The sequence below is a fragment of the Ylistrum balloti genome, unplaced genomic scaffold (assembly GCF_031769215.1).
Source record: "Ylistrum balloti isolate Yb309-2 unplaced genomic scaffold, AGI_CSIRO_Ybal_v1 Utg370386, whole genome shotgun sequence".
Classification (NCBI taxonomy): Eukaryota; Metazoa; Mollusca; class Bivalvia; order Pectinida; family Pectinidae; genus Ylistrum; species Ylistrum balloti.
In genome coordinates this window covers 1,973,799-2,045,887 of record NW_026782268.1, presented here as the reverse complement: position 1 = coordinate 2,045,887, position 72,089 = coordinate 1,973,799, and the positions used below count along the sequence as shown (strand labels likewise).

At 36.4% G+C, this 72,089-nt stretch overlaps 2 protein-coding genes and 1 pseudogene across 4 annotated transcripts; 2 read left to right on the top strand and 1 right to left on the bottom strand.

Moving 5' to 3' along the window:
- Positions 1 to 4,772: 4,772 nt before the first annotated feature.
- Positions 4,773 to 19,194, bottom strand: LOC132554190 (glucose-6-phosphate exchanger SLC37A4-like). Its single transcript, XM_060218491.1, has 11 exons — positions 19,088 to 19,194; positions 17,821 to 17,977; positions 16,845 to 16,982; positions 15,898 to 15,992; positions 15,148 to 15,283; positions 11,859 to 11,975; positions 10,066 to 10,215; positions 9,244 to 9,329; positions 8,646 to 8,759; positions 7,224 to 7,362; positions 4,773 to 5,035 (listed from the first exon to the last, which is right to left on the bottom strand). Exons 2-11 carry the CDS (start codon positions 17,960 to 17,962, stop codon positions 4,866 to 4,868), a joined length of 1,287 nt encoding a protein of 428 aa, XP_060074474.1. The 5' UTR covers positions 17,963 to 17,977; positions 19,088 to 19,194; the 3' UTR covers positions 4,773 to 4,865.
- Positions 19,195 to 20,791: 1,597 nt separating this feature from the next.
- Positions 20,792 to 21,932, top strand: LOC132554169 (uncharacterized; annotated as a pseudogene).
- A 12,114-nt stretch (positions 21,933 to 34,046) lies between these two features.
- Positions 34,047 to 57,120, top strand: LOC132554204 (nucleosome assembly protein 1-like 1). Of its 3 annotated transcripts, none has more exons than XR_009554384.1 (16): positions 34,047 to 34,086; positions 36,236 to 36,269; positions 36,517 to 36,581; positions 37,498 to 37,615; positions 37,767 to 37,908; positions 38,258 to 38,356; positions 39,299 to 39,359; positions 39,484 to 39,566; positions 40,814 to 40,885; positions 41,200 to 41,339; positions 42,812 to 42,957; positions 43,664 to 43,689; positions 44,665 to 44,784; positions 46,058 to 46,081; positions 47,095 to 47,216; positions 52,862 to 57,120. XR_009554384.1 is itself a non-coding variant. In XM_060218511.1 (16 exons), the coding sequence occupies exons 2-16, from the start codon at positions 36,253 to 36,255 to the stop codon at positions 52,898 to 52,900; spliced, it is 1,194 nt and encodes a 397-aa protein (XP_060074494.1). In that variant the 5' UTR covers positions 34,047 to 34,086; positions 36,236 to 36,252; the 3' UTR covers positions 52,901 to 57,120. The 3 variants fall into 3 exon arrangements, 2 of the variants coding, with proteins under 2 accessions (XP_060074494.1, XP_060074493.1); XM_060218511.1 differs by having other exon boundaries at positions 38,258 to 38,344; positions 47,095 to 47,148; XM_060218510.1 differs by having other exon boundaries at positions 47,095 to 47,148.
- The last annotated feature ends 14,969 nt before the right edge of the window (positions 57,121 to 72,089 follow it).

Genomic DNA, 72,089 nt, shown 5'->3' with positions numbered 1-72,089 from the left:
TACTTATGTATCCGTTGCGGTAAATTTGTAAACAATCTGTTTCAGTAGCAATTAATTCATTTCCAAAGTAGCTTTTGCAGTATATATTCAGATGATGTATGATTTTTTGTGCTTTTGTTTCGGCAGTTGCAATGCTGTTCACCGATTTTGATATATATTTATCTATGTTATATGTTATTACCAGTTCAGTCACCTTGATATTTCCTCAAGAAAACCATAGCAAGACGTATCGCAGCTTACCAATATGTTTATGTTGATTGTGACGATTTTCAAATCCCTATCGTGAATTTTCCGTTTCTAGATGTTAAATATGGTGAGGCCCAGTCCGTAAATTGGGATGCCAATTTTAAAATTCTTCTGGATTCTGTTGAATACTATGCCAGAGAATGGGCGGAACGTGAACATGCTCCGTTGAATTTACTTTATGAGTGGATTATGTCCATTTGGGCCATCATTCGTATTTTGCAGCTTGAAATTGGAAATGAATACAAAACACTTATCAGCTTTCCTCAATCATGATGTTAAATCCACACTTACAGATTTACACGACAGGTATGTTATTGTGCCAACAACAACCCATGTTCAGGCACGTTGGACACTGTCAGCACTAGACGAAGTGGTCAACTGGGCCCGTATGAAATTTAAACCAAAGAAATCCCGGTGTATGATCATCAAGAATGGCCGGTTGACAAAGCAGTTCATCCTTCGGATCCAGGGGGAGGAGATACCATCAATCATTGACAACCCAGTGAAATGTCTAGGGAGATGGTACGACGACACCCTGTCTGACAAGAAGAATGTGAGAAAGGTGGAGGAGCAAGTAACTGAATGGCTGAAGAGGATCGACAAGTCAGGACTACCAGGGAAATTCAAGGCTTGGTTATATCAACATGGTGTTCTTCCTAGACTGTCTAGGAACCTGATGCTGTATGAGCTACCACTGACAGCAGTGAAAACCTTGGAGAGATGTACCAGCAGGAAGTTACGATCATGGCTGGGAGTACCACCTAGTTTCACGGCGGTTGGCCTGTACAGCAAGACATCTCAGTTGCAGTTACCATTGTCCTCCAGGGTGGAAGAATTCAAGGTGGCCAAGTGTAGATTGGTTATGACCCTGAAGGACTCCAAAGACATCAAGATACAGAAAGCTGGAGTGATCACAAGGACAGGTCGGAAATGGTCAGCTGGTGCTACAGTCAGCAAAGCTGAGAATACGCTGGAGTTATAAGACATCGTGGGAAACATCTGTGTTGGTAGACGAGGATTGGGAGTCGATCACTTCCAGCAGTGGAGCAAAGCAGAAGGCAAGGAAAAGAGAGACAGAATTGTATCTGTGGTGAGATCAGAGGAGGAACAGCAGCGCAAAATTAGAGCAGTTGAGTTAGGACAGCAAGGATCATGGACGCGGTGGAATCTTCCGGAACGCAAGATTACATTGACAGACACTGCCATCTCCAAGCAACTTGTGTAGGTGGGGTCTTCTGGAAGATCCAGCTTGTTCCTTGTGCGGTGGAAGAGACACACTTGCACATATCCTATCAGGCTGTAGAGTAGCCCTCCAGCAGGGACGGTACAGATGGCGTCATGACCAGGTTCTAGCTGCCCTAGCAGATATTCTGGAAAAGGAGCGGCGTCAGAAGAGGTCACTGACAGAACCTCATAAACATCACATGCAGTTTGTGAGAGCTGGAGAGAAGGGACCACCAACTACTACTGCATATCATGTGAATGTATTCAGCCAAGCACCATCCTGGGAAATGAGAGTAGACCTCAACAAGCGTCTGGTCTTTCCTGATGTAGTGCAAATTACTCTGAGACCAGACATTGTGATATGGTCACAACAGCGCCAGAAGGTCATCTTGGTGGAGCTGACAGTTCCATGGGAAGAAGGGTGTGATGAGACACATGAGAAGAAAGCTGGCAAATACCAAGAGCTTGCAGAGCTGTGCAGACATAAGGGATGGAACACATGGCTGTTTCCAGTAGAGGTCGGTTCCAGAGGATTCCCTGCACAGTCAGTATTGAAGATGTTCCAGAAATTGGGACTGACAGGAGCAAAGAGGAAAGCACCTATTAAGACCTTGGCTGAAAGGGCTGAGAGAGCATCATGCTGGCTATGGTGTAGACGAGATGAGCCAAACTGGAGCCCAGACAACACCAAGCAGTGATTGATCACCACTGCTGACCTTCCAACCAGAGGACGTCGTGGAATAGGGGTCGAAAGGGCCGATGATGGCTGGAAGGCTCCAGAGCTCCATGTCATCAGTTCCTAACCGAAGCAGCGGGTGGGTTTTCATTAGCAGAGAAATCTGTAAGTTCACATTGCCCGCAGATAAGCCGTCCAATAACTTGGACTTTGTCTACAAACATTATTACATTTCCTGTATACAAAAAGAACCGGGCTTGCGTGATAGCGAAGGAAACATTAATCTTACAAAAGACAAAATACTAGCTAATAATGCTTCCGTATTACAATAATTTAGATTGCTTATTAATGACAAGGATACGGACCTCCTCCATTTATACTGTTCCCGAAACTTAACAAGAATCCATATAAACGTTTTATAGCTGGCTCGCCTAACTGTTCAACTAAGTCTATGTCTAAACTACTAAACACCATTCTAAGTACTATCAAATTTGGGGCACAGTCAAAATGTGATACTGTTTACTCCAGAAGTGGAATTAATAGTACGTGGATTTTGAAGAACTCCAAACAGCTTTTGACCAGTCTTCAACACCCTCTTCTAAAAACATTCTTCTATAAGAACATTTGATTTTTCCACATTGTACACCACCATACCCATTGTTATGAGGGCTTTCCTCTCAAAGGTGAACGGCGGTATAAATATATGGTTATAAACTATACCGAAGTGTGTTTCATAAAATTTACGTTCACATCAAAGAAGAAAAATAGAGGAAATCATAAAAATGATCGGGTTTTTGGTTGACAACATCCTCGTTGATTTTGGTGGTAAGTTCTTTCGACAGACTATTGACATACCTATGATAACCAACTGCACCCGTCTGTTGGCTGACTTGTTTTTTTTTTTTTTTTTATACGAGGCTGAATTTATAGAAGAGCTTATCAAAACAGGTCACAGATGACCTTGCAACGTTGTTTAATCTCACCTTCAGATATACTGATGGCGTCTTTGAATAACAAGAAATTTATTAACTATGTTCATCGTATATATCCAACTTAACTGGAAATTAAAGATATGACAGACTCTTCTATATAAGCTTCTTATCTCGATCTTTTTCTACAATGAAACCAACATGGACAGCTTTCCATTAAGTTGCACGATAAACGTAATGACTTCAATTTCCCTATTGTGAATTTTCCATTTCTGGATAGCAATATCCCTACATCGTGCAAGAAGACGTCAACTGGCTGACAAACTCGTAACACAAGAGTTCAAAAGATGTAGGTAGACGAAATTTATGGGGAAGTTCTCTGGTCACCATAGTGATCTCATTGAGAAATATTCTTTGTGCGACATGAAACTGGACGTACTTGCATTTGATGTTCGTTAGTTTACATGGCGGATATCGTCGATGAAGCAGAAGACGCTTACTCTTCCGGAACACCTGGTCTTTTTCAGAAATTTCCATGTTAATCTTTATCTGTTCATATTCCTTGTTGTTTGTCCTTGTTGACTCGACATTGAAGGAATTATTACTTTCATCACAATTTTGTGCATGATGTCGACAGCTGACCAATAAACATACATCCCAAAGTGTTTGGTAGATACTGAATTGATGAAGACAACATGGTGCGTGGGAAAGGTTTATGGTCGTCATCCTATCTCAGTTTACATAGTCTTTGATGAGCTTGAATTATTTCGTTATTTTGAACTGGGAATGTCGTGTTGTCTGGGAGGACTGCAATTGTCAGTTTATCCCATTAATTGGATGGAACTGTCAGTTTATTGTGTTACCCTGGTAAATACTATCTGCAATATATCGCTTTCACAAGCGTCCTGTTACTCCTTGGAACTCGAGGACGAGTTATTTCCTGGAGGGGATGTATGTAATGGTACAAGCCGTAATATACCGATCGGAAAGATAACTTCTCTTTAGCTCTATCGACTAGTAACACCCTGAGGTCCCGGGTTTGAACCTATCGAAAGCATTGAAATAAATGATGACTTCTGTTACAATCATATTAAGCGGATTTGACATTATATTGCTTTGAGCTTTACTGTCAGTAAACCATGTAGAACTGAAAGGTCAGGCTAGACATAAAATTGGGCGTGGCAGTTTGTTGCGGGGATGGAGCTGTTAATTTACAGATAAAAGTGAAAATGGAACTTGAATTGTCTGTTTATCACGTAGAACTGGGCTAGTAACATCGACAACATGAATGTGATAGGTTCTGTTCAATAGACTACAAACACTGAAAGCCTGACATCAACAAGCCGTTTAACTGGCTAGAAACGCTTACAGTCTGAAAGCAACATTCCGTTTAACTGGCTAGAAACATTGACAGTTTAAAAGCAACATTCCATTCAAATAGCAATTAAAATAAGGAGTATGAAAGCAACATGCTTCGTTCAAAAGGCTAGCAACAATGAGAGCCTGAAAACAATATGGCAGAAAATCTGGAACCAATGACAGTCTAAAAGTGACAAGTTCCGGTCAATACACCAGAAACACTGACGGCCAAATAGCGATATGTGATATATGTATATATAGTCTTGTAGCCCTGAAAGTGAAAGCAATCTCAAAACAAAACAAAAGTGATTTTTATAAAAACAGTTTAATATCCCAATAACAGTTTTATATTCCAGTAACAATACAACGCCCAGATAACAAATGTATGTAAATTCTTGAATAATAGTGACAACAGCATGAAATAGAATTGTTCAAAATATGTAAAACAAGTTTTGATTGGATGATTTAAATGCTGAACGTAGTTTGATAAGAAAATATAAAAATGTCATGGTCATCAGAGTGCTTAAAAGTAGAAACACCGTCTGCCAATCGTAAAGTTTAGCAATATAGCTGAGAGGTAGTCCCGCGAGGAAAAGACCACCTGAAAAAATGAAAATGTTTAAGAATTTGTTTTACTAGCATTTAAGTTTGTTTTATAAAAATGAAAGCAGAAAGATTATTTTTCTTTCTTTTTTATTTCCACTGAGCAGCTAAAACAGTTAACAAACTGGTTGTGACTACATCAGATTATCAACACAACATGAGTTACGGCATTATACTGAATGTTTTTATTTTTGTGTATATTTAAATGTATTTGAAATGTAAATTGCAGCTTTCTCTGTAAATACGTTGTGCTTTTTTTCAAGGATTGTATTCATAATTAATATACATTATTGATCTAAACCCCCTTTTAAGAAACCGATATTAACAGTGTTAATTTGCTTATTTCTGATTTGAATCAATAAGTGCAATTCTTGACCTTCTGACCCTTAACTAAAACAGAACCAAAATAATTCTGATATATACACTTAGCCAAAAGTTAGGGACCATTATTTGTGGCATAAAAGTTTAAAGTGTGTGAAGCCATTAAAAGTGCCGACAATAACTTTCTTACAGCAGTAACAGTGAACTTGATTTCACAACCCTGAAACTTGAACCCATGAAAGATATTAGAGTATGTCCATGTCCATGAGAAGAACTTTAGATTTGATCAAAATCCCTAAGGAAATACTACTGGTGACCCTACAACATTGAAAATCGAACTTGTCCAATACATTTAGGTCCTTATGAAGTGTGCAGTGTGGTCAAAAGTCATCATCAACTGATAGCAAAAGATTGCTTACAAGGATATCTCTAAATATAGTGAGACACAAGAGGAGCTCAGCCAGAAGATAGAACACAGTGCTGAGGTCACCACAGCGAGACAGCAAATCCAACATTTAGTGAATACAATATGTACAGATGAGTTAAAAGAAAATATAAGGAAACTGAAGTGGAAATAATAGATTAAGAAACAACGAAAGTTCATAAGTATCTGTTATGAAGGCTCCCACACTAAAGAGAATAATATTGCTGCAACTACCAGATGACATCTGAAAACAATAACATCCCTCTAAAATGTAGGCAGCATGAGGAACAGATTATATGAAGTAGCGAGAGTGGCATTCATAGGGAACCATTACAATATTTTGTCTTCAATACCTGGCGACTACGATATGGCAGTTTAAAACTACTACATGGAGGAGACATATCCGATGAAGAAATACACTTCTTGAAGAGTGCACAAGAAGCCAATGGGAGAGGAACGTAGTTCAGTTGAATACAAACATTCAACATGGAAAAATATTTTAACTAAAAAGAACCTATGGCATCTCACACAATTTCTAAACAAATATTTCAAAGCTTCTTGAATGTTTCCTGATGGAGGTGGAGCTGTCAAAAGATGCAAAATGCCACCTACAGAATGTACCACTCTGACAGACCAGGCAGTCTTGTTCACATAATGTTGACTGGTAGTGTCATCTCTTACAGACAATACATGTGCAGACACATTAAAATCCTTGCAGACACCTAACCGACAGAAAGAACAAAGAGAAAAGAGAAGAAAGAAAATAAATCTGTGGTCAACCCTTCTTGGATTGTGAGCAGGACTGGGAAACAGCTTTAGATAAGGAGGATGGGAAAGTGGTTTCCTAGACACAGTCCGCACAAACCTAGAAATGTGTACATTGATATTCTCATGTGGTACTTGTTACAAATTTCCATTGTGGATCTGACAGTGCCTTGTAAGTGTGTGAAACCTCTAGAGTTGTAGCAAGAATTATTTTAAAGCAGTAACAATGAACTTAACCTTACAACTCTAAATCTTTAACCCATCCAAGATGTTAAAGTATGTCATTTAAAAGAATGTTAAGTTTGATCAAACTCCCTGAAGCCACAAGCACTAACAAGGATTTTCCTGAACTCATTCCAGATATTTATTGTTCTTATTTGACATTTTTACAACTAAATACTTACTTCAACAAAAAACATTAAAACTACAACTTCCATTCCAAGTTAAACATTCTGATAACATAAACATTTTTTTACGAGCTGACACACAATCTCATGTTTCCAATAGTATACAACATGCAGCTGACCCTAAAATGTCTTAAGAATATTAGATTATATAGTGGCAGCAGAATGGCTCTAATTGGCTATTTTCTTTTTAAGAGTGATAAAAGTAACATCTCTTTATCCCCTCAAGTACAAAGAGAAAGTACCCTATACCCAACTGAGTAAATACTTACTGCTTGAAAAAAGTCCAAATATTGCATGTAAAGTCCCAGCCCTATTTTCTGGTCCACTCTCCATAGCTATGACACCAGATATAGCTACAGGACCATAGACACCAAATCCAGCACAGAAACCCATAACAGCAACCATTAGCTGAAATAACATAATACAGTAACTGAGGATTTTTTTCTCTTCATGGAACTGGTGCTCAGCTGGTGGCGAAACCAAAATATTACTATATGACTATGATTTCAGTTTTCATCAGATATAACCTGACACCAGCACTTGTTAGGCATATATTCCTGTCTTAATACTACTTTCTGTTCTGGAGAAGTCATTATCGGAAGATTTCCAAATAGTGGCCAGTTTGAATGAATAGGCTTAGATACAATTTATTAAGCACAATAGTATCTTGGATCAATGAAAATTCATAACCTGAAAGTCCTGTCTCATCACATCTTTCTGTTCTTTAAGAGTAGGGAAAACAAGATAATGATGAGGACAATGATGATAATATCATAACAGTTTAATATAAAATCTGTGAGTGTGCGAAGGTATGAATGTGATTTTATGTATGCCGTGTAAAATCTAAAGATTTTAAAGAAAGTGTCAATCCTGAAAGTGACAATGGTCAAAATTTCATTTGTTTTTGTTTTTCATTTATGACCATCTGTGGACCATACAAAACTAAACAATGAAAGTCGCATCTTATTACAACTTTCTATTCAGTAGCCATCCATGTTCAGTGAGTCCAAATTTTCAGCGGGTCTAAATTTCATTTAAGACAAACTAGGGACCATGCCATTTGATAAATATTTATATGTTGTACAGAAAGATTTCATTAATTGTCAATTGATCCCTTGTTGAACTGAAAAGCGGATGACAACAGTACTCGAAGAAAGAAAGCAGAGAAGAATATGGCAGATTTTAGGAGATATAATTGAGATTTTCCTGTTAAATAAGGAGGTCAGACTTCAGATATTCAAGTGGAGATATATATAGATATGGTGGATGTCAAGGGATTTGGTGGAAATTTAGCAGTGAGACTGTTGGTAAAGGAGTGAAGATTTACATGTGGTGTAGAAGATGACAAGTGATCTACTGGAGATTTGCCTCTAAGGCAGAGTATGTTGGATTTTTGATTTGGTGGAAATTTACCCGTGAGGTGGAAGATGTCCAACTGAAAGTGTTCTAGTGAAAATTTACGTGTGAGGTGGAAGATTTCTGACTGTAAAACTGTAGCGGATCTAGTGGAAATTTATGTGAGGCAGAAGATTTCCGACTAGGCAACCTAGTGGAAATTTAAATGTGAGACAGAAGATTTCTGACTGTTGGTGATCTAGTGGAAATTTACCTGTCAGGTGTACAATTGGAAGTGATCTAGTGGGAATTTACCTGCAAGGTGTCCAATTGGAAGTGATCTAGTGGGAATTTACCTGTGAGGTGGAAGATGTCAGATTGAAAGTAATCCAGTATAATACTCCAGTGAGGAACAGCATGAAATACATTACAACTGCCTGTCTCACCAAATGTCTAGCTATTCTGGGGTTCTAAAAAATAGCAAATGGTGACAAAATAACAAAATAAGTGTTCTGAGAAAATATTGATTTTAAAGCATGACAGAGTAACATTGCAGACTGGTAAAGTAAAATAAATAAAATAAAGCTGATTTAAAAATATTTACACTAGAAAAACCAGTAAGACATGAATGCCTTCAACCCTATCTATATAAGTGCAATATATCATTGTTCAATGAATTTGCAAAAGTTATAAATGTGACCTTTGAACGTTAATAAGATTAGGTGTGGAACTTGATGAGAGTTTTACAAGATACGTTATTGTTTCAAAATGGATGAAACAACGAGACGGGACAGATGGACATGGGTATCATTATAGGCCCCATCCCCAACCGTATCCATGAAATGCGAGGACATGAAAATACTGAAACCTGTGATTAACATCAAACTGAAAGAAAGAAAATTGATCTGATGTCCACTCCTAAAAGTGTAAAATATAGTTTTCTCAACAACATACCTTAGTAATAAGAAAATCTGACAGAAATCCCACAGCAAAAGACCCAACAATCCCTCCAAGTTCCTGGCTGCTCACAAAGGCACTGCCTTCAACCAAATAACATATATACTTTCAATACAGTCCAACATTAATGAGTGTACACACCTGTGATATACTATTGACACACAATGTCCTATTCACACACTGTAACATATCCTATTGACACACCATCTGCTATCCTATTCACACACTGTAACAAATCCTATTGACACACCATGTCCTATCCTATTCACACACTGTAACATATCCTATTCACACCCCATGTCCTATCCTATTCACACACTGTAACATATCCTATTCACACACCATGTCCTATCCTATTCACACACTGTAACATATCCTATTGACACACCATGTCCTATTGACACACCATGTCCTATCCTATTAACACACTGTAATATATCCTATTGACACACCATGTCCTATCCTATTCACACACTGTAACATATCCTATTCACACCCCATGTCCTATCCTATTCACACACTGTAACATATCCTATTCACACACCATGTCCTATCCTATTGACACACCATGTCCTATTGACACACCATGTCCTATCCTATTCACATACTGTAACATATCCTATTCACACACCATGTCCTATCCTATTCACACACTGTAACATATCCTATTCACACACCATGTCCTATCCTATTCACACACTGTAACATATCCTATTCACACACCATGTCCTATCCTATTCACACACTGTAACATATCCTATTCATACACCATGTCCTATCCTATTCACACACTGTAACATATCCTATTGACATACTAACCTAACATTGGAGTCATTCCTTTCTCCTGAACAATGTAAAGTTGTGTCCAGTTCAGTGTGCTGTACTGAACAACAGATGTAGCCATCATGCTTAGACAGAGTCCCAGGAAGCCAGGTAGGAAAAGTAGCTGCCATCTTGTCATGTCCTCACCTGTTGTATCATACCAGTAATATGTGCTTATACAGACAACTTACTATATACATCCTGTCAAAAAGACACACTTTAAACTGATAGGTTTCACGATTACTACATGACAAAGCTTTGTTGGTTTTTTTCTAAGGTACTATAAATATTAGTGAGCTTATTATCGAGAATTAACTTATTTCCAATTAACTGCAGTAATACATAATGGAGTTGTATTCACACATTGCTCAACATACACAGACTAAGTAGTAATGGAGCCAAACTGTTGAAATCTATTATATTTCCAGATTCAGGCAAAAACAAAACACCTGTTTGTTTCAGGCTGTAATATCTTGGAAAACTTGAGAATGGACTGGTGACAAACAATTGTATCATTTGTTTTTTTATAATAGGCTTATATAGGAGGGTGATCATGACTTTAACAGTGATTCCTTGAAAACTGCAATAAAAGTTTTAGGAAAAGTCAAACAATAATGATCAAAAACATGCATGGGGTTGGAAGGATAATTGGAAACAAGCAATATTTTGGTTGTGCCATATAGATTAGTGACATCTAACTTGACAATCTAAAGTTAATTTGTTATATACAATATAAATACAAATGAAACCTAACACATACTCAAATCTTTTCACATAAATGTTTTATATGATATGAATACAAACTTGATATATTTTACAACAACTGTGAAACAAGTTACTTCAGTCATACTAATCACTCTTTTTAGCCCAAATGTAAGCAAACCAAGGCTCTAACTGTGGACGAAGCAGGAGTATGCAGGGAAAACCCATGTAACCGGACAAGCGACCCCCTACCTTTTTCATGTCCGTTCCGAAAACCTAACCCAGGATGGCTAGGTGAAAGGCAAGTGTGTTACCACTGTGCCATCCAATCACCTGTAATGTACCTCACAGGATGTTCCTGTAGGGATGAGATAAGTCACAAAGGGTAGAACAGCTAACATGAACTATGATACTACTCATACCACAGAAGCATCATCTTTATATACAGGTCACAATCTCATCATCAAAATTGACACAGGATTGATGTGGGTTTGATGATGTAATGGCGTCCAAAATACAGGTTTTATTTTTAAGCATATCAGAAAAAAATAAAAATGGGTCAATTCTGCAGACACAGATATCTCAACCCTATTGTAAAAGCATGACTGGCAAGCACTCGCCAGCCTTGTGCTCACCAGCCAAACGCTTTCGGGAGGATTGAGATATTCCACAGGACAGGCCCATTTTAAACTCTTTTAATCCCAAACTCCTCATCAAATGTGACAATTAACCCTTTGATCTTTACAACAGGCTATCCAAACCTAACCTGGTGTACTTTTAAGAGATACTTTTAAAATCACATTTATGAATTTGAGGATTTTTTTTAACAAAAACATCTAATGGTCACCTAACATCATGAGAAGAAAATGTAATGTCTCTTTGCCTAATTAACTGCAAGACTAACCTCCCATCCATAATAAGATATCTCTGATCAGATATTACTTTCATCTTTCATGGCTTGTGTGGGTCGTGACTAACCTTGCCTTCTCATGGTGTAGGGATTCTGAAGTTGTTGGGTAACTTAACCTGTGCATTTTACGCTTGGATGCCATTGGTAATATGGGAATTTTTTAGCCTAATGAACTTACCTTCAACTGTTGAAGACTCGTCATGGTTATTACATGATTCTGGTTTTACAGGGTGGTTGTCTTGTTTAGTCCGTACCAAGAAAAATGCAACACAACCAAAAACAATAGATGTGACTCCTGCAGAGAAAAAAGAAAGAACAACATATTGTTTGTGTTGCTGTAGACAGACATGGAGTAGTAATGAAACAAAACTAAAACAAAAAACAAAAAGAAATAAAAAAAAATGAAAAAAAGGATAAAAGAATGTGCTATCAACACAGATTGATTTGCTATGTTTTTTGCCCTATGAACAGGTGAAGTTATTTTGAGATGAGTCTCCTTCTTGTAGCAGGTAGCTTTCTTAGAGCACAACATCATGGAAAATTTTAAGTTTCAGGATTGCTGGGTCAAGGTCACTCTTACTATTGTTGTCAGTGCTCTAGCTGTTGATTCTCGTCAATCTTCACACACACTTATTGATCATTAAATTATCTTGGACAAGTTTAGGTTTCAGGGTTGTTGTGTCAAGATAAAGGTCACATTGATCTTTTTTTGGAAATTTGTTATCAGCGTTATTTACAAATAAACACTAAAACAACACCACCTTTATCAATCATTACAGTTTGTCAGCTTGTAGGGGCCAGTTAAAACAACACCAGCTTTATCAATCATTACAGTTTGTCAGCTTGTAGGGGCCAGTTAAAACAACACCAGCTTTATCAATCATTACAGTTTGTTAGCTTGCAGGGGCCAGTAAGAGACATGTATTGTTAAAGCAATACTCCGTATTTTGAAAATCATTTCATATCATTTCAAGCACAAATAAAATCTCTATATACATCTAACAAGAATCAAATTTCAGGTTTCTGCTCTGACATAAACTTAGGACAGGGTAATGAGAAAATATGTGTATTAAGGCAGAATCTTTAGAGTTTTGAAGGAACCTCTTTATATGTACATAAAGTAATTTAATATGGAGTCTACTATAAAGAATTGCTTCAGCATCAACTATGCTTTCATTTATTTATTATCATACAAGACTTAGCTGACTAAAAACGTGCAGACACTAAAAGATCCAATATCAGGTGATGCATGTATCTTTTATTTAATGCAAGATAAAGACGGAGTTGTAGAAATGATGAAATAGATTCAGAATAAAGTATACACATATCTAAGACAACACGTATCTGTGACATGTTTTAATTCGTTCTTGTGATTAACTAACAAATAAAATTCAAACTCTTACAAAGGAAAAAGAATTCTGACTTAATTTCCTCTGGATTTAACCTGTGTGTATGTGTCTACATTACATCTACTTTTAATACTGGTGACTGGAATTTTATTTATCTTGTTATATGCTTCAGTTAAAATGAAAAGCTAGCAATGCAAAAACAGTATAGGCTACAGGTAACAAAAGGACACAATTAATTTGATAAACATAGATTCAGTAATTCTCTTTTCCACGTTAAAACACATTACAACTTTGACCCTTGTAGTGTTACACAAGAGTCCACCATTGTATTTTTATTTTTGGTTTGTCCTCTTATTTGGTCTTAATCAAATGTTGTACACATGTACCTTGTTCTCATTTGAGAAGGTCACATTACGTACTTGGATTGACCAAGATTTACACAGCTGATGTCGTCAACGAAGCAGAAGATGCTTACTCTTCCAAAACACCTGGTCTTATTATTGTATGTTTTCAGGAGACTTTGCGTAAATCTTTCTTTTGTTCATATTTTCCCCTAGTTTTATTGTTTTTGGATTATGAATATGTCAAAATGTTGATATGTACTTTGTTGTTTTAAATGGAGAATATTATATCTGGATCTACCAATGAAATGAATGAGTGATTTTCACTTCAAACAGGAAATGATACAGTCAAATGTTTTTGAAAGTATAAACAGATATCATGTATATAATATATATATTAAATGTTCCGCTAAAGAAAATAGTTACAGCCTGTGAAGATAATATTGTTGCAATGTTGTACATATATATTCATTTGATCATATACATGTATCATATTTTTAAATTATATGGACTTTGATCTGAATGTAAAGGCAGCTATACCTGCTTTCAGAATGAACTAATTATCAAAATCCATCAATTAACAACACTTCTGTTTATGTCAACTGTATGCATTTCATCACACTTCTCTACATTGCCACAGTAACAAGGGTACAAAATGTACAAGAATATTGTACAGGATTGTAAAGAGGTTTGAGGATGAGTACAATGATAGAAATGATGAAGATATCATATATGTTAGATTTGTAAGTAAGAAAAGTGTTACTTACTAAACTTGAAAATCTGAGAAATAAAAGGAAATCTATACATTTCTGTTGAATTTCTAGAATTTTCCTGACGAATTTCTGTTGAATTCTAGAATTTTCCTGACAAATTTCTGTTGAATTCTAGAATTTTCCTGACAAATTTCTGTTGAATTCTAGAATTTTCCTGACAAGTTTCTGATGAATTTCTAGAATTTTCCTGACGAATTATCTTCAATCTTTTGTTTACCTTACCTTTTTTCATTTACCTAATTAGCAATCAATGACTGTGGCAGTCAATGCAGTCTCTCTTTGTGTAAACATTGATAGAAAGGCCATGTACATAACGTACACTGAAATATGATCGTTATGGAAAACAGATATCATTTCTCCTACAAAAAAACTTTACTGATTTGGAATACTGAGGGAGAATGTTATTTCAGATACACTAAAGAATATGTATCGTAGTACCTAGATTTCTAAGACAAAAATTAGGATTTTAAATTCTGAAGGAGCGCATTCGCATTGTTTCGGATATATCAAAGTATATGTATTTTAGTACCTAGATTTAAAAAAAAATTGTTGCAACATGAGGAACCAGTAACTACCTATAAAATGAAGATAAATTTCTGACAACTTCAATTTTTGTTTTATCTGTGTTTTTATGTCTTCACAACAACCAGGGTTACTATCATATGAGGATGTGTGTAGAAAAATAGAATGGAGAGGAAAGAAAGTTAAAAATCAAATCATATGCCTAAATTTTTCGAAAGATCATGGCACTGCAATACTAGCACTGGTCATTTCAATGTATACTATCGACAGATTTTTGTGTTGACTTCAACTATTCTTTGTTTGAAGCTCATTACTAAACTTCAAAGATGAAAAATTTATAGGAAAAAAACTTGAATTACTGAGGTTACCCAAAATTGGAAAACATGTGATCTCTGCTACCTTACAGGAGTTTAATGTGTGAGCTATGTCAACAGGGTATTTTATAGACTTTGAAAATATGACCATTACAATCACTAGATTACCTGCAAGCTGTATACACTTCTGCCAGCTGGACTGGGCAATCAGTACTGTGGTCAGCACAGGTCCAACCATTCCAGCCACATTCAAGGATGTAGATATTATACTCCAGGCAGTCCCAAACTGTTCTGGGGCACACACCTTTAGATAAATTATAAATAGCTTTAAAGTTAAGCAAGAGTTAGTTGACTGGGGTTAATACCATTCAATGTCACTATTAAGAACAAAATCAAACCAGAACCATTGACATACAAGCTAACACTAGATCAATTGTGCCAATAAGAAATGGTCTCTCCTGAAAAGTATTTCATAGTTATCTCCCTTGCATAATTTAAAAAATCAAAATTACTTGTATGCTTAAGTAACATGTAGTGTATTGTTGAAGGTTTTAAGCAAATCCACATTACAAAAATAAATCTACAAATTCTGAATTCTGTTTTAGTCATTCATTCTGAAGTCAAGCCCAAAAACATTTTTTTCAAAAATCTTTTCATAATTGTTTCAGATTAAAACTCTTGAAAAAAGTTTTTCTCTTGGAGTCAGATGGTCCTTAGAACTGCATTTACGACTCAGTCACTTCTGGATCATAGAATCCATATATGGTTCAGTAAATAAAACCAGACCATTGTTTTCAAACCTACAAATAACTGTTGAGTAATTTCTGTGAACAAAAAAAAAATGAAAATTTAAACGGAGGATGGATGACGACAATATGTTAGGTGATCTAATATAGATTTAAATGTCTCTATAATTACATGTTTAAGGCTCATGGCCAAAGCTGGCCAACCTGGTCCCTGGGAAAGTCCATTCATAAACCATATCACACTCATCATCACAGCAGATGTGGTCGCTGAAAATGAATCAATCTACATAGATAATATGTCTCTTATATTCATATTCCACGCAGACAAATGGTTATATAGAAGTAGATATTCATATTCCACGCTGACAAATGGTTATATAGAAGTATATATTCATATTCAACGCTGACAAATGGTTATATAGAAGTATATATTCATATTCCACGCTGACAAATGGTTATATAGAAGTATATATTCATATTCAACGCTGACAAATGGTTATATAGAAGTATATATTCATATTCCACGCTGACAAATGGTTATATAGAAGCAGAGTAATTTTCCTTGAAATTATAAAGATGGCCACAGTGTTTGGATAATGATTTATCGATATGATAAGATATTATCTAGATAAATCATGGTTCATCATAAATTATGGTTGGGTGGTGCAGTTATAATGCACTCACCTTTGACCTTGTTGTGACCACATGGGTTTTCCCTACAGTCTATTTTTAAAAATAAAATTTAGATATGACCTTTAAAACACATTGCCCTGTGTTATTCAGTTAAATATTTCTTCACCAGAAAAGGTGAGATTAATTCATTTTCATTTTTAGAAATTAATTTGTGCTTTGTTCCTATATACAAATACAGTGGATTTTGTCTAAACTGGACTCTGTGCAATCCAGATATCTACCTAATATGGTCAAATAATTAAGTCCCAGTTCCAACAACATTATAACAATGGACTCTATGACCTGGAACTCTACAGCCAAATTATTCGGTCCCAAAGGTGTCCGGTTTAGACGGATTCCACTGTACATTCCTATTGTAAGTTAAATTTGTTTGGACAACACACTGTCTCATTGCAATAATCGCTAGGTAATAATTGAAACACTTACTTGTGAAACATATCGCTGTGAAGCCAGACAAAATCAGTCCCCCTGATAATAAAACATTTGGGCTGACAATGTCCACCAGAATACCACAGACAAACTTACTAATGGTATAGGCAAGTGACTGGCTGCTAAGTATCATACCTGTTAGAAGAAAAAAGGTTTGCATGTTTTAAGAATTATGCAGTTGTTCATGAAACAAAAAATATTTGTAGAGAGATCTAGCCAAAGTACTGTGGAACATTGTCATTAATTTAATTGAAACTTACCAGCAAGTCAATTAAAATGGTCTGATGAGTCATAATTGATTAAAATTTCCATTCAACTAGGGACACAAGTTTACTTTTACAAATCTGTCATTTATGAAGTCATATACATGTTAGCAAACATACATACAAATACCTGCAATTATCTTAGGAAAAAATACCATATAAAATTATTTTGAAAAATTTTACGTACAACTATTAAACTCCTATCAGCTGGCATTAATAAAATGCTAATGGTCAACAGCACACCCAACATTAAACACTAAAACTTATTTCAAATGATTGTTCACTGAAAGCACAGAGTTCAAATAGTTCTATTCAAACTTAGAGATCTCAATGAGCCAATTTTTAAGTTGGAAGTTGGTGAAGGGTCATGTCTTTGTCTTCTGAATCAAAGAATCAGTTGATAGGTGGAGTACTGTAGCAGAATCAAACTATTGTGTTACCAGAAAGCTAAGATACATATAGAGCACTCTTGTGGAGTTTGGATGTATATTCCAGGTTTGCATGGTCATTGCCATTTTCTACTTCCAGCTAATGTTAATGGTTCCTTACATTCTAACCAGTCCAGTTTTACACATCCTCGGAAATAAAGTAAAATCTGCGCTTGTCATTAAAAGCAGTCTTATAGGTTTAAACTAACACCAAATTTCTTAGAAGGCTTAAGTTTTACATATGATGAGATTATAACCATCTGGAGCCTCTTTGACACTTACCTAACTGACTCTTGTCGAGCTTGACTGTCTCTGATACTGTAGGCATGGCAAAGGAGAATGACCGTCGTACATAAACATAGAGGACATAACTGAGATAAAGGCTGGTCAGAACAACGGTCTGTCTCCCCGTCAACCCCATCATTGGTCAGTAAAGCTTCTGAAAGAGAATCATAATAATTAATTCTTCTTTCAAATTTATATGTAAAATTAGATGTGTATGCAGAGATTCTTTTCTCTATAGCAAGATTGTAATGGTGTACATTACAAAAGTCTTGGAGAGATTTTACCAGGCTGTAACCCCTCTAAGTTTGAGGATGGCAGGATTTGAGTAGAAGCATCATTCTCGGTAATTTACATATGTATCTGACATCTTCAAAAGGACATGAACTTACTTCCCACATACTAATTGATTTTGTTCAACATTTTAGTTAAAACACTGCTTTATATATTCCAGATACCAACTAAACACATTTCAATCATTTTACTGTCTTATATTCTATGACCACTGACTTGGATATGGATCTGATTCAAGTCGGTGCTATGATGTACTCAGAGATACAAAATACATTGCGATAAGAAAATTCCTGGTTGGCTCAGATTTCTCACTGTGTTTTCACCGAGATGAAGTCATCAAAGATGTTCATTGTTGTTATTTTATCTTATCTATTACACTCCTTTTGTTTCTATACTGTGTAGTTTGTTTAGACTATGCATTGATAGGCCTCTCAGAGCCATTTTGTCGGCCAGTGAGAAGTGAATCTCATTTTTGTAACAAATAATACTAATAAAAATACAAAGACTATCACTTACTTGTTTATAAGTCATAAAAGAAATTTACTGAATTTTTTAATGCCGTCTATTTTCAAAAAAGTGTCCATATTTCTGTCTGAAATGATCTAAAGCTCAGGTTGGTATTCACACAGTTGTTTAGATACATGAAAAGGTAACAAAATTATTTGTCATAAATATATATGCACAACCAGGGACGTTTTATACGGCACAATCCACAACCAATTTGAAAATTGCCACGCTTTCGCCCGTTTTTGTTGCAAACATTTAGAAGAACTTAGTTTGTTTCTATTCCAAACGACCCTGCGTTTAGGTAACTAATTGGTTACTAAAAGCGGTATGTATCCCTGCAATACAGGAGAATTACTGGTGTGATTTAAGGGACTAAGCCCAACCTGTGTAATTGAAGCTAACAATACTGAACAGCCAATCTCTTTATGAAGTTATTATCACTGGTTTGTTGTAGTATCTGTATCACCTGACTTCGTTGTCTAATTCTTTACAGTACATGTATATGTGCTCTGTAATATTTTCTTGTACGAAGCAGCGGACATTCCTTGTGGGATACTTTTTGTTGGATCTTATAAACGACAGCTGTGCCCGAATACCGGAAGTGTAATGTGGACGGGGCTACGTGTATGCGCATGCCCATTCGTTTCTGTTTCGACTTAAATTTCGTCGCAATAATTTTCTAAAACAATATTTCTAACTGTATCTTAAGCTTGAGCATATGGATACCTGTGACAGTTTCGGTAACGAGTTATATTAGAACCATTTTTGGTTGTGTAGTTGAAATTTGTTTTACAAATACAAGTGACAATAATGTCTGGTGTCTTAATGATTTAATGACAGGTCTATATTACAATTATACGGTTCGTGATGAAATAAATAAAATTCTAGTCCACAGGCTCTTCACCTACAGCAACACTGTCAGTTATTTGAGTATAACTTTAAGCTGATTTGGTAATAGACTGAATATTGTTATTTTAGGTGTAATTGTTGATTTTGAATACTGACAAAATTTTTGCGTATATCTTTAAATGTTTACTGCGGGTAGCGTAAAGCACTTATCAAACTTGTACAACTTCCTTAATTTTTATTGCTATACTGAATACATAGGTAGGGTGGTTCCAATCATACAAAATAAAAAGAAGAAATATTTTCACTGGTTTATTTCATCAGGTATGCATCCTCGCTTTCCTTGTCAATGTCTTGAGGAATGATATCACCACGGCTAGATCATCCTTACACTTTGTTCAGTGATTATGATGTGATGTACAATCTTTTTGCTCCTAGAGAGAACTAAGCATATAGTGTAACACGTGCATATTTTTGTTTGCATAAAAATTGGTATTTTTGTCCTTACATATTTAACGTTCATTTTTCAACCAAAATTGCACCTGAACTATGTAAATGTTAAGCTAAGTGTTGAAAAGTGTACATTTCTTTCCTTGTACATTGGTAAACATTGTTGCCTAATGTTAACAGTCATAATTCAATAATAAAAATGCTTCATAAGTACTTGCTATGGTTCCAAAATCATTTTGAAATTTCAGAACCTTCAATTTTAGTGCAAAGTAATATTTCAACATGTTTGTTTAAACGGATGTTTCTTGCCTTTTAGAATAAAGTGTGGACATTGTTTTTTTTTTATAATGACCAAGTTCCTTTCTGTTTGAAGAATTTTGCTAAGTAGATGCTTCTTTTTCTCATTTGAAAGTACTTTTCTGGAGATTTTAACTTTACTTCAAGCAATTTGATTCAAGATTTTCAGCAGCAATGTGGAGTTACCAATTTTTTAATAATTTATGCACATCTATAATACTTCAGCACTGAATTGCTTTCAGTTGGCATTAATGTGCAATTTCAATGATGTGTTACTTCATTTTATTATATTTCTTGCAATGTTCCTAGAAATATGCCATTGGAAGTTCACTAGTTGAAAATCAACGCAGACTTTGGTCAAATTACACAATTTAAGCACTGAATAAAGTTGTAAATATCGCAACATATAAGATATATATCTATAAAACAATAATTTGTTATGATACTTTAAATACATGCATGGAAATACAAAATATCATTTCATCAGATAAACTGCTTGCTCTGTGCTGTAATTATATAAGCTGTCATAAACATTTTGTGCTACAAATGGAAGGAGCAAATGTTGATATCCTTTGCAATGAGTAAGACATTCTCCGTCCAGGAAACTCTTGACCATAACCGAGCGAGGACATTTGAGCAAGAAATACAGAGGAGATACTTGGAGAGTTTTGGTTTGACACAGAGACGGATAATAGGTGATGGAAATTGTTTCTTTAAAACTATGTCAAATGTTCCTAGGAAATGAAGATTCGCATCGTGATGTACGGGCCACGACAGTTAATTTCCTAATCTTCACATGTTCAGATTTCTTCCATCTAGAAGGTCAAGCCACAGACTTTGAACAACACATGTAACATGAAATTGACCAACTACCAAAAGATGGGGTATATGCAGGTCCGAAGTGCGTTGTTGCATTATCTCTCTCTTTAAGTATCCTTGTTAAACACAGAGGCACTGAAGAAGATGCACAGGTTTTCACATTACAGCATAGATCAGAGTGACATCAATCTCCACAATGTGTTTTCAAATATACGTGGGGGCATTATGATGCAACTGCTGACACTGGTGATGTTGGAGAGGCCGTTATCAAAGATGAAACAATTAAACCTTCAAACAGAAAGTTTGAATGGAAGGAAACAAGTTTCTCCTCCCTTTTTCCAGTCAAATCTCACACTTCAACTTCCACTTCCATCAATCAAGCCCATGTGATTTGCTGTAAAAGTTTTTAATGTACCCATTGTCAAAAGCCATTTGGTTCAAATTCTGCTTGGAGACGTCAAGTATTACGTGTGGTTACATTATGAAATGAAAAATTCAGATCAGTCAAAAACTTGTTAAAACACTTACAGGATTTTAACTCTGCATCACTCGAAAAGACTTTCCTTTCATTTTTAAACTTGGGTGAATTCAAATCATGGAAAGCAGAGGAGAAATTAGCAAACAATGTTTTCTTCAGGAAGAAAAGGAAAGAAACAAGTATCTACATATTTTTTCAAGTTGTTTGCAATAGGGATGGTCATAAATGTACAGCTAAGAAAAATAATAATAAAGTAAGTAGATATAATTTTAAAGGTTCTTGTAAGATTAATGCGTTGTGTCCATCGCATATGCTTTCAGTTATTGATAAAGCCAGTGGCCATGTTAAAGTTGAGTATATACCTACACATAGTCATTCTGTTGACTTTGACCAAATATCTTCCAATTCCACAAAATGTTAGGGATGACATTGCCAAAATGCTCTCAATAGGAATTATAGTTGATTCTATTTTGGATGATATATAGATATTGGTAATTTAGACGGTAGAGATTCAAGTAATATAAAGTACTATCAATTAGTTAATCGGCAACACATTGTGGCTATGAAAAGGAAACTTATGGAGTCAAAGTGAAACCAGCAGGAAAAAAACCAAGAGAGGCTTTGCTTCAGTCTTCAGTTCGATTCTTCTTTAATTTTAGCTACAGACGAAAGGCATTCGTCTTTAATATATTAAAAACATAACATTCAATAGAAACACAGATAATAACGCACCTGTAACTAATTAAAATAAATGAATGAGAATGATTAACATTTTGACCATCATCATACAATTACATTAATGGTCGCATCTCACATATGATTACATACACATTCGTCGTAAGTTACACCGAGAAACAGTGTGCATTAACATGACCTATGTCAACAGTAATCAGAACAGTGTTAACAAAACTCACCCTAAGTAAGGTAGACGAGACATAATCGCATAATCCTTCTTCGCTCCACAATAAATCTCGCTGAGATGAATACCTGAGATGGACAGACAATCTTTTGCAATAGAAACTTACGATATATGAAAAATACAAGAATAAAATTCAGTTACTTCCGAGATTCGAACCTCGGCTACGAGAATTAAAAATCATCTCAAATTACAACACCATGAACTTTTTTTCAAGATGATATTTTTATTTCCAAAACATGCACAAATATGATACAATCTTCTACATACAGGTAGTATGTAAAATTAATTAATTATTTAAGGATATATTATTTTACACACTCGTGCACTTATATTTTACTTCTACACTCTAACCATTCACACTCACCTTACTCGCATAAAAATGGAATCGCAGTAATATTCGTAACTCAGATCCAATAACATGTACAAGAGGATTAAAAAAAATATTTACACAATTAAGCACTGTTTTGTCTGAAATAGTAATAGTTAAAAATGTAGTTAATGTATTTCTTGATTGTAAATTTAAAGAAAGACTTAATATCAACAAGACCTTCTCCATTCATCACTAAATTACGACGTTTGAAGATACAAAACCTGGCAAAAGACATCAAGAAATTGACAAAAATATATTCGCGTGTTTATTTTTCTGTGACGAACCAAACAACGATAAATTTGTGGTCATTGGGGACATCGACATCTGCCCTCGAAAAAAATAGTTCCAGTTAAATTTACATGATAATCAATTAACTGTTTTAACTTTGGACACTCTAAGAAAAGATGAATTATGTCTTCAGTATGAAGCTGACAGACAGGACAGTGATCAGTATCCGACATCGTTTAGCGGTATAGTTTATCGCGAGTAAAAATACAATTGTGATCAAATTTAAATTTAACTCTACACAATTACATGGATAGTAAGATACATGTACAGTCTGAAAAATCCGGTCAACATCAAAATTAAGAAATTTGTTCGACCAGAACTGTATGGACACCGGCTGTACAAACACGCGCGGCACGAGCAATTCACGTGTAGTCATGTTGATAATAACAGGATGTGGTTGTTAACTGTTATGTGTAACTGGATTAACGTAACTGTTTATAGTTAAAACCCATAGTTATGGTAAATATTCATTTATTGACAAATACACGGAGGATATTACATTCTTTTGTTAATGGAATATAGGATTGCTGATATAGGAAGCCAGGACCATATTCGTAAGTATTGTTTATAGGTGCATTAAGACAAAAAACGGTGCTCAAGTGTGACTTAGTTAGTAATTAGGGCACTTAATTACCGTGACCTACTTTTCAACAATGGCATATTTTTTGGTCATTTTTTCTAATGAAGGTTTTGAAATATATCATCAAATGACATTTAAGAGAAACAAACTAAAAAAAATATTTTAGTTTGATAATTATAGCAATAATTATTAATTTGATCCCCCACTCGTCCCCCCTATAAAAACTGAACAGCCCTGAGATGACCTTAGATTAATGTCATGTCATTACCGCCTGAACTCAAGTTTTTAATAGACAAAAAATAAAAAAGTATCTGTCATGGCCACCAGAAGGCCCAAACTGGCACTCCTCCTTTCATATTTTAGATTGTTCCATCAAATTAAAGGGTATGTGTAATACCTTCCATCCTGTTTCCTGTCAGATTTAAACTTTTTAATTTTAGACACAAATTCCGCTTTCAATAAAAAGCTGTTAAGAATCCATAACCCTGGACCTTTCTCTACGTTATCTAAATAAATTTTCAGTGAAACAGTAAAACAAACGCATGGTTACTCAAGAAATGTCATTAAAGACCACGTTTTGGATACAACTTAATCATTCACGGGATAAAATAATCGATTCTACTTTGATACAAATTGCCGTTTCTGATTTATTTGCTAGAAAAGACAGAACAACCCTTATTTCTTCTTCTCCATACACCAGTTAAATTAAATAAATACATTATATCATTCAACACGTTTATCAACAACATGACACGATGATCCACCTCTATCTAAATGACTAAGATTGGTATTAAAATCTCCACCAAATATGATATTACCGTCCACATTACTAAACAAAATGAAAAAATCTAATCTGTCATGTAGAACATTTGGCGGGTAAATATTAAAAACATTTAAAATAGAACCATCAAATTTGACATGTAAAAACCGACCATCATGACCTTCAGAATTTATCACATATCTTTCCATATTAATCAATATTGCTACACCCTGATGACCACTGTCGTTATTACAAGCATAAATTGTTCCATTCCTTTTGTCACTGATCTGGCTTACAAAAGTGCCATTCCAGTGCGTCTCTTGTAATAAAACAATATTACAATTCTTTTCATTACACCAAGCAAAAGTTTGTTGAATTTTAGTAATGTCTTTCAACCCATTACAGTTGAAAGATAACAAGTTAAAAATAATCAATAATGCTATATCAACAATATCTACTTTGTATACTTTTGAAAGGAAGTTCTGTGCTCTTTTTGCCGTGTTTGGACTTGTGAAGACGACGCTTGTGGCGGTCTTTTAACCTTTTTACTTCTTGACTTCTTTAATTCTAAAAATTCATTCTTCTCACACTGACTACTCTCCTCAGTATCAGACATATCAGACTCTCCCCCATTCCAAAAACTCCCTTTCAACCTCTCCACACTCTCATCATCTCCACCCAATGACAGTTTATCACCATCCTCATCAGGGGTACATGGGATTTCAACAACAGAATCAGTCAACATACTTTTATTACATGTATTATCAGTTTCTTAGAGAACAGTGTCCTCAACATGTGCATCAACATTGTCCTGTAACACCTCCATGCTGTCACAGGGCTCTGCTACCTCATCCGTAACTGTCACGAGCTCGGGCTCGTCGGTAACCTGCAGGGTATCATCGCGAAAATCAGACTTCGGGCAAACATGGATTAACTTGTCACAGCCAATACAACGCTTGTCGTCTACCTCATCGCCATCACATCGACAGTCAAAGGAACCACACGCGTTAAGCAGGGACATCTTACGGATAGTCTCTTCCTCCGGTGTAGTCATTCCACACGGACAATCGGCTCTGAAACGATGGTCAATCGAATGGCACAATGAACATATACGTTTCTATTACTGCGCACAACACGGTAATAGAAGTCTGACCTTGACAAATCTCGTGTCGTCCGCTATTTCAGTCCCAGGGTAATACCGTCTTTGAAATGGGTATAAATCGTTATCCCTAAACTAGTCAGCCTGGCCCCAGGTTCTCTATCTTCAATATAGGCAAGTTTATGAGGAAAGGAGGCAACAATTAAAGATTTCACAACCTCCGATACATCCGTTAATGTTAACACCATCTAACAATATCTGGGCCGACGCCTTACAGTCTAGAGTGATCTCGTAACCATTTCCCCCTTTGGGGACACAGGCAAATATAGAGCACCTGGACCACACTGATTGTCAACACAGCCAATATTGTTTAAAGGCGTAATAACCTTGTTGTCATCAACTTCAACCAAATAGGAACAGTCTTTCTTGTACGACCTGGCCCCACTTGTATAAAACATCTCAACTTGAGATTTCCTCAAGCCCAGATTTTCTTCAGCTAATATCTCCTTGAAAATATCTTGTATGAAAATTCCTCAAGGAATTTCAGGACATCCTAGCCGATGCCTTCCTCCTGTTTCTTGAGAAAATTTCATACAAGCCGTTTTTGAGGAGACATCAGCTGAGGAAAATCTCGACTTGAGGAAATCTCAAGTTGAGATGTTTTATACAAGTGGGGCCTGTTCTGTGTCCTGTTATGTTCGGGGCCGCCATTACGGCCAACGCCGTGGTCAGCTGCCATGTCGAGGAAATGGCAGTGAAAATTACTTCACATTGCCAGTTTAACCTTTTACAATGTAAACAGCAATCAAAATGCATAAATACAGTACACTTGGGCACCTGTTGGACAAAGAAGGGAACGATGACTTACGATTGAATGTCCGCGATATGAACTACGTCCATTCCATCTCAGTCCCCACCGGAAATCCTCCAGAACTTTGGTGCACTAATAAGGTATTTATCCCATGGAAAAGCAGCTGGTTTTCTGGAGGCAATGAAGGTAATAGACATTTGACTTGCTTATCAAGACATGCGATAAGTTTCTCAATGTGTGTTAACTTGGAATCTTACACTGTTCTTGTACCACGGATGATTTCTATGCAACGACTGCTGCAATTCACCATTTCAACCATAAAAGGATAAATCAAGCACTGACCAAACTTGAAAATATGAAGTGTCTGCTACCCCCTGATGGCAAATATGTCAGGGTCTTGAAAAAAAACATAATCATAGTAATATTTAACTTTCAAACAAGATTTCTTGAATTATAGTGTACTGTACTTTACAAGAGCAATCATCATACCAGAAATGTAGTTCCTTAGCATTACATGTTCGTGATTATTACTCTGCGAGTTGTATCTCACTTCCCGAGGCCATAGTTGAACATGAGATCCCATCATATAATATCATATCAATATTCATTTGTTCGTTATCTGAGACATAGCTAGTAACATCATCCAAGATCTCATTCTGATGATACTAGAAAATGTTTGAAAGATATAACAGCCCCCATCAGCCCCTTGGAACCTGAAACCTGATAATGGCCATAGTATACCCATGCTTGATCTTTGTATAAAGTTTGACCAAATTCCATGAAAGTATGAAGTTGCCAAGTGTTCGAATTAAATCAGTAGACAATTTTCTTTTTATAGCATGAATGACCTTGGCCTTCACTAACGTGGGTCCCTGAAACACAACAATGTCCGAAGTATACTCATAATTGACTTTTGCATAAATTTTCACACAAATTTGTCAAGGAATGAAGATGCCATGTGCTTACATTACATTTTGACAGGACAGGATAGTATGGGACAGACATGTTCAATTTTATATACCTGCCCCCTACCCAGTTTTATGGCAGGGAATAAAAAAACTTATTCCAGACTGGCAGACCAAGCAAATTCCCACTAAAGATCCACACCACTGCAGATTTTTATGATGCTAAGATGTTAAAAGCCACTTGTAGTACTTTCTTCAGTGGATCGCTCATTGTCAAATGAAACAGTGTACCTAAGAAAGAGAAAACTACATCATAAATGTCATTTAAACACTGACAAGAGGACAACACAGGATAATGCAAGTGTGCATGTTCCCAGCATCACATACAAATCTGGTGTTTACAATTTCAACATATGGTGATGAGAAATGTGATAAGAACTTTGCTGAGAAAATATGTTATTACTGTGCATTAAAAATTGTGTTAATAATGAATAAGTTGAACATGATAAATATTTTTGTTGTGCTTATTAAATATGTTAAATTCTATTAATTTTTTTGACAAAATAATACAATTTAATGAAAGGGAAGTTGTCTTCCCATGTCTGAGGCGGACTCAGCTTGTGAAATTGACTTACTTTGCTCAGGATGTTGGTCATCAAACTTGCTATACTGGCTATTGTTAAACAAATAAATCAAGAAGAGGTAACTTTTCTTGAAGAAAACAGGTATTGTTAACCAGTACGTTTTCCATAGCCTGATGCATCCAGGAGGCTCTAACATGATGATTCATTATCAGGCCTTCAACAACCGTCAACAACTTAAACGTTAAGGATTAAATGTGAGATTTTGTTTTAAAATGATAACTTTAAGTATTTGTATATGTATTCATTGGCATGACAACCCATACAACCAGAAATCAGTAAATTATGAGGTCACCTGAGCATGTGTTATTTTCTCCTTAAAGGACGCAACAAATTTATTACTATTATGTTAGTATTACAAGTTCAACACAAGTAATGACTGTCTAGATTCGTAGAACCATACCTATTGAAGGCTATAAATGGCATCTCGGATTGTTTTTTTCCTTCAGACGTCAGCAACCGGAAGTTCATATGTGAAACTAACCACTCACTAAGAGAAAAAAAAACCCGCAGTATTTTACAACTCTCTCAGTCTGCACCACAGATACCATATACTGGCAGAAATTGTGGATAAATATTACATAGGGAAGACAGCTCTATGTCCCTGCTTATAACAAATGTTTATTATATCACAAATCAAAAATATGTTTTCTTTGTCATACCTTTTATGCCATGGGCTAATCTAGAATTGTAGAAAAGGGGAATATATCCTTCTAGTTAGAATTCAAAATTAGGATAGGGTTTAAAGATATCACATACATGAAGATTAAATTAATAAAATGTGACAATGCGGTTAGTATGCACCATACATACAGATATTGCAAATTATAAAGAAAGTGAAAAAGGTGTGTGTTTCGGTTTTATTGAAAAATTCACGATCTGTTGTTAATTTGTTTTATTGGTATAGTTACATTTTCTTTGGAGTGCCCCCTAGCAGCAAGCTATGGACTATGATTACAAGCAAATCTCCATTTATTATAAGTCATCAGCTTATGCAGACCAAAGATCAGGTAAATCTGGTAAATATATTCATAACTTACTTTAAGCAGTATTCATTTCTTCTAACACTTCAATATATATTACAATTTGTAATAACATTATCAGCATTTATTGATATTATTCAATTTTTCATGGTACACGGAATTGCCTAATCATGGACGTCCTTTCATATTTCAATCCAGATGTGTAAAGACTGCTTCTGGCTTTTATCTTAAACTTAAGCACAATTTACTATCAACAACATCTACAGGCTGCCAAAATTGCTAATTTTCACTGTTAACATCACAGTGACTGCAGAACCTATATCTATTTACCTGTCTTTGAAGATATTTTTATTCCTTGACCAAATCTATTAGAAGATATATACAAACCAGGTTCCGTATGATCTTCAGCATTCTCCTACTTGAAACAAGAGTTGGTCACATGGGCCAGTTTCTAAGAAGAAGCTTAAAAACGCAGAAGACTGAGGTTTAAACACAGCACCCTCTTAACTGTAATACCTGGTCACTTACAATCAACCAGTTCCACTATAGATGGTTCTATTATGCAAAACATTTCTAGTGCCTTATTGAAAGAAAGTGTAAAGAAAGACATACATATGTAATTATTATGAAATACTGTTACTGAGACAGACAAACAAATATATACACTATTACAATACTATACATCCTATCACATTAATTTATACATCTTGGATTAGCGCGGAAGGAAGTTTGTTACATTCGGAACACTATTGTCTATTCGGGGATTTTTTTTTTATTCGGGCTTATTCCACTGAATCCATTGTATATTTTACGACCTTTTCTTTTCGATCTACCACAATTTTAATATTTATATTAGGCACAAAGTTAAAAAAAATAAGTAAATATTATGACAATGCGATGGTTGATTCCATACTTATTTAGTTGATATGAAAATACGCAACTACGTCTAAAGTCTGGTTTTCAGCTAAGTACAGCTATCGTTTATAAGATTCCTTCGAACCCCGGTCTAGCCGTGCATTTTCCCGCTCCTGTTACATTTGGTGCCGTGACCGAACCTTGTTCCAAGAATTATGTGAATGCTTAACAAGGGGATACCCAAACCTGAGTTGTTAGATGTGATGTCTTTGGGGGCAAAAACTAAAAATAAGGAGAGAGGAATGTAGCGGACCAGAGATGTTTTATAATTCTATTTAAGGATATCATGACTTAAACTATGGATGTTTGTAAATTAATTTATGGATGTCAACAATCACATTTATGGAAATTCATAATTTGATTTCAGGATATTCATCATTCAGCTTTGAATTGGGTTTTTTCAGTCCCAATGAATAATGTACAGCTAGGGGTGCCCACAGTTTTGCACAGTTACTTACATACACTAGTTTTTATTAATAATAATTTGTATTCCAGCACAATAAGGTGTATTCGTAAATAGAATACAGTAGTATCCGATATAGATAAACAATGCGCAAGGATAGCACCCTGTGGAACACCTGCTTTTAACCATAATCAGAAAAAAAAATCGATAATTTGAAAACTTTATCTACTGCTTTCATTGGCTGGCATCACCGTTACTCACATTTTGAAATCTTTGCACAGTGGATGATTTGACACATGAATAGATGATGATGATGATGATGATGATGATGATGATGATGATGATGATGACGACGACGACGACGACGACGACGACGACGACGACGACGACGACGAGGTTAATTTCCATAGATAGTTTTCAATTAACAAATGATCACTAGAAACATTGATTGATACCTATTATACTGTGTATGAATCTGTATTCTGTACTCCATGTTGTACTTATCTGATTTGTCCTAATACCGAAGGTTATAAAAACAAGAGAACTGAACAGTATATATAAGGTAAAATAGGCCATCAAGTCACCTTTACCAATCTACAGACTAATCAGTGTCACGCTATGGTGGTTTGATTTCTAAACCTCGTTCCCAGGATCGTCACGCTCGAGGGTACACATTCTCTCATAAAATGTCCATTTCAAACTTCATGAAAAAGAAATATTGAATAAGCAGTCATTTTTCATATATATGAATGTTCGCATATTTGATCACGGACTTAGATGTATTTCTTAAATCATTTAAAAACCCTACCTGTGTTATGTCTAATTGTTGAGAAAAGTCGAGTAGAAATGGTAATCATTCTATTATATGTAAACAGTTTCCGAATTAAGAGAGTAAAGTAAGTTAACAAAGAAAGATATGAATTAGAAGTAGTAAACTAAGGTTTCAACACGCCAGGTATCCCGGTTTGTGGTACCCCTATCCCAAACCGCCCCGCAGGTACAACTGACCCCTAGCCCCATCCGCCCCGGTATGTGGTACCAGGTTCTGCTGTCCCCATCCGCCCCGGTATGTGGTGCAAGGTTCTGCTGTCCCCACCCGCCCCGGTATGTGGTACCAGGTTCTGCTGCCCCATCCGCCCCGGTATGTGGTACAAGGTTTTGCTGTCCCCACCCGCCCCAGTATGTGGTATCAGGTTCCGTTATCCCCACCCGCCCCGGTATGTAATACCAGGCTCTGCTGTCCCCACCCACCCCGTTATGTGGTCTGAGGTTCCGCTGTCCCCAACCGCCCCGGTATGTGATACCAACCATATATATATATATATGTTTACCGGTATCATTTAAGATACCTGAAGAGACTGTCCACTTCAAGCTGAGGTGTATTAGATCGATGTGTATTGGACCGTGCATAGTTATCGTAGTGTTTGGTGGTCAGTGTCAAGGTGTGTATCAGATTATTTAGATAACGGTGAACTTCCCGCGCAAAATGATTGCGGTATATTGAAACTCTTGTTTCGAAGTGTATTCTAGCGTGGAGTCCAGTCTTAGATCAGGTTGAGATAATTATATCTCCACCGCAGCCTTCCACCGATCACATAGTATCCGTGTTGACATGTTATACCGGAGTCAGATAAACACACATTTTTTTTTTTTTTTTGCATACGATAATAATCTTTCATTTTTCTGATTTCCTCTATAACCCCGTACGAAATCAACCTAACATATACCTTTGTGACGTGATTCTTAAGTCCCCAAATACTGCACCTATCCTTTTCCTGATAATGCATTACCTACATACAAATTAAAAACGAAAACAAATCAATTTTATTTCATACACATATTTCATCCTATGTCATTAACAGATGTTTTCATCAGTCGTTCATCAGTGTGAACTTTAAAATAGAAACAGGTCATTGCCTCGTGGAAATATGTATAGGTCTTTGATTTGAAACTTCATATACGACAAACCCATCCAAAAGGACAGCCATCCTACTTCGGAAATCCATCAGCAGCAGTAGCAATACTTTGTTTGTAAACACCCTTTTACGTGTGTAGACCAATGTCTCGTGGGAAAACCAACTTTGTCAAAACTCTACTACAAATATGTTTGACCAATATGTCGCCGTCTCTACAAAGAACCGTATGCTTTACAAACGATGGCAGTCGTGGCCAGTCTCTTCAGGAATCTAAATGATACAGGTAAATATATACCTATGGCTGGAACCTGGTACCAAATACCGGTGTGGGTGGGGACAGCAGAACCAGGTATCGACATACCGGGGTGGGTGGTGATAACAAAATCTGGTACCACATACAGGAGCGGATGGGATAACAGAACCTAGTACTACATACCAGAGTGGGTGGGGATAACAGAATCTGGTACCACATACCGGGGAGGGTGGGGATAACAGAATCTGGCACCACATACCGGGGTGGGTGGGGATAACAAAATCTGGTACCACAAACCGGAGCAGGTGGGGATAACAAAATATGGTACTACATACCGGGCGGGTGGGGATAACGGAACCTGGTACCACCGGGGAGGGTGGGGATAACGGAACCTGGTACCACATACCGGGTCGGGTGGGGATAAATGAACCTTGTACCACATACCAGGGCAGGCGGGGATAACAGAACCTGGTACCACATACCGGGGCTGGTGGGGATAGGGGTCAGTTATACCCCGGGGCGGGTGGATACAGGGGTACCCGGTAACACAAACCGGGCGAGTTGAAACCTTAGTAAACTACTACTTGAATTAATTGAAAAGTAATCAGGTTCATATTGAAATTACCTTTTTCGCACACATTTAAACTTAACTTTTAGGCCTGTTCCAGTTAAGTAAGGCACTGACTTTTTTGGAAGCTTTTGAAAGGGTGCACAACTGGGTGCAGGGGATGGAGATGCATGACCGGGTGTTCTTATAATCAATTCACTATCCCAGGGGTGCAGAGATCGAAAGTGATCGTAACTCCTTGACTTTCGAGGATGTACGTCTTAACAGTACGGCCTTTCATCGGTTGATCATCACGGACTGAAGAAGAACCTATTTCCACGGAAGCTTAACGTTACAATAACCATCTTTTGGTGTACGACCTAGAACCGTATCGAGATGTTTATTAAGAATTATAAGTCTATGCTTTTACATTTAGGCGAAGACCATTGACACATAAAATCAGAGGCCCACTTTCTTACTGTGAATATTTGAATACTAATTCCGTGACCAATGACAGATTCTGCGGAGTTCCGATGGAGAACCGACACGAGTTATCTCCCTTGTTCTTTTATATGTAAATCACATTCCAATATCGACAGTTCATATATGAATATCAATTAATAGTGACTTTTTAAACTTTCACTTTCCCTACTCTTGGTCCCTACTGTTGTGTCCTTTTGGGACTAGTCAGAAAAAAACAGAATGGCTTACCTGTGGCCATCTCAGATTTTGTCAGTGAAAGTTTATTATCACTAGAAAACTTAATTAGTGAAGAGAGAAATTTCGTGGTCCGACTCATGTACACAAGATGGGAGCTCTTCGTGTTTGTGGTCATATATGGACATGGACTTACAGATACTACATATATAAGTCCGTGTATGAATATACATTTTGTACGTGGTGTAAATAATCAACTTTTTTCACTTCAAATAATCTGTAAATAGAATATTACGTCATCCTTCTGTCATGGTAAACAAGAGACGGCGAACCAGGGGCAATGTGGTAGCTCCGTCAGATATATATTCTACACCTAAGACGATTACCCGCCAACTGACGACACGGCTTTGTGACAAATGTTTTCATTGGCTTTCACGATACTGCAACTAAAAATATAAGCCAATCACTGTCCAGCTAACTGTTAGGTCTCTTCCACCATATTTCCCTCGTGTTCAGCACACTGAAAGGGTGAGACTGTTTTTTTTCTGATTATCACAATATTGTCATGTTTGTCTGATTACAGTCTTTCATTTAAACTTTTAATACGTATTATATTTCGTATTTTTAGTAGTCACGTAATGAATGACCCACGTTTTTACTGTTTTACCGGAGATCGCACTACACATGTAAATGGTGTCGTGAATGATGGATTGGTGGGAGAAAGAATGCGGCAAAGCGATAGGCTTCAGACGGACTTTTGTCAGTGAAATAGCCTAGCCTTAGGTCAAGTCATGTTGGTTTTAAGCCTAATGAAAAAGAATATTAATATACCTTTAATCACTCGTGCAATGACATGGAATGTGCAATCAATGTGTTGAATTGCCCGCAGCGGCACCGGAGGTATATCGGTTTTGTACCAACACTTGCATGTCATAATGATATAGAATATAATGATTGAAACGAAGTAAGACAACTGATTAAAATATAGGTTAATAACAGAATAACACATTTTCAGCCTTCAGAAAATTGACCTTAAGTAATGATTGATACACATGTCGTTGAGGACACCATCCAGTTGAGATTGACTCATACTCAGTCTAGTAATTTGTTATTAATACTTGGTAGTGTGTTTGTTACAACTACCTAATTCCTTGTATTAGAGCATTGCTGGAGATAACCACGCAGACGGTGATTTCACACTTATCTGTATACCAGTATCAGTTGTACACAGGTTTGCAATATGAAATGTCAGTTTTGTTTACGAAAATTGAGCAAAATCTACCCAACATTTCATTTATCTATTAGTTTCATGTTGTGACAGTAAATTATTGTTAAGTTGACAAACATGATGGAAAAGTACACTATTCCATTCATTGGTTGGTTTGTGGATGTATTAAATTGAATTAATATTCACATGCCATATTCAGAAACAAGATTTGCTAGTAGACATCACATGTGATCTTTCATAGATGCCATGTGTTTTGTCTCATGATTAGCAAATTTGATTGAAAATGTGATATTACATTAAGTATGGGCTATTTCATCAATCATGATTGTTACAGTAATATACCTATATGGTGTTAATACATTTAAGTAATTATATTTGCACTTTGTAGCTTGAAACAACGCAATATAATTTAAATGTTGTCATAACTGCAACATTGCCGCTCAAGTCACTACTGACAAACACCAGTGCTGTGCTGAAATATTTAATAATCACTGACTAAACCTTATACAGTCAAACTTGTGTTAAAGGTTTCCTTTATACAAAGGCACCCACCTATCTATACAGGCAAATTTTTTGGTTTCCTATGTAAGGCAATTAATGGTAATTGTACCTCTATATAAAGGTCACCTACGTATAATGGCCTCTTTTCTCTGCTCCCTTGAGTGGCCTCAATTGACGGGTTTGATATATATCACATGTAACTACACACAGTTAAAATCCGTACCATAACTGAAGTATGATGAAGGTAAGCACTTGTAAAGTAGAAGAATAGAGGAAGAGAAGAGGCTTGTCTTGTGTACCATATGAAAACTCTAATGCACTGTAAAAACAATCTGATCATTTAAATGCACTAATAGCAAACCCTATTTATGAAGGCAGTATTTATATTCAAAGTAAATTTAATCTGTGGAATAGGATAAATGTTGCCTGTGTTACAAAATGTAGGGTTATTGCAAAAAAAAATTCATAATTTCAGGCAATGTAACACATCTTTTCTTTCAATGTCTGCTATATGTATTATCAAACCTTAGGCCTGTGGCTTACCTCAGTCTTACTGCATTGAAGGCAGTTTACCAACAGGGATAATTATAAAGAGAACGTCTCTCAAATTAAGTGTTTCAAATGGTTAGTATTTTACCAGGGTGACATTTCAGGGCTCTCAATCAGCCAGATTTGGGGCCGAATATTCCCAATGCAAAATAGTATCTTTTTTTTTTCCCAATTTAGACCCCAAGTTTTCCCAATTCTAAGGAAAACACTGCTATTTTTCCTAATTCTAAGGGCCCTGGGCCCCAGTCCCAAAATAGGGTGTGAGAGCACTGCATTTCTGATCAAGCAGGATATCAACCTTTTGGTACATGCATTGAAATGATTACAATGATCCGATTGATCACATATTGGAGTCACTTTAACATTTTTAACACTTGGATTACTTTTATGTATTTACAGGTAAACAAAACATCAACATGGCTGATCCAGAAGGGTATGTAGAATTTGTTAAAAATCTGTATTTAAATTCAGTAAATTCGCTTTTGCCTTAAGTACTGGAAAATATGTGATGGAGTTAATTATAGCTAGGTCATACAGATATCATTCAATCGCTGCAGGATAAAAAATATCACTTTTAATAATGACATCCTAAAATTGATCAGAACAAGGTAAAATATTAAACATTGTTCAAATGTTCATAGAATGTACAAAAAATTAATTTGGTAAAATTTATTTGACAGAAAAGCAGCTGAGGCTGTAGAAGAAGTTGAAGATGTTGAAGAAGTTGAAGAGGAAGAAGGTGGAGGTAAGAATATTATTATTGTAATGTTCCTAGAGTGAAGATATGGTCAGGTCCTTTTTAATTCATGATTTATTCCTTCAGAATGTTGTTGACATGTTTACATACATCTGACCATGGTTGTCTTTACTCTAGGAATCTTATTCTACTTTATTTAACCCTTTTGGCGCCGTAGGTGACTAAGACGACATGCAGACAGGCTGCAATAGACGTCTTTGGTCGACAATTTTTATATCTTTATTATTAGCTTGTTTCAGTAATGCTGCCATTGTTTTCAGATATTTTCCGGAAAATATTTGGCGCTAAGCTGTACATTGTAAGAGATATTTGGTGCTGAGCTGTACATTGTAAGAGATAATTGGCGCTGAAAGGGTTAATGAGGACTTCGTATACATGACAGTTCCCAAACATTGCCCATGGTTAAGCATAATCACAAAACTTCAAGACCCACAAAGTGTTATTTGCAGAGTTATTGCCTTTTGTTAAAATTTTATGTCTGAAGCATAACATTGTTTGCTACTAGGGAAATGTATACATGTATACACAGAGGCGATGTACAATGGTCATACTAAGGTGTTGTGCAGTGTACCTCAGTCAGGGTCCACAACCCCATAATTACAAAGTTATTGCTCTATGTTAAAAGTTTGTATCTTAAACATTATTGTATTTTTTAATTGATGCCAGTGAAACTTGCAACTTATTACAGTTATTACAACATCAGGTTGTTTTTATTCTCAGTATTTCCACTGGGTGCTGTCAGATAACTGGTTTTAAAGTTCTCTCCATTTTCGTATTTGAGCAGATGCTACTTTGTTGTTCCTGAACCATATTTGAGGATGAATGTGAGGTAAAGCAGTTTTGTTGAGTATTTTCAAGAATCACAAAATGATCATGTCATGTCAGCCTACCATTGCTGTTACAGATGCTGTAAATAACTCTCCCCCAGGACTGGTAGGTCTGTTGAAGAGTCCACAGGTTCTAGCGGCTGTACAGGAGAGGTTGGATTATCTTCAGGGTGCTCCTTCAGGTTACATACAAAGGTAAAAATCAAGAGAAAATATGACACTTTTAACTTCCAATACAAATTTGTTAAGCTATGAGCAAATTTCTACATTTGCATTCAAAATGGGTATGTAGACAATGTAGACATCAAACAGATAGTTCATCAGTAGAAGTTTTCTTTAATTTCAGTTTACCCAAATCAGTCAAACGTAGAATCAAAGCCTTGAAGAAACTGCAGTTCGAAGCAGCCAAGATAGAGGCAGAATTCTACAAAGAGGTGCATGACCTGGAGTGCAAATATGCATCGTTATACACGCCTCTCTTTGACAAGGTAGGGAAAGAAAAATGTTAATCAAGGTGGTTTTTAGTCCAGTTTAGTTGTTAAAATAGTGTTGAAACTTTCGTTAAAGCATTGAAGTTGAAATCTGGATAAAAGTAGTGTTGAAACATTTGTTAAAGCATTGAAGTTGAAATCTGGATATGTTTCTCTTGTTTGCAATGGTCATTTGCGAAAGGAAACTTTTTACATTGCATCAATAATCACACATATCAACAGTTTATATATAGTTGGTATTATTTGGGGGGAAGAATAGTTTTAGTGTACTTTGCTTAAACATTGTTATACTTACAAAGTGGGACAGGCGAAACTTCTTAATTACTGGTAATTCTGTTGTTTGCAGAGGAAAGAAGTGGTGACGGCAGCAAAGGAACCAACAGATGAAGAATGTGACTGGCCCAGTGATGACGAAAAGGAAGAGAAAGATGATGTAAAATTAGCTGTTAGTTCTTATCAACAATTGGACCATGTTGTGTTGAGTGGATGGTCCTTGTGACGAGTGAAATATTTTAACAGATATACTGTTTAGTGGGTTATTTCAACAATCAAAGCATAATGAAAAGTAGAGTTGATACCTGGAACAATTTATTTAGTAGTTTTTCAACAACTGTATACTATTTGTAAAACTTATCTGTATGGTTACAAGTACAGGTCTGCCCATCCAACATGGTCAATAGTGTTATGATTTAGTGTAGTAAAGGAGGAAATCGGAGAAGCAACTACTTCATTTCAATATTTGTTTTTTAAAAAAAACATCAACAATAAAGATATTTTGTTGTAAAATTTAGATATAAAAGAAAGCAAGAAAGGTCATGCCAGTTTTACCTACCATGATTTGATAAATGAATTAGTTGCAGGGCTCTCACACCCCATTTTGGGACTGGGGCCCGGGGCCCTTAGAATTGGGAAAAATAATGGTATTTTCCTTAAAATTGGGAAAACTTGGGGTCTAAATTTGGAAAAAAAAGATAATATTTTGCACCGGGAATGGGGCCGATAAATCTGGCAGATCGAGAGCCCTGAGCTTTTACAAAGCAAAGAAAGCAAAAAGTATTTCTTCACTGAATTCCTCTATTTAAAGTTACTGGTAAACAAATAATTTACAGAAAACTTTTTTAAAAAAATTGAATTTTTCACACCTGCCTCCATTCCTCTTCCTAAATTACACGACAGATTTCAAAATTTGCCTTGATTTCTGGGTTTTATCGAAAAAGAATTTTCTAGACAAAGAGACAATGTATATAAATTCATTATAATCATCAGTCTGCTGTATTAAGAGTATTGGACTGTGCATATCTCCATGTAGACATTTTTAAATGCTTCATAACCTGATGAAACAACACATTTTGGATTGAAAATAATGAGGATACTTTCTTTTCTGCAGGACGATGTTAAGAACAAAGTCAAAATTGATGATGCTGAAAAGGCAGAGGGGAAGACAGACAGTGAGTTTTTTCTCTCTAGAAACAGACTTTTTTTCTGTCTAATTTCAAGGGCATTTTCACTTTTCTGAAATTCATTACACAAATTGATATAAATATAATTTTTAAAAAATGGTGTGATTTTCAGATGAAGGTGCGGATGTCAAAGGAATTCCTGGTTTCTGGTTAACTGTGTTCAAGAATGTGGAAATGCTTTCCGAGATGATTCAGGTAAATGTTCTTCTTGTTTTATCATTTCATGTAATAGTTCAGTTGATGTTTGAACAGTACAAATACCAACATTGCTCACCGAAAGCTTCTGGATGCTAACTCTATTATTTTATTTTGTCTGGATGTACAGTAAGCTTCTAAAGAAAAATGTAAAGTGTGAATATTTCCAGGAATCATGTTTCATTTATACACCTGTCAAAATTTTGACTAGACCTTTTTAGTTTGACGACATCCGTAAGCTTTTATTTATGCTGTGATTTCCTCCCACCAATTTCTACTAGCAGTAGGCTTCATCACCATGACATGAAGTTGTTTTCCTGAATGACAGTCTTATTCCATTGTATTTGACAGAGTTACTGTCCCTTGTTGTTTTATAATGTTAATCTTGTCTAGAGATCTCCTATCTCAGTTTTCAGTCAATTTCTTTCAAACATGGTAGGCTTAATTACCATGACATGAAGTTGTGTTTTCCTGTATGGCACTTTGATTTAATACATTTTATTGGAATTTATGTTATTTTCAATACAAAAAATCTTGATTTTTTTTTTTGGCATAAGACGGGCATATAACGTTTCGCTCTACTATACTATTGTATTTGTTATTTTAACAGTTAAAATTCATTAAAAAAATTCTTGGCCTCTCTGAAGCTATTTGAAAATCAAAAGGAAGGACCCATTTACATATATGATGTAAAATGATTACCTTGTGTCAATCCTACCTGGTTATGTAGTTTTGGAATGCAGAATTGGTGGACAAAAAAAATTGTCATTTTGACTGAAATTACAAAGTACTTTAAAAGTTGCTATCATCATGTAGTTCTAATTTTCATTGTTGTGTTTCACATCACAAAAAAATAGTTTTAAGTGAGAGTAACGTCCCAGGTACATATTTACTGTATTAATGAGTTTTATGCTACATCTAGATTCTGATTTTTAACCAAGTTATGTCAGGATATAGAAAGATTTGCATATTTAACTGAAACCTGCAAATACAACTTTGAAAATTTTATTTTCACTAACCTGTGGAAGTAGGATTTTCCCAGCCAATGTAGAGTCATATAGTTTGTTAGATTTGATATTTCTGCACATCAATATCACAAAAATGGATCCTGGAAAATAAAAATTACTTGAGGGAAAAAATTTAGTCCAGCGAAAAAACATCTTTTACGGTATGTATACTAAATGATGCACTCTATTCTTTGTATATTGAAAGTCGCAAGTAACTGATTTGAATTTATTTTACAACAGGATCATGATGAACCTATACTTAACTGTCTACAGGATGTAAAAGTTAAGTTTTCTGAAGTAGAATCAACTATGGTGAGTGTATACAATTTTAGCAATGTATTTAACATAATCTTTCTGGTCCAGTTTAGATTAAGATGATATTAAAGAATCTCATCCCTCTTATTGGTGCACTTCCTTAACATTGTTATCCATTTTTAATGCTTGTTTCTGTCATGAAGATTTGAAACATTTTCAGAGAATGTTTATAAATTGTGTTAGAACAGTGGTTATTATGCATGCTTGATTGAAAATACAATTTTGTAGAGTTAAAGCTACTGTTTTTTTTTTTTTTTTCATTGTGCAGTGAAAGTTGTGTATTCAAACTTCTTCTCTTTTACTTCTTGCAGGGGTTTGTTCTGGAATTTTATTTTGAAACAAATGACTTTTTCACAAACACTGTTTTAACTAAACACTATACAATGAAATCAGAGCCAGATGAAACAGACCCGTTTTCTTTCGAGGGCCCAGAGATTGTGAAATGTGAGGGGTAAGTAACTTAAAGTTTAGCATACAATTATGTTAACTTTCTCATAACATATTATTCTGCTAAGATATTATCTGGAAGTATAAGTTTGTTTATCTCCATATGAACAGCCCAGGTCATATTTATCTCCACATGAACAGCCCAGGTCATATTTATCTCCATATGAACAGCCCAGGTCATATTTATCTCCACAGCTCAGGTCATATTTATCTCCACATGAACAGCCAAGGTCATATTTATCTCCACATGACAGCCAAGGTCATATTTATCTCAACATGATAGCCCAGGTCATATTTATCTCAACATGAACAGCCCAGGTCATCTTCATCTCTAAATGACAGCCCAGGTCATATTTATCTCCACATGAACGGCCTATGTCATATTTATCTCCACATGACAGCCCAGGTCATATTTATCTCCACATGAACGGCCGAGGTCATCTTCATCTCTATATGACAGCCCAGGTCATATTTATCTCCACATGAACGGCCTATGTCATATTTATCTCCACATGACAGCCCAGGTCATATTTATCTCCACATGGAACGGCCCAGGTCATATTTATCTCCACATGACAGCCGAGGTCATATATATCTCCACATGACAGCCAAGGTCATATTTATCTCCACATGAACGGCCCAGGTCATATATATCTCCACATGACAGCCCAGGTCATATTTATCTCCACATGACAGCCAAGGTCATATTTATCTCCACATGAACGGCCCAGGTCATATTTATCTCCACATGACAGCCAAGGTCATATTTATCTCCACATGACAGCCCAGGTCATATTTATCTCCACATGACAGCCCAGGTCATATTTATCTCCACATGAACGGCCCAGGTCATATTTATCTGCACATGACAGCCAAGGTCATATTTATCTCCACATGAACGGCCTATGTCATATTTATCTCTATATGACAGCCCAGGTGGAAATGGCAGGGTCTCCTGTTAGTAGTTTGTTGCTAACTTACTGAACCACACAGAAGTCCTGTCGCTATTAGGAGCAATTAGGGTAGAGTGGCTAGTCAAAGACAACCATAACAGCTCAAACAAGTCTGTTTCATGGTTTTCTGAGAATCAACAACAGGCAAAGGTATAGAGCTTCAAACCATTAAGCTGCCACTCTAGAAACCGTGCTTTGACAGCCCCTAAATAGAAAATAGTACTGTGTTCAATAGGGTTGTCATGGTACTGATAATTTGACAATAGGATTTATCATTCAGTTTAATAATAAAAGTAGTTGTATATGAAGAAGGGAATTATAAGTTAATTTTCTCATTTTGCTTTCGCATTACTTTCCAGTCTTGCCAAATACTAGTTTCTGTATTTTTGACAAATTTATGAAAATGCTAGTGGTATTTTTCAAAATCAATACATTAATATTTTCACTTCTTGTAAAAAAAGTCCAAGAATAAATATGACAAATCCTAAATTTCACTGTCATAGATATGGTCTTTGTATTTCAGATGTCAAATAGATTGGAAAAAAGGCAAAAATGTTACAGTAAAAACCATAAAAAAGAAACAAAAGCACAAAGGACGTGGTACAACACGGACAGTCACGAAAACAGTACAGAATGATTCATTCTTCAACTTCTTTTCACCTCCCACAGGTTTGTATTGTACAGAAGGGTCGGACTTGTCTACTACTCAGACTGACCTTCATTTTATTTTTCCTTTCCTGTTTAAAGTTTGCGATATGCTTGAGTCAGTCTACCAGTCAGTAGGCAAAAATCTGTATGACTCTTCATGCAAAATATTCATAATTTTTTCCAAGGAGTTGCTAACTTTTCTCTGTGTTCATACAAAACCAATTTTGTGGAACTTCTGTCAGTGAATTTTGTCTAAACATTAGTGGCTTTGACAGATGAAGTAAAGTTCTTTTGTTTTTTTCACCATATGTATATTAAATTTCAAATATGTTTTGCATTAACATTAGATTTCAAAAATATTATTTTCGAATCACTCTGCATCAATGACTTCGGCCCTTACAATTCTTGTTGTCACTATTTCATGAAAAGTATATTGAACATATTTTGTTGTAATTGTTATTTTTCCAATCATTGCTTTGAAATAAACAAAAAGTTAAATTAGGTATGAATTCTGAAATAGTCGTGCACATACAGTTAAAATTAAGCCCTATGAAAGGCCCTTATTTTTCACCACAAGTGGCTTGAAAGCCTGCACATAGCAAAAATCTTATCCATTTTGATATTTTTTTTTAATATTTCAAAACAGTTGTATTTTATACAAGTTAGCATATATATTTTGTTTTACAGTTTTCAATTGTAATCAGACTTAAAATGTTGTGTTTTTCAGTACCAGAGGGAGAAGAAGAAGATATGGTTAGTATATCTTCGGTCTATACTGATTACAGGGTTTATAAACACTAAACCTATATCTATTCTATAATCTCTGGGTGATCTTTTTCTGCTGTAATGACCAAAAGTTTATGTTTACTGTTCTGGTCGCAGCAGTTTGGATGTCCTTTTCTATTTAATATTCTTTAATTTTCAATTTTGCTTTTGCGTTTTGTCTTTGTCCATTTCCATGGGTTGTCCATCGACACTTAATTTTGGGGAAAATTTGAAAATTGGAAGATGGCCATCATGCCATCTCATTGGCTTAGACTTTAGGCATTGACAATAAAGTTTATACGAATACTCAATTTGATATAACTACCAAAACCTCATTTCCAATTCTAAACTGACGTTTGATTGAATTCCTTAATTTCCTTCTTCTAAGTTCTGTCTCTGATTAGTAAAGGTATTCCGCATTACCAGAACAGACTACATTTTTTTACTTGTTTGGCACAAGAATTCTGAATGAGATTTGAAACCCTTTGTCGCTATTTTGGTCACCACTTTTGAAATGCAAGCAGACAAATTAATATGGAATATGCTACAATACTGTTTTATACATATTTGGCGTTAAGCAATGTAGTAAATAGGCTAATCAGTGGCATGTGAATGTTAAAGTCCCTAGGAAGAGGGTGGGGATGCTATCACTTTATATTTGTGTTTATTGTGGCTCAGGTTGTGTCTCTTAGAGGAACTAGGAATTTGACAGGGATTATCCTGTAGGGAGTCGAGGGGTCATTGGCCCTCGGAAATGTAACTGACTCCTCCATGTTTCTTTTTTTTTTTTTCCCAATTTAACATAGAATGGCCCATCTTAATTCCTACAGTGACTGAAATTTGCTTAAAATGACATGTTACTCTTGGCTCCCAAGATTTTAAATGATTGGGTGAAGAAAACTTTTTGTAGATCTTCATGATGTACCATGAAAATGCTTGTATCTCACCCTATATATTATTCAGGATGAAGATCTGGAGGCATTGTTAGCAGCCGACTTTGAAATTGGTCATTTTATACGAGACCGGATAGTGCCACGGGCAGTTTTATATTTCACTGGGGAAGCTCTAGAGAATGATGATGATGTGAGTATTTTTTGTGTGCATGTGTTAAAACTTTCATAGTATAGATGCAGAGATGATTCTTTTCATTTCAAATTTGGAATTGGTGCTAGTTTTTAGCCTTGCTGATGAAGATTGTGAAGTTTGAAAAGTTTGTAGTATTTAGGCAAGTGTTCACTAATATTACAAAGGATAGTTATCAACTAGTTATTTCATTTTTTTAAAGTTTCACAACTTTTATTTTATGTGCAGTGGGACCTTAAAACATCGGAAGTATGTTAATATCACAATGGCTTATTCCAGAATTAATTGTGTGTTAGGTGTTTAATGGCAAACTCTTTTACATCCAGCAAATTTTCATAAAACAAAATAGTTTGTAATCTGCATATTTCACATCCTCAGACCTGTGTATTTTTGGTAAAATTGCCTGACAATCCTCCATGCAACTGATTGTGGAATTAGCCTTGAAAAGATGTTGGTTGACCTTTTGGGTTGGAGGGAGGGCAGCATGGCTTTCTTGATTAGTGTTTTATGTATCTCCTGTAGTGTAGAGAGTTCTGTTGTCAAACTGTTCCTTTAATCTGAAGATTAAATATTCATGAATTTTGAATTCTGTGTTTGAAAAGATATTTTGATCTGGTCCAAAACTTAGTGGATAAGATATTGTAATGAGATAGTCAAATGTTATAAATAATTTTTTTTCAATAATTCTGGTTCAACTGAAATCTGTGGTTTATAATACTTTCCAATGCAATGAATTGGTTATCCAGGGATCAATCTAGGGTTATTGTACTTCTGGTATTGGATAGTTTACCCTAGCAGTTAAAGTACCCTCTTACAGATTGTTCACCTTGAATCTTACAAGATATTCTCCTATTTTACATAAACTACCAATTTGCTCTTTGAATTTCCCCTATTTCAAACAAATGACATTTTGTTTTTTCAATTTGATTGTTTTTGTCATGAATATGATGGATCTTGCATATTTTCTGTTTTTAAAAGTATCTTGCATTATTCCAAAGTTGTTTGAACAGTCAGTCACAATGCTGAAAAACTTGAATGGTTTTCAGCTGAGGCATCTTCCTGAAGCGCTCAGGAACCTAGGCTGTTTTTCCCCTCTATATCCTAGATCGATCCCAGATATCTTAGTATGGACATCAAACTTGATAAATCATAAAAAACAAAAAAAAAGAAAATCTATACTTGCTACTTTCCTTATTTTGTAGAAGTTGATGTTTTGTATCTTGTCGTCGTGAATATTTTCTGACCTGTTTGTGAATTTTGTTTTTGTTTTCAGTTTGATGAAGAAGGAGAAGAGGAGGTAACTTTTATACTAAAATCACAGCCATTGTCCTATCTTTCATTGATAGTTCAATAGAAATGGAAAATATTTTTTTTTATTATATAAGATTTAATTTTTAAAATTATGATTAAATGAAAATTTCTATCACAGCTCATCCACTAATACTGGTCCTCTGATCCAGTGACTTTTGCAAATTTAAAATGCATTTTGGATACAACTTTAAATAATGTATTCATTGATCCATTTAATTCTAAATTCTGTCCCTTGATCACAAAATGAAACTTTAAATGCTGGTACCACTCATGGCTATTCACGGCCTTCTCTTTCCTTAGCCATTGTTTTATTTTTTCATTTGCATGGCTCTTTTGTGGTAGTGTTCCCATTTCCCACTGTTGTCAGTGATGCTGTTTAAAAAAAAATTAAAAAATAGGATGGCGGGAATTACAAAGAATTTTATAGAATTGTCATTCATTGGTTTTCTTTAAGGATAAGGATATATAAAAGTTATTTTTGTTTTAAAAAAAGATAGCCATATCCTATTTTTGCCAGTGAAATACAAGTTTTATAGGGAAAGTATAAGATGGGTTGTTTGTAGTATGAATAAAAATGGTTTGTATGGTTAGATGAAGCATATATATAACAGTATTCTTTGGTTTGGTATTTTTTGTGATGGGAACGAACTGATGTTAGTTCAAGGTAGGTACAAACGGTGATATCTTTGTATGCAGGAAAACTCTGTCAGTTAAATAGTATTAACATTTTTGCTCCATTTTAGCTATAACATCAAGAAATCAAGAATGTTATTTTATAGATTCTGACTTTCAGTAGTCTTGATTATAAGATGTTCAGTAAAAGTAATCTGAAGACCTTTTTAAGTTACTAAATTGTTATTACTAGTCTTGAAATTTTAAGGAATTTCTATATAGTTAAGCTCACAGTTATTGGTGTTTTACGAAGTTCTTTGTGAAGCCAGCGTTAAATCAACCCCAGGCCATTTACTGTTAGTGACTGTTTACCATTTGTCTGTTTAGGATGGCGAGGAAGGAGAGTATGATGAGGATGCAGATCCTGATTACAATCCACAGGTAAATTGATGTGACCTCTCTTGTGTCATATGCACATGCTTCCGTGCATGTGCATTACATACACACAGGTAAATTGATAAAACTTACGGCTCTGGATGATTGTCCTCCGCATGGTGAATGGTTTTAGTGATGTAGACGGAACCTCCTTGGTTGGTAATATCTGATATTATACAGAATGATATGAATGATCTAAGTTTTCTTTAAACTAAAAAAAAAATTGCACCAAGAGTAATTACCATACTTTTCCAAAAGCCATTCATTGCTTTCCATTTAGTTTCTTACGTAAAATGTTTATAATAATAATGATAAATGTTATGAGTGTTTTGTTACTGAAGACAAGCAACAGATAGATGTAGTAACAGTAGAGACTAAATTGATATATCCTAATATCAAAATATTTCATTTAACAAAAATCAAAATAAATATTTTTGATCAGTTTTTGACATAAAGTATTGATACATAAAATTGCAGAGGGGTGGGGATTATCTCATAATAGTTGTAAACTAATATTTATGTTCCCATCTGTATCAGGTACAGAAAATTAAGTCATCCTTTCTCACCATTAAAGGATAAATCGTTATATAACTTGTATGATATCCTCGATAGTTTGATAAAAGCTTAAATCTTTAATTGAAAATTGATGCTCATATTTTGTATGATACATTGATCTGTTATCTATATATTGTTGTAATCGTTATCCTTTAAATAATATACCTTTGTTATTGGTCTAGAAGATTTTATGAAGATCTAGCAGACAATATTTATTAGTCCACCACTAGGAACTGGAGGGGACTATAGTTCTCCACTAGGAACTGGAGGGGACTACAGTCCTCCACTAGGAACTGGAGGAGACTAGTCCTCCACTAGGAACTGGAGGGGACTATAGTCCTCCACTAGGAACTGGAGGATACTTTAGTTCTCCACTAGGAACTGAGGGGACTATAGTCCTCCACTAGGAACTGGAGGATACTTTAGTTCTCCACTAGGAACTGGAGGGGACTATAGTCCTCCCACTAGGAACTGGAGGGGACTATAGTCCTCCACTAGGAACTGGAGGATACTTTAGTTCTCCACTAGGAACTGGAGGGGACTATAGTCCTCCACTAGGAACTGGAGGATACTTTAGTTCTCCACTAGGAACTGAGGGGACTATAGTCCTCCACTAGGAACTGGAGGATACTTTAGTTCTCCACTAGGAACTGGAGGGGACTATAGTCCTCCCACTAGGAACTGGAGGGGACTATAGTCCTCCACTAGGAACTGGAGGATACTTTAGTTCTCCACTAGGAACTGGAGGAGACTAGTCCTCTACTAGGAACTGGAGGATACTTTAGTTCTCCACTAGGAACTGGAGGGGACTATAGTCCTCCACTAGGAACTGAGGGGACTATAGTTCTCCACTAGGAACTGGAGGATACTTTAGTTCTCCACTAGGAACTGGAGGGGACTATAGTCCTCCACTAGGAACTGAGGGGACTATAGTTCTCCACTAGGAACTGGAGGATACTTTAGTTCTCCACTAGGAACTGGAGGGGACTAGTCCTCTACTAGGAACTGGAGGGGACTATAGTCCTCCACTAGAAACTGGAGGAGACTAGTCCTCCACTAGGAACTGGAGGGGACAATAGTCCTCCACTAGGAACTGGACGGGACTATAGTCCTACACTAGGAACTGGAGGGGACTATAGTTTTGCATTGTGTCGTCTGTCCTTCTATCATCTTGTCTGGGCCCTATCTTCTACATTACTAACTATGGGAACTTTATACTAGTGACATTGGTTCACTTTGATCAGAGGATGTGTCACATATAAAAGTAGGTCGCTGACCTATATTTTGACCTTGATCAAGAACATGTTGGTGCAGGTCATATCTTCTGCACTACTGATTATGGGAACTTAATACTTGGGATATGGTTTCACAGAAGTGGATTTGTCACCTGTCAAAAATAGGTCACTTTGACCTACATTTTGTCCTTTGACATACATCAAAGAAAACATTTGACTGTGTTCTATCTCCTGCTATACTAGTCATTGGATCTATCTACTTAGTTTATGGGTTCACCTTGTGTCAGTGGGAGACTGAATTTCGCTATCTATCATCTCATTTTAAATATTAGCACATTTACTTCAGTGAATGTGTGCACAAGTGATATTTCAAAGTATAAGCTTTCCATTCATAATTTCACACATTGAATTAATTCAAAGTATCTGCTTTCTTTTCACAATTTCACTCACCAATTTAGTTTAAAGTAACAACTTTCAGTTTTACACACTGAATTAGTCTTCAATATCGACTATCAATGCACCATTTGATCTACTTTGAATATGTTGGGATGAGCAGCACTATTGCCAACCTTCTGAGAATTTGTCTACATCATTGGGGTTCTCCTGTTGTGTTGTATGTTCTGCATGGGGAGAGTATGTATGGTAGCACCACTGTTATTGTTGTTGTCTGTTTATTTACCTACACCAAATGTTAATCATTTCTATTCCTCTTTTGGTGTACACAATGTGCACTGGACAAAAATGTTTTTGAGAGTGAAAACATTAAATACCCTGATCACATGTCAAAGTTTGTGAAATGTCTGTTGTCAGAGTTGAATTATACACAACTGTATTATCGTTGATCTTGGAAAGTTGTACTTATTGTGTTTGAAATGTTAATATGAATTTCTGTTGGATAAAGGATTACAGTGTTGTGCTATGCTCTATATGAATGGTTCCACACCCTGAATGAGTGGTTAACAGGTTACTTGAATCTGTCCCACCCTGACCTGAATCATTGTAATCACTGTAGAGATCTCATTCATGTCATTACCGCAGATAAATTAATGTTTGAGGACAAAGGTCACTATTACTATTTGTAGAAAAAAAAACAGCTGATTCAATTATATCACTTTTGTGACTTAAGATCTGAAGGATTTTGATCAAATTAAACACAAAAAATTTGGATACTTTTTTCCTCCCCCTTTCATAAAGCATATATCTATTAATTTGGTAGCATCAGAAATAGTTGCTTTGGTGTTGGGTCAATATTTACACTTTAGTATAAAGGTAAGATCATTGTGCGAGTCCTGTAGCTCATTGATTTATTCACAAACATTTTTCAGCACCCGCAATGGGAGTGTGATACACAGAGTGCTCATTCTGTGACTCCAGACAGCTGGAGAAAACAATGTTCATTTGCATTTGCGACGGTTTGTTTTTAAATCTTCCCACTCTCATGAACCTTTGATTTTTTTTATCCACTAAAAACCATTTTTAAAGAGAAAAACTGAATGTCTACCCTACTTGGTCAATTTCAAAACCTCAAGTATCTTATAAGAGTATTTACAAACAGTATTCAGCAGTCTGCAATGCCTTAAACTCTTTATATCACTGAAGCTGTAGATTTAAAAGTATAGAATGTTGAAAATTTTACTTAAGATATTTTTTTCTTGCCAATGTACAACATTCTGTAAAGAAACGGGACATCGGCCACATCACCAATTACAGATCATATGAAGTAAATGTAACTTTCTACAGTGGGAAATATATACTGATTTCAAAGATGGACAGTCATTACAAATTTCAGAATTACTGAACCTGTTCTATCATTTATTAATGATTATTATTAGCAATTGTTTTGGAGTTCTACTTAATGTTTATGATGAACTTAAATGGAGCATCTAGATCCAAATTTTTAAGGGACAAAGGGAATGTGATGTGATCTCCATTCATTAAAAAACGTACTTGAGACTTTGAATTGAAGCATTCCTGGCCGTTGATCATGGTGCTATGGTACCGATAATTGTTTTCATATGAGTTTTTCACTCCCTTCTTGTAGCAGTGCACACAAAAAAGATAAATCTAAGTTGGAGTAGTCTCCCCTTATCCACAGTATGCAAAGATATATGGATATTGGGTTAGCTCTGGTGTTGTGTGATAATCGTTAATAATGATTAACTTACTATACTTCCTGGAATACACATGGTGTTTATATTGCAAAGGCATTTACTTTATGGATTGATACAACAGGAATTTTAGATATATAGTAGATAACAGCGTTCTTGATACTCAAGGGATTACGATCACTTTCATTGTCTGCACTCTTGGAACATGTCATGGCAAAATTGAAGGTTCCATGTGTGACATGTGGACAAAACTAAAAGACTGGTTTGAATCTTTGATGAACATCAAAGGAATCTCGAAGTCATATAACAGTATATTGTAATGGCTATGAAGTTGGGTGTCTCTCCTTTGTCATCTTCAAAAGGAGCGTATCAGCCTGTGATTGGTCCGGGGTTTTTTTGACTGGAACCAATCACTTGTGCTTTCAATTTGTCATGGCGTGTTCTAGGGATACAGAGAGTGATTTTAATACCTGAAGTATTGAGAATAAGGATATAGGTAGTAGTATTTCTATTTAAAAAGATAAGCATATTAACACTATGTATGATACCATCAACATGACATTTATTACAAAATAAATCATTCAAATCAATACTAGTGCTGAAATATCAGTGTTACAAGGAAGAGAGCAGAAAGTCAATTTACATGTAATTGTAGTGTGTAACTTCCAAAATGTTGGTCTTGGATCTAATCAGAAATCAAAATGGTCGACAGGGAGCAATCTTCAATTTAGACAATGAAAGATTGTTATTGTTATTTCATCAAGTATGGCATGGATCTCTTTACAGATCTTTCTCGACATTTCATTTAGTGGTGTCCCTTGGCACCTGGTTGTGCCTTGGTGGTTTGGGGTTTGTTAGCAACAAAAATGGCTGACAGACCACCATATTGGATTTGGCAGTTAAAGATTACCAATGTTATTATTTAAGAAGATTTTTTATATTATATATAATTAAGTGCAAGGGCAGGAGAGATTAGACTAGATCTAACTGGCCAAATGAAGGTCAAACAATGGTGGGAACCAAGATCCTCTGGGATCTCTTATTCTATATTGTCTTGAAAAGAGAAAAAAAATAGTCATGTAAAATGAGAAATTTTTAAGCCATTTAGTTATTTGCAGAATTTATCATTTTGATACGTGAATTACATTTGTACATTGCCTACTGCTGCATCATTTCAAAATAGTTTCTCCAAGTCTTCTTACCCTCCAACAGTTCACATATTTTCCCCCCAGTCTCTTTCATTTCCCTCAAGGCCATCAGATTTCCAGGGGTTTTAGGGTGCAGTGTGTTCTGTAAGGTTTCCTGTTTTCCTGTTTAACCTTATTGATAGTTGCTCAGTGATGCATAACTGTGTGGTTGATGTGACCCCCTTTCTCTGTCATGTCACTGTTAATGAGTGCTGCCGGCTCCTTTAACAATCCCTGCATGAATGTGTCTGTTCAGTGTGTGCAGTCACCTTGTAATTGTCAATACCAGATTTTTATTGTGTGAGTGATGGAATCTGTACAATTGAATGAATGTGTAAATGCTTGCAACATGAAGTCAAATATAAACTGGACTGTTATTAATGACAGGATTTCACAAGATTGAGTTGTGAAAAGAACTTTTTTACTCCCTGTTTTATGTAGTAATTGAAGAACTATATTTGAGATGTGGCTTGAATGGATAATGTGAAATAGGTCTTTTAATTTTGTACAACCATTTACCCATGAACGCAAAGAAATATTATGTCATTTTGTTGATTAGAATCTGCAATGTCATATTCCTTGCAAAGATGTTGATAACAGACTTCAATTAACCTTATCTCTGTTTCTTTTGCAGGCTGATTCTCAAAAACCAGAAGAGTGCAAACAACAGTGATTTTTATATCTGTGAAAGAAAAAAAAACAAATGATATCCTGGAGTCTTGATCGAAATTTTCTGGAAATAGTGATGACAAAAAAAAAAAAGAACAAAGGAAAATGACTAAACGAAAAAAGAAACTCTTCTGTGATGCAAGATAGTGTTGGCTATGAAGAACTGGTTATTACCTTTGCTAGTGCTGAATGACCTTCACCCGTGTTTAATTTGACCTTGGCTTATAGTGTGTTTTGGCTGGTGTACCAGCTGTTTCTGCTGTTGTGAATACCGCCTCCATGGCCCACCTTGCCTCACATGATAGCCTGTACTTGTCTCTCCATAGCTCTTTATTTAATCTTTTTTTTTACCCAATTTTCTTATTACCAGATGGCAGTACGGAAATCGATTAGCATTTCATTCTGTATTTAGTTGAATTTATCGGTTTATGAACACGTTGCAGCAAATATGTTTGAAAAAATTGGTAGTGAATTCCTACAAATGTGAAGACAATTTAGGATGTTTTGAAAAGGATTACGGGAAGGTTGCATAATTGATCACATAAACCTCCTGATGTGATACAGTATTTGTTTGTTTGTGTTAAAATAGTTGCAATATAGCAGGACGTTAGGCATTGGGAACATCAGACTTTACAACTGGTTTATTGGTGTATAGATCTTATCATAATGTATTTTCTTACATAACTCATACAAGTTGAGAAAAAGAATGTTTCATGCAGTTACTGTGCGTAAAACATTGATTTATTTTTGTGAAGATTTTGTTGTATTGTTTGGTGTAATCACGGATTTGTGCCCAGTTCTGTGTGTCTGTGTGATGACATGTACTTTGGAATGAAAGACTAGATGCACATTCTTAATTGCTGTTTGATATTTAGAAGAAACAGATCTTAAATTCTTAAATTTTATTGTAACAAGTCTTATTTCACTCATGTCAATATAGTAAATATGTCCACTACCATTGAAGTATATGGGACATTCCAAAATTAAGTGCTTAGGAAAGGTTGGAGGTAATTTTTCTGAACACTTAGAGGTATTAACTAAGAAAACTACCAGTAAGCGAGAGAGAGAAAAGAAATACTCAGTTAGATCTATATAATAAATTAATACCGTTTTTTTGTTTGTAAGATCTCTGATATTGAAGATACCATGTTTATCAAAAACAGAAAATTACTTTCATGCACAAAATTTTTGTCTTTCGTTGTGAAAATATTTTCATGGTTCTAGCATTTTGGAACACGATTAAGGGAAACAGAAAAATTTCTTGCCTTTGATATATAAGTAATTATGGAATAAGCCCTTATTTGTTAATGTGTTTGTGCTCTTACTTTGGTCTGTTTCATGTATAGTGATGTACTTTATGTTAAACATTACAGTAATCATGTTTATATGAAACATTGCGGTAATTGCATGATGTACTTTATATGAAATTTTTCAGTAATTGTGTGGTCTCTGATGCCACGTAACTTCAAAAACACTTCAGTTATTACTTGTCATTTTATATATTTTCAAGAATTATTGCTTTCAAACGTATCTACACATGGAACTTTTTAGTTCTAGAGAAATGTTGTGGTCCATTTGCAGTTTGCCTTACCTGTTTGACTTTGTGTTCCACTACTGGCTCTTGACATATCTTTCCTGTATATATATTCATTGATCATAACACTGTGGTTAAATTGCAGATCAGTATGGAAGTCATACATCAAAAACGAGTGTAAAAGTCGATACTCCAAAATCATGCAGAATATTTTAAAGATAATATGCAAGATTTCTGCTTTGCTGCAATTCATTATGTCTTTAAGTAATTCATTTTATACAAAGATGATCATGAGAACAAAAAAAAAAGTCATATTTTGTTTAAAATCGTTCATCTGCTCAGTATTCAACATACTGTAGATTTCTACAGTGTTTTACCAGTACAGCTGATCCTAGTCTAAGACCAGGTGATGACCTCCCGTTTGGTTGTAAAAGTAAGATATCTGTCTGAAGAGGAAAGTCATTCTTTGGTTATAGGATCGGAACATTTAATTTGTCATTTAAAAATCTAGGATGCATTTGGATTTTTTGTTTGTTTTTTTAAAAAGTGCTTCATTAGATCTGATTGTTCTTAGTTCTTGGTTCTTTTTTGTGTATCAGAATTCAGTAACTATCACTTTCAGATCATTTTAATTAGGTGCATGTACATGGAAAATAGAAGTGATTGGTGGATAATTCTCATGGCTAGTCATAACTCTCTAGAAAATAAGGATTTAATCCAACAGCAGTTTTCTCGTCAGCTGAACAATCGTGTTTTGTGATATTTTTGCGTGGTGAATTAGAGTAGAGAGAACTACAACTGGAAACTGGGACCAGCAAACTTGTACTGTGTTTAGAGAATCAAAACTTCACAAAAAGAAGATACACAGTGTATTCAAAATGGTTAACAGTTCCACAAGTTTGCTACCTGTTCTGTACGACATTGAAAATATTAATCCACTGCAGTGTAAAGTCAGAGATCGGTGATCTTTCATGGTGTAAAATTCTCCTAGTTCGGTCACTGCAAAAGAACTGGAAGCAGATCCCTAGGACTGTTATGCTAACAGGAATTACTTATAAGGGATTGCCATCCTTTAACTTCAGTATGTACATCAGCTGTTAAAACCTTTTTTTGTTTTGTGGTTTCTTTAAGCTAAATGGTGATCACTTTCTAGGCAATGTTGCATAAACAAGTGGATACAAAATGGGCTGATGTTTTCATTTTTATAAATGGAATGATAAAGATTTCTCCATCTTCAAGAATGTTTTGTCATAGTTTGGTACTTTCCACATCTTGAAGCTTCTTTCGATCATGATAATTATTGATACTTTGGTTATTCCTGTTTTTTTTTTTTATTTGTAATTAACTGTTATCAAGGAAATGAAATATAGCTTGCAGTTGTGAGATCTGTATCAAGCTTCTATTTGAAGTATTAAGAAATGAGAAGTAAAGAAGATATATGAATGTTTCTGTATTTAAAACCTTCATGTCCTCATCTTGTTGGTATGAGGTTCAAAACAAATTAAAAAGAAACAAATCAAAACAATAAACGAAACCAAAAAGATCCAAGGATCATATTGGCTGTGTAGTAAAATTTTGTAGGCATGTAATCTGAGAACTGTTTTATGGAGAAAGCATTTAGGTACTGGTATTCGCCTGATCTCTGTTTATGCATCCACGTGCCTGAAGTTTGCTTTTAAGTACACAGAGTTTGTCTAACGTAACATCAACCATGTAAAATGTCTTCATTTATACATTATCCACGGGAAAAAATGTCAACAGTTAATGACAATTGATTTTTTTTTCTCTCATTTTTTACATCCTTGTTATGATGAAATGTAATTCAAACAATGGTACTTTTTGTATATATTCAAATGTAATGTATTGGTTTTGTTCAGTTTGTTCATTCTCATAATAGTGTTTTTTTTTGTACGTGAGATATATTTATCGTGCTAATTTAATCATCAGGGATTTGTAATCGACCGTCTTGTCACAGACACCTCCTGTCGTTACATTTAGTATGTCGTAATGGCAATAGTCATTGAGTAGAAGCCCTGTGTTGATAGAGATCAAAAAAAGGAGAGAAAGATTTTTGTTGAGAAAGATCTCTTCTACCTTAATGAATTGGCTTGTAGTTTGGATTGAAGTGCGAAAAGAAAAGATAAAGTGATCCATTCCTTAATCATATATATATGATAAATAATTCTGAAACACACTGACTAACAGCAATGCTGTTCTGTGTAAATTAGTATTTTATAATTATGCCTTTTTAGAAAAAATGATCGGAGCAGTATCTTGTAAGGAAGACATTATGATGCACAACCTCATGAACTTTTGCTATCACAACAGTGTATTGTCTTTACTTGGTAATGTTCCTGAAGTGTTATACATAGGGTATGGTGAGCAGTCAGGGGGCACTATATATGTAATATTGCTGAAGAGCAATAAAGTCAATGAAATGCTTGTTTTAAATCAGTGTTCAAATATAGCATGTTATCTACACTGGAATCTTGTTGTGTTGCTTAGTAATGTACATCAGGCAGTTATCATTTGGATGATGACAAGTTATGTTTACAGCTATTTAATATTTTGAAAAAAATAAATAAGTTGTTTACTGAATTTGATATTTGGGAAAGGATGATCAAGGTACAATGTTAAAAATTGTATCACGAAAAGTTTCTGGCCATTATTATTAAAATATCAAAACACTCCTTATGTTGTCATGTCATATTTTCATTGCATTACAACAATTGCTAAAAATTGTTTTGAATACCATGTACAATGTACTAAAACCAGAGCACCATATACTATATACCAGTACAGGAGTACTATATACTATATACCAGTACAGGAGTACTATATACTATATACCAGTACAGGAGTACCATATACTATATACCTGTACAGGTGTACCATATACTATATACCTGTACAGGAGTACCATATACTATATACCTGTACAGGAGTACCATATACTATATACCTGTACAGGAGTACCATATACTATATACCTGTACAGGAGTACCATATACTATATACCTGTACAGGAGTACCATATACTATATACATGTACAGGAGTACTATATACTATATACCTGTACAGGAGTACCATATACTAAATAGCTGTACAGGAGTACCATATACTATATACCTGTACAGGAGTACCATATACTATATACCTGTACAGGAGTACCATATACTATATACCTGTACAGGAGTACTATATACCTGTACAGGAGTACCATATACTATATACCTGTACAGGAGTACCATATACTATATACCAGTACAGGAGTACCATATACTATATACCTGTACAGGTGTACCATATACCTGTACATACTATATACCTGTACCTATATACTATATACCTGTACAGGTGTACCATATACTATATACCATATACCATATATATATACCTGTACAGGAGTACCATATACTATATACCTGTACAGGAGTACCATATACTATATACCTGTACAGGTGTACCATATACTATATACCTGTACAGGAGTACCATATACTATATACCTGTACAGGAGTACCCTGTACAGGAGTACCATATACTATATACCTGTACAGGAGTACCATATACTATATACCTGTACAGGTGTACCATATACTATATACCTTAACAGGAGTACTATATAATATATACCTGTACAGGAGTACCATATGATATGTACCAGGTACAGGAATACTATGTAGTATGTTCCAGGTACAGAAATACCATATGATATGTACCAGGTACAGGAATACCATGGGATATGTACCAGGTATAGGAATACCATGTGATATGTACCAGGTACAAGAATACCATGCGATATGTACCAGGTACAGGAATACCATGCGATATGTACCAGGTACAGGAAGATCATGTGGTATGTTCCAGGTACAGGAATACCATGTGATATGTACCAGGTACAGGAATACCATGTGATATGTACCAGGTACAGGAATACCATGCGATATGTACCAGGTACAGGAATACCATGCGATATGTACCAGGTACAGGAATACCATGTGATATATACCAAGTACAGGAATACCATGTGATATGTACCAGGTACAGGAACACCTTGTGATATGTACCAGGTACAGGAACACCTTGTGATATGTACCAGGTACACGAATACCATATGATATGTACCAGGTACAGGAATACATTGCGATATGTACCAGGTACAGGAATACCATGAGATATATACCAGGAACAGGAATACCACATGATATTTACCAGGTACAGGAATACCATGTGATATGTACCAGGTACAGGAATACTATGTAGTATATTCCAGGTACAGAAATACCATGTGATATGTACTAGATACAGGAATACAATGTGATATGTACCAGGTACAGGAATACCATGGGATATGTACCAGGTACAGGAATACCGTGTGATATGTACCAGTTACAGGAATACCATGTGATATGTACCAGTTACAGGAATACCATGTGATATGTACCAGGTACAGGAATACCTTGTGATATGTACCAGTTACAGGAATACCATGTGATATGTACCAGGTACAGGAATACCTTGTGATATGTACCAGTTACAGGAATACCATGTGATATGTACCAGGTACAGGAATACCTTGTGATATGTACCAGGTACAGGAATATCATCTGATATGTACCAGGTACAGGAATACCATGTGATATGTACAAGGTACAGGAATACCATGTGATATGTACAAGGTACAGGAATACATTATGCCATGACAGCAGCACCATACTGTGTACCATTACAAAAATATCGTGTACAGTGATTCAGAATTCATTTAAATCACTACTTGGGATATTTATCTTTCGTGATAGCTGTATCTCTCGTTACGTTAGCATTAGACAGCCGTCATGTTACGTTATGACTTGACAGCGTTAATAATATGACGTCACTACTTTTCCACTTTACTAACGTTATATTGTACATCAGATACTTTTTATCATGTTACGTCTCTGTTAAACTGTTAACCACGGTGAGTCACTGCTCGAAATTGTGTATAATGTTGTCGCACTACTTGACAGTGCTGAACATGTTACCTTTCGATAATGTTAATGACGTAACATTACCTATGTCAGTGATAATCACTTCACGTCACCACTAGACAGTGTTTATCAGGTCATGCCATCTCAGATCAGTTGTAATAATGCTACGTCACCACTAAGCAATGTTAATCATGTTATGTCACATCTCGATATTGTTAATTAAGTGACGTCACCTCTTTACAGTGTGTATGACGTTACGTCGCAACTTGACAGTATCAATGACCTGATGCTACCTCGCTATAATGACGATGACGTTATGTTACCTCTTTACAGTGTTTATGACGTTACGTCACCTCTTAACAGAATTTATGACGTAACGTCACCTCTTAACAGCGTCAATGACGTCACACCACCTCTCGACCATGTAACTGACATTACGAGACAAAACAACGTGTAAGGTCTCCTCTTAACAGTGATTATCACGTTACATTACTACATGACAGTATTAAGGACGTTAAGTCACCTCTCAATAGTTTTACTAACATGACTTCATCTCTCGACAATGTTCATGACGTTACGTCACCTTCCGACAAGGTTAGTGGTCACCTCTCGACAGTGTTAACGACGTTACGTCACCTCTTCACAGAATTGATGACGTAACGTCACCTCTCGACAGTGTTAATAACGTAACGTCACCTCTTCACCGTCTTAACGACGTTACGTCACCCAATCACAGTATTAACTACTATACGTAACATCTTCAGTGTTAACGACGTTACCTCTTCACAGAATTGACGACGTAACATTCATTCATTACAAGACGTTACGTTATTTATCATGATTACGTCATAATCAGACAACACCGTTTATATCTTTTTGTCATCACCATTACGTCATATGAAAATATGTCAACGTCACAGAATTGTTAGGTCATCGGTCAGGCAAACAGCGAATTGTTAGCGTATCATTCGGATGAAATTATCTCCGCTAACCTAGTCTGAAGAATAGTTGGGAGAAATAAAGAGAAAACTTAAAATTTCTTCTTCCAATGAAATGAAAAATATTTTATTTTTCTTAATTGACGGTGATGTGCCGCATTTGGGGTCCGAGAGACGTTGTTCAACAGGTGAAACATACAAAAAAAAGTTTTGAAATCTTTCTACCTTTGTAGGAATGCCAACAACTTGTCCGAATTCTGTTTGAAATATTTTTTGGGGGACAAAAAATCCAATTACAGCTGTCCTACTGTTTGGCTGTGTGTGATTTGTGTTGACGAGCTGAAGAATGTGTGAAGTCATATCAGAATAATATCACTTCAGGGATGTGATATTACTTCAGGGTGTATGGAATCACTTCAGAGGTTGTGCGATATTAATTCAGTTTGTGATATCAATTCAGTGTTTGATATCACTTCAGGGTGTGTGATATCAATTCAGGGATGTGATATCTCTTCAGGGATGTGATATTACTTCAGGGTGTGTGATATCACTTCAGGGTGTATCACTTCAAGGTGTCCTATCACTTAAATTAGGGTGTGTGATATCACTTCAGGGTTTCTGAAATTACTTCAGGTGTGTGATATCACTTCAGGGGTTTGATATCACTTCAGGGATGTTATATCACTTCAGGGGTGTGATATCACTTGAGGGTGTGTGAAATCACTTAAGGGTGTGTGATATCACTTCAGGGTGTGTGATAACACTTCAGGGGTGTGATATAACATTACGGGTGTGTGATATCACTTCAGGTTGTGTGATAACACTTCAGGGGTGTGATATAACATTACGGGTGTGTGATATCACTTCAGAGGGTGTGTAATATCACTTCAGGGTGTGTTATAATCACTTTAGAGGGTGTGTGATATAACATCAGGGGTGTGTGATATCACTTCAGGGTGTGTGATATCAGTTCAGGGATGTGATTTGACTTCAGGGTGTGTGATATCACTTCAAGGTGTGAGATATCACTTCAGGGTATTTGATATCACTTCAGGGGTTTGATATCACTTCAGGGTGTGTGATATTACTTCAGGGTGTGTGATATCACTTCAGGGGTGTGATATCACTTCAGGGTGTTTGATATCACTTCAGGGGTGTGATATCATTTCAGGGTGTGTGATATCACTTCAGGGGTGTGATATCACTTCAGGGTGTGTGATATCACTTCAGGGTGTGATATCACTTCAGGGTTCGTGAAATTACTTCAGGTGTGTGATATCACTTCAGGGCATTTGATATCTCTTTAGGGTGTTGAAAATCATTTGAGGGTGTGTGATATCAATTCAGGATGTGTGCTATCACTTCAGAGGGTGTGTGATATCACGTCAATGGTGTGATATTCCTTCAGGGGGATGATATCTCTTCAGGGGTTTGATATCACTTGAGGGTGTGTGAAATCACTTCATGGTGTGTGATATCACTTCAGGGTTTGTGAAATTACTTCAGGTGTGTGATATCACTTCAGGTGTTTGATATCACTTCAGGTTTGGTGATATCACTTTAGGGTGTGTGATATTATTTCAGGGTGTGTGATATCACTTCAGGGTGTGTGATATCACTTCATGGTGTGTGATATCACTTTAGGGAGTGTTATATCACTTCAGGGTGTGTGATATCACTTCAGGGTGTGTGATATCACTTCAGGGTGTGTGATATCACTTCAGGGTGTGTGATATCACTTCAGGGTGTGTGATATCACTTCAGGGTGTTTGATATCACTTCAGAGGTGTGATATCACTTTAGGGTGTGTGATATCACTTCAGGGTGTGTGATATCACTTCAGGGTGTTTGATATGTGACTTCAGGTGTGTGTGATGACTTCAGGGGTGTGATATCACTTTAGGGTGTGTGATATCACTTCAGGGTGTGTGATATCACTTCAGGGTGTGTGATATCACTTCAGGGTGTGTGATATCACTTCAGTGGTGTGATATCACTTCAGGGTGTGTGAAATCACTTATATGGTGTGATACTATTTCAGGTATGTGAAATCACTTCAGGGGTTTTATATCACTTCAGGTTGGGTGATATCACTTCAGGGTGTGTGATATCACTTCAGGGGTTTGATATCACTTCAGTGCAGTGATATCCATTCAGGGTTGTGATATAACATCACGGGTGTGTGATATCACTTCAGGTTGTGTGATATCACTTCAGGGTGTGTGATATCACTTCAGGTTGTGTGATATCACGTCAGAGGATGTGATATCACTTCAGGCGTGTGATATCATTTCAGTGGTTTGATATCACTTCAGGGTGTGTGAAATTACTTAAGGATGTGATATCACTTCACGGTGTTATATCACTTCAGTGGTGTGATATCACCTCAGTGGTGTGATATCACTTATGGGTGTGTGATATCACTTCAGGGGTGTGATATAACATCACGGGCGTGTGATATCACTTCAGGGTGTGTGATATTACTTCAGGGGTGTGATATCACCTCAGTGGTGTGATATCACTTATGGGTGTGTGATATCACTTCAGGGTGTTTGATATCACTTTAGGGTGTGTGATATTATTTCAGTGTGTGTGATATCACTTCAGGATGTTTGATATCACTTCAGGGTGTGTGATATCACTTCAGGGTCACGGGTGTGTGATATCATTTCAGGGTGTGTTATACCACTTTAGGGGTGTGGTATCACTTAAGGGGTATAATATCACTTCAGGGTGTGTGATATTACTTCAGCGTGTGTGATATCACTTCAGAGGGTGTGTGATATCACCTCAGTGATGTGATATCACTTATGGGCGTTTGATATCACTTCGGGGTGTGTGATATCACTCACTGATCACTTCAGGTGTGATATCACTTCACGGTGTTATATCACTTCAGTGGTGTGATATCACCTCAGTGGTGTGATATTACTTCAGGTGTGTGATATCACTTCAGGGGTTTGATTTCACTTCAGGTTGGGTGATATCACTTCAGGGTGTGTGATATCACTTCAGGATGTGATATCACTTGAGGGTGTGTGATATCAACACAGGGGTGTGATATCACTTCAGGGTGTGTGATATCACTTCTGGGTTTGTGAAATTACTTCAGGTGTGTGATATCACTTCAGGGGTTTGATATCACCTCAGTGGTGTGATATCACTTATGGGTGTGTGATATCACTTCAGGGTTTCTGAAATTACTTCAGGTGTGTGATATCACTTCAGGGGTTTGATATCACTTCAGGGTGTGTGATATCACTTCAGTGTGTTTGATATCACTTCATGGTGTGTGAAATCACTTAAAGGTGTGATATCACATCAGGGTTTGTGAAATTACTTCAGGTGTGTGATATCACTTCAGAGTTTTGATATCACTTCAGGGGTGTGATATCACTTATGGGTGTGTGATATCACTTCAGGTTGTGTGATATCACTAAAGGGGTGTGATATCACTTCAGGGCAGTGATATCTCTTCAGGGTTGTGATATAACATCACGGGTGTGTGATATCATTTCAGGCTGTGTGATATCACTTCAGGGGTGTGATATCACTTCAGAGTGTGTGATATCACTTCAGGGGTTTGATTTCACTTCAATGTGTGTGATATCACTTCAGGGTGTGTGATATCACTTCAGAGGGTATGATATCACTTCAGATGTGTTATATCACTTCAGGGGTGTGATATTACTTATGGGTGTGTGATATCACTTCAGGGTGTGTGATATCAGTTCAGGGATGTGATTTGACTTCAGGGTTATGGGTGTGTGATATCACTTCAGGGTGCGTGATTCCACATGAGGATATGTGATATTACTTCAGAGGTGTGATATCACTTCAGGGGTTTGATTTCACTTCAGGTTGGGTGATATCACTTCAGGGTGTGTGATATCACTTCAGGGTGTGTGATATCACTTCAGGGTGTGTGATATCACTTCAGGGTGTGATATCACTTCATGGGGTGAGATATCACTTCAGGGTGTGTGATATCACTTCAGGGTGTGTGATATCACTTGATGTTTTGTGATATCACTTCAGGGGTGTGATATCACTCCAGGGTGTGATATCAGTTCAATGTTGTGATATCACCTCAGTGGTGTTATATCACTTATGGGTGTGTGATATCAATTCAGGATGTGTGCTATCACTTCAGAGGGTGTGTGATATCACGTCAATGGTGTGATATCACTTCAGGGTGTGTGATATCACTTCAGGGTGTGTGATATCACTTCAGGGGTTTGATATCACTTCAGGTTGTGTGATATCACTTCAGGTGTGTGATATCACTTCAGGGTGTGTGATATTACTTTAGGGTGTGTGAGATCACTTCAGGTGTGTGATATCACTTCAGTGTGTGTGATATCACTAGAGGATGTGATATCACTTTAAGGTGTGGTATCACTTCAGTGGTGTGATATCATCTCAGTGGTGTGATATCACCTCAGTGGGATGATATCACTTATGGGTGTGTGATATCACTTCAGGGTGATTGATTTCACTTCAGGGGTTTGATATCACTTCAGGTTTTGTGATATCACGTCAGAGCATGTGATATCACTTCAGGCGTGTGATATCATTTCAGTGGTTTGATATCACTTCAGTGTAGTGATCTCTAGTCAGGTGTATGATATAACATCACGGGTGTGTGATATCACTTCAGGGTGTGTAATATCACTTCAGGTGATTGATATAATCACTTCAGGTTTGGTGATATCACTTCAGGGTGTGTTATATAACTTCAGGGTGTATGATATCACTTCAGTGTGTTTGATATCACTTCATGGTGTGTGAAATCACTTAAAGGTGTGATATCACATCAGGGTTTGTGAAATTACTTCAGGTGTGTGATATCACTTCAGGTTGTATGATATTACTTATGGGTGTGTAATATCACTTCAGGTTGTGTGATATTACTTATGGGTTTGTGAAATTACTTCAGGTGTGTGATATCACTTCAGAGTTTTGATATCACTTCAGGGGTGTGATATCTCGTGAGGGTGTGTGAAATCATTTCTGGTGTGTGATATCACTTCAGGTTTTGTGAGATCCCTTCAGGTTGTGATATCACTTGAGGGTGTGTGAAATCATTTCAGGTGTTTGATATCACTTCAGGGGTGTGATATCACTTCAGGGTGTGTGATATCACTTCAGGGTGTTTGATATCATTTCAGGGGTTTGATATCACTTTAGGCTGTGTGATATCACTTCAAGGTATGTGATATCACTTCAGGGTGTGTGATATCACTTCAGGGGTTTGGTATCACCTCAGTGGTGTGATATCACTTATGGGTGTGTGATATCACTTCAGGGGTTTGATATCACTTCAGGTTGGGTGATATCACTTCAGGGTGTGTGATATCACTTAAGGGTGTTTGATATCATTTCAGGGGTTTGATATCACTTCAGGGTGTGTGATATCACTTCAGGGTGTTATATAACCTCACGATTGTGTGATATCACTTCAGGTTGGGTGATATCACTTCAGGTTGGGTGATATCACTTAAGGGGTGTTTGATATCACTTCAGGGAGTGTGAAATCACTTAAGGATTTGATATCACTTCAGGGTGTGATATCACCTCAGTGGTGTGATATCACTTATGGGTGTGTGATATCACTTCAGGGTGTGTGATATCACTTCAAGGGTTTGATACCACCTTAGTGCAGTGATATCCCGCCAGGGGTGTGATATAACATCACGGGAGTGTGATATCACTTCAGGGTGTGTGATATCACTTAAGGGTGTTTGATATCACTTTAGGGTGTGTGATATTATTTCAGGGTGTGTGATATCACTTCAGGGTGTGTGATATCACTTCAGGGTGTGTGATATCACTTCAGGTCACTTCAGGGTGTGATATCACCTCAGTGGTGTGATATCACTTATGGGTGTGTGATATCACTTCAGGGGTTTGATATCACTTCAGGTTGTGTGATATCACTTCAGGGTTTGTGAAATTACTTCAGGTGTGTGATATCACTTCAGGGGTTTGATATCACTTCAGGGTGTGTGATATCACTTCAGGGTGTGATATCACTTCAGGGTGTGTGATATCACTTCAGTGTGTGTGATATCACTTCCGAGGGTGTGTGATATTACTTCAGGCTGTGTGATATCACTTCAGTGTATGATATCACTTCAGGGTGTGTGATATCACTTCAGTGCAGTGATCTCTCGTCAGGGGTGTGATATAACATCACGAGTGTGTGATATCACTTGATGTTTTGTGATATCACTTCAGGGGTGTGATATCACTTCAGGGTGTGTGATATCACTTCAGGGGTTTGATATCACTTCAGGGTGTGTGATATCACTTCAGGGGTTTTATATCACTTCAGGGTGTGTGATATCAATTCAGGGATGTGATATCACTTCGGGGTGTGTGATATCACTTCAGAGAGTGTGTGATATCACTTCAGGGTGTGTGATATCACTTCAGGGTGTGTGATATCACTTCAGGGTGTGATATCACCTCAGTGGTGTGATATCACTTATGGGTGTGTGATATCACTTCAGGGGTTTGATATCACTTCAGGGTGTGTGATATCACTTCAGGGTGTGTGATATCACTTCAGGTTGTGTGATATCACTTCAGGGGTGTGATATCACTTTAGGGTGTGTGAAATCACTTCAGGTGTGTGATATCACTTCAGTGTGTGTGATATCACTAGAGAATGTGATATCACTTCTGGGTGTGATATCACTTCATTGGTGTTTGATATCACTTCAGGGGTTTGATATCACTTCAGGGTGTGTGATATCAATTCAGGGATGTGATATCACTTCGGGTTTTTATATCATTTCAGGGGTTTGATTTCACTTCAGTGTGTGTGATATCACTTCAGGGGTGTGATATCACTTATGGGTGTGTGATATCACTTCTGCGTGTGTGATACCACTGGAGGGTGTGTAATATTACTTCAGAGGTGTGATATCACTTCAGGGTTTGTGATATCACTTCAGAGGGTGTGTGATATCACTTCAATGGTGTGATATTACTTCAGGTGTGTGATATCACTTATGGGCGTTTGATATCACTTCGGGGTGTGTGATATCACTTCAGGGGTGTGATATCATTTCAGGGTGTGTGATATCACTTCTGGGGTATGATATCACTTCAGGGTGTGTGATATCACTTCAGGATTGTTTTATCACTTAAGGGTGTGTTATACCACTTCAGGGCGTGTGATATCACTTCCAGGTGTTTAATATCACTTTAGGGGTTGTGATATCACTTCAGGGTGTGTAATAACATCACGGGTGTGTGATATCACTTCATTGTGTGTGATATTACTTCAGGGTGTGTGATATCACTAAATGATGTGATACCACTTCAGGGGTGTGATATCACTTCAGTGGTGTGATATCACTAGAGAATGTGATATCACCTCAGTTTTGTGATATCACTTATGGGTGTGTGATATCACTTATGGGTGTGTGATATCACTTCAGGGTGTTTGATATATCTTCAGGGTGTGTGATATCACTTCAGTGTGTGTGATATTACTTCAGGGTGTGTGATATCACTTCAGGGTGTGTGATATCACTTCAGGGTGTGTTATATAACTTCAGGGTGTGTGATATCACTTGAGGATGTGTGATATCACTTCAGGGTCACTTCACTTCAGGTGTGTGTATCACTTCAGGGTGTTTGATATCACTTCAGGGTGCGTGATTCCACATGAGGATATGTGATATTACTTTAGAGGTGTGTGATATCACTTCAGGGGTTTGATATCACTTCAATGTGTGTGATATCACTTCAGGGGTTTGATAATACTTCAGGTTGTGTGATATCACTTCATGGTTCGTGAAATTACTTCAGGTGTGTGATATCACTTCAGGTGTTTGATATCACTTCAGGGAGTGTGAAATCACTTAAGGATTTGATATCACTTCAGGGTGTGATATCACTTCAGTGGTGTGATATCACTTCAGGGGTGTTATATCACTTCAGGGGTGTGATATCATTTCAGGGTGTGTGATATCACTTTAGGGGAGTGACATCACTTCAGGGTGTGTGATATTACTTCAGGTTGTGTGATATTACTTATGGGTGTGTGATATCACTTCAGGGTGTATGATATCACTTCAGGGTGTGATATCACTTCAGGGTGTGTGATATCACTTCAGAGGGTGTGTGATATCACTTCAGGGTGTGTGATATCACTTCAGGGTGTGTGATATCACTTCAGGGTGTGTGATATCACTTCAGGGTGTGTGATATCACTTCAGGGTGTGTGATATCACTTCAGGGTGTGTGATATCACTTCAGTGGTGTGATATCACCTCAGTGGTGTGATATCACTTATGGGTGTGTGATATCACTTCAGGGTGTTTGATATCACTTCAGGGGTTTGATATCACTTCAGGTTGTGTGATATCACTCCAGGTCTTGTGATATCACTTCATGCGGTGTGATATAACTTCGAGGTGTGTGATATCACTTCAGGGTGTTTAATATGACTAGAGGTTGTGTGATATCACTTCAGGGTGTGTTAAATCACTTCAGGGCTGTGATATCACTTCTGGATGTGTGATATCACTTCAGAGGGTATGATATCACTTCAGGGGTGTTATATTATTTCAGTGGTTTGATATCACTTCAGGGTGTGTGATATCACTCACACTTCAGGGTGTGTGATATCACTTAAGGGTGCGTGATATAACATCAGGGGTGTGTGATATCACTTCAGGTTGTGATATCACTTCAAGGTATGATATCACTTCAGGGTGTGTGATATCACTTCAGGGTGTGTGATATCACTTCATAGGATGTGATATCACTTCAGGGTGTGTGATATCACTTCAGGGTGTGTGATATCACTTCAGGGTGTGATATCACTTCAGGGTAGTGATATCACTTCAGGGTGTGTGATGTCACTTCAGGTGTGTGATATCACTTCAGGGGTGTGATATCACTTCAGGGTGTTTGATATCATTTCAGGGGTTTGATATCACTTTAGGCTGTGTGATATCACTTCAAGGTATGTGATGTCACTTCAGAGCAGTGATATCACTTCAGTGCAGTGATCTCTCGTCAGGGGTGTGATATAACATCACGGGTGTGTGATATCAGTTCAGAATGTGTGATATCACTTGAGCGGTGTGATATCACTTCAGGGGTGTGAAATCACTTCAGGGTTGTGATATTACTTCAGGTTGTGTGATATCACTTATGGGTGCGTGATAATACTTCAGGGTGTTTGAAATCACTTCAGGGTGTGTGATATCACTTCAGGTGTATGATATAACATCACGGGTGTGTGATATCACTTCAGATGTATTATATCACTTCAGGGTGTGATATCACTTCAGGTGTGTGATATCTCTTCAGGGGTTTGATATCACTTCAGGTTGGGTGATATCACCTCATGGTGTGTGATATCACTTAAAGGTGTTTGATATCACTTCAGGGGTTTGATATCACTTCAGGTTGTGTGATATCACTTCAGGGTTTGTGAAATTACTTCAGGTGTGTGATATCACTTCAGGGGTTTGATATCACTTCAGGGGTGTTATATCACTTCAGGGGTGTGATATCACTTCATGGTATGATATCACTTCATAGGGTGTGTGATATCACTTCAGGGGTGTGATATCACTTGAGGGTGTGTGAAATCACTTAAGGGTGTGTGATATCACTTCAGGGTGTGATATCACCTCAGTGGTGTGATATCACTTATGGGTGTGTGATATCACTTCAGGGTTTGTGAAATTACTTCAGGTGTGTGATATCACTTCAGGGGTTTGATTTCACTTCAGGTTGGGTGATATCACTTCAGGGGTGGGATACTACTTCAGGGTCTGTGTATCACTTCAGGGATTTGATATCACTTCAGGGTGTGTGATATCACTTCAGGGTGTGTGATATCACTTCAGGGTGTGTGATATCACTTCAGGGTGTGTGATATTATTTCAGGGTGTGTGATATCACTTTAGGGTGTGTGATATCACTTCATGAGTGTGATATAACATCACGGGTGTGTGATATCACTTCAGGTTGTGTGATATCACTTCAGGGGTGTGATATCACTTCAGGGTGTGTGATATCACTTTAGGGTGTGATATCACTTCAAGGGTTTGATACCACATTAGTGCAGTGATATCTCGCCAGGGGTGTGATATAACATCACGGGAGTGTGATATCACTTCAGGGTGTGTGATATCACTTCAGGGTGTGTGATATCACTTCAGGGTGTGTGATATCACTTCAGGGTTTGTGATATCACTTCAGGGTGTGTGATATCACTTCAGGGGTTTGATTTCACTTCAATGTGTGTGATATCACTTCAGGGTGTTTGATATCACTTCAAGGTTTGTGATATCACTTCAGGGTGTGATATCAATCAGAGGGTGTGTAATCTCACATCAGGATGTGTGATATCACTTCAGGGTGTGTGATATCACTTCAGGGGTTTGATAATACTTCAGGTTGTGTGATATCACTTCAGGGTTTGTGAAATTACTTCAGGTGTGTGATATCACTTCAGGTGTTTGATATCACTTCAGGTTTGGTGATATCACTTCAGGGTGTGTGATATCACTTAAGGGTGTTTGATATCACTTTAGGGTGTGTGATATCACTTCAGGGGTTTGATAATACTTCAGGATGTGTGACATCACTTCAGGGTGTGATATCACTTCAGGGGTGTGATATCACTTCAGGGGTGTGATATCACTTCAGGGTGTGTGATATCACTTGATATCACTTGAGGGTGTTTGAAATCATTTCAGGTGTGTGATATCACTTCAGGTTTTGCGAGATCCCATCAGGTTGTGATATCACTTGAGGGTGTTTGAAATCATTTCGGGTGTTTGATATCACTTTAGGGGTGTGATATCACTTCAGGGTGTGTGAAATCAATTAATGGTGTGCAATATCACTTCTGGGTTTGATATCACTTCAGGGGTGTGATATCACTTGAGGGTGTGTGAAATCATTTCAGGTGTGTGATATCACTTCAGGGTGTGTGATATGACTTCAGAGGGTGGTTGATATCACTTCAATGGTGTGATATTATTTCAGGGGTGTGATATCACTTCAGGGGTTTGATAACACTTCAGGTTGGGTGAAATCACCTCATGGTGTGTGATATCACTTGAGGGTGTTTGAAATCATTTCAGGTGTGTGATATCACTTCAGGGGTGTGATATCACTTCAGGGTGTGTGATATCACTTCAGGGTGTGATATCACTTCAGGGTGTGTGAAATCTCTTCAGGGTGTGATATCACTTCAGGGTGTGATATCACTTCAGGGGTGTGATATCACTTCAGGGTGTGTGAAATCAATTAATGGTTTGATATCACTTCAGGGTGTGAAATCACTTAAAAGTGTTATATCATTTCAGGGGTGTGATATCACTTTAAAAGTTTGAAAAACGTCAAAAATAAAATAAAATGGGAGCGGCTTCACACTTATTAATTTCATTATCGTTCGGATAGTGTATAAAAAGAGATCAAAACACTAAATGGCGGTAGACACACACAACAGCGAGTGTCGACCAGTGTCCGTTTGAAACTGATCATCTTTGATTTTATATATATATATATATATATTCTATTTTGTGATATATTCATCTTACATGCGCTATTTTTGATGTGTAGGTTGGCACTTTGATAACGACTATAAATTTGCGTTTTAAATAAAAATAAATCAAATGTTTTACATACATCTTCATCAGGATATGATGTTCCTTCGTGCAGTCTTTTAAATATCGATTCAATTCCGGAGTTAGAATTAATAAACA

Excerpts from the sequence above, each read along its gene's own strand:
- LOC132554190 (XM_060218491.1), bottom strand. The coding sequence starts at position 17,962 with ATGATGGGGTTGACGGGGAGACAGACCGTTGTTCTGACCAGCCTTTAT. Across the intron at positions 11,976-15,147 it reads GAAGTGTATACAGCTTGCAG|GAGTCACATCTATTGTTTTT; the intron begins GTAATCTAGTGA and ends TTTTCTCTGCAG. Across the intron at positions 5,036-7,223 it reads ATTTGGACTTTTTTCAAGCA|GTGGTCTTTTCCTCGCGGGA; the intron begins GTAAGTATTTAC and ends TCATTTTTTCAG.
- LOC132554204 (XM_060218510.1), top strand. Across the intron at positions 36,582-37,497 it reads TGAAGAGGAAGAAGGTGGAG|ATGCTGTAAATAACTCTCCC; the intron begins GTAAGAATATTA and ends TTGCTGTTACAG. Across the intron at positions 42,958-43,663 it reads CTTCTTTTCACCTCCCACAG|TACCAGAGGGAGAAGAAGAA; the intron begins GTTTGTATTGTA and ends TGTGTTTTTCAG.